The 65,527-nt window shown below is 37.1% G+C and overlaps 1 protein-coding gene across 3 annotated transcripts; it reads left to right on the plus strand.

Moving 5' to 3' along the window:
* The first annotated feature begins 38,591 nt into the window (after nt 1-38,591).
* On the plus strand, nt 38,592-58,993 carry LOC108707983 (choline-phosphate cytidylyltransferase B). 3 transcript variants are annotated; one of them, XM_018246172.2, is made up of 8 exons: nt 38,592-38,708; nt 46,098-46,197; nt 46,784-46,900; nt 48,632-48,783; nt 50,402-50,480; nt 52,742-52,884; nt 57,681-57,869; nt 58,766-58,993. In XM_018246172.2, exons 1-8 carry the CDS (start codon nt 38,592-38,594, stop codon nt 58,973-58,975), a joined length of 1,107 nt encoding a protein of 368 aa, XP_018101661.1. In that variant the 3' UTR covers nt 58,976-58,993. The 3 variants fall into 3 exon arrangements, with proteins under 3 accessions (XP_018101661.1, XP_041437686.1, XP_041437687.1); XM_041581752.1 differs by having other exon boundaries at nt 38,626-38,708; nt 58,769-58,993; XM_041581753.1 differs by lacking the exon at nt 46,098-46,197 and having other exon boundaries at nt 38,634-38,708.
* Nucleotides 58,994-65,527: the final 6,534 nt, after the last annotated feature.

Genomic DNA, 65,527 nt, shown 5'->3' on the forward strand with positions numbered 1-65,527 from the left:
CAAGGGGAGATTTCTGCTGCTAGAAAGCATGCTTTACTTATTCACTGCCTGAGAGCAGAGGGACAGCGTATATTCTATACATTACCATTCCCTATGGAATCTAACAGATGAAATGCTGAGAGACCAAATAGTGGAAAAAACAAACTCACCTCACATTAGAGAGAGACTGCTCCTAGAGCAGGATTTAACCCTTGCAAAGGCTTTTATAGTTGCTAGCCAAACTGAAACAGCAGTGACAGAGGTTAAAACTCTCAGTCAGGGAACTGCTGGGAATGTACAGATTGTGAATTCAACACTGTGGCCTAATAATGCACAGTCACAGGCAAAATACAGTGCTAAGGAAAGGGATTCACCTACACTGCAAAACCGTGCAGCAAATAAAATAAAAAATACTGCTTTCGCTGTGGTTCAACACAACACACTGCAAATCATGTTACATGTCCTGCAAAAGCTGTACGGTGCCGCAAATGCAAAAAGGTAGAACATTTTGCTAAGATCTGCCGTAGTTCTGCTAAAGATGTTCATGAGTTCATTACTACACATAATGTACAAAAATGGGGTGTGGAAACACTCTAAAGGCTAAGTTATAGTATATTTAAGTATAATGGACGTGCTAGTTTTAATGCACATTCCCTGGTCCCCTGTCTCAAAAGTAAGTTTACAAAACAGGGGTTTTTAGTTACAAAGTTATGATCATAAAGTTGAAAAGCCACCCTACCACGTCAAGGTAAACCCCATATGGTGGTCCCTAACTTGTTTACCTCTAGTCATAGTATAAAAAGTCTTACTTCTCTGCATAGTAGCGTTATCTGTAATCAGTGTCTGTTGAACCTTGGTTTCAGTATGAAGGATCTATCCAAAATACTTTGCTAAAGATCTGCTTGTTGTACCTGCCCTGAGACTGGTCAGTTACCTAAAGGATCCAATCCCTGTGCTTGTTTGCTTGCCAATGACTGTACAATTTCAATCAAATACTGCAACATGTGACTTTTACATTGTGAATAAGGGTACTGCTATACTTGGAAGGGATCTCTTTGCTGCATTAAACCTGCAATAAGTTGATGGTCTCATTACTACAGCACCAGTGCCTGCCACACAGCCAGTGTCTAAAATTTCACCACAAAGCAACACTTCACTGGGCTGTGCAAAGAACTTTGTACACAAAGTTAAGTTGAGACCAGATGTAAAACCAGTACCATTTCCTGATTTAGTATGGGAAAAACTTGCTATTGATATTGGCAGTCCTTTTACAGATGCTCCTAATAGACTGCAGATTTGTTATAACCTTGATAGACTTTTACAGTAAATGGCCTGAAATTGCATTTGTTTCTCATATAACATCAGCTACAGTAATAACATTTCTGTCTACAGTCTTCAGCAGAGAAGGTAATCCAAAGGAGTTAATATCAGACAATGGAACACCGTTTGTCTCATCTGAATTTGAATCGTTTCTGAGAGAGAGGAATATTGTGCATAGGAAATCTTCAGTGTAGTACCCACAAGCAAATGGAGAAATCAAGCGATTCAACAGAAATCTGAAAAAGCACTACAGACAGCAAATCTTACTGGGAAATCTTGGAAAGTATTTACAACAGAGTTCCTACATAACTACAGAGTAATTGGAAAAGCTCCATCTGATGAAGGGCATTTTCCTACTCCTGATGTCAACTGCAATAGACCTGAAGAAAGTGAACCTATAAGGCGTACTGAGAGAATCAGAAAACTACCTGCATGGACCAAGGACTTTGTGATGTGGAATATAATATTGTTTTTAAATGCATACTGTTTAATTGCTATAGGGGAAATATGTGTTGTTTATACAAATGACCTGTAGATGTCACTGTGCTCAAGACTTATACTGTGCAGACTTTCTATACAGCTTGTGGTGTTAGAGTTGCTTCCTGTTGTGTAATGGCTGCATGAACCTGCTAATAAAGCATTGTTATAACCACAGAATAGTATATGAATAATAAAATTAGCCATCTATAGAAAGATACAATATTAGTCTTAATACTAACAGATAGAAATTTGAGCAATCAAGAGTTAAATTCGCTTTAGTCAGCATTCCCTTAAACGTTCAAAATAGGATGACCTAAGACTCCAAATGTTAAAAGATGGAGCCCGCAAATTTCACGAGATTTAGTGTTTTAATGGGCGAGATTACAGACAGAAGTGAACTCGACGCCAAAATCAAAGACGTCACTACACCTACAAATATTTGCGCAACAGCGTCATTACGATGAACGGAATGTTGCGCAAAGTGGATGATGCGACCTTAGAAGGTTATAAATATTCAGCCTCCTTACCCACTTGCATTGCCTTTGAGAAAGCTAACTAGCGAAATATATATAGACAGTTTATATCATTTTACTGAAATCCTTGGGGGTTTTTTTTAGTGAAATCTTTTTAAACGGTTTCCTTTTATCCTGCTCAACAAAAATCTTCTTCTTATTCTAATACTGTTTTCTCTACTAAGGGCCATGGGATCTGTGGTTTTATAGGATAGTTAGTTCTTACACAAGAAAGATAAAATAATATTGAGACCACAGTCCCACAAACCCTGATTTTCTTAGCTTGGTGGGGTCCCTGAGACAGAAAAATATCAGACAGCCTAACGGGACTTCTCCACCTACTATTATGTTCCTTTTTCTTACTAATTAGGCAATTTGAGCAGGTATATGAATTTTTCTGGATGAATGGGGATTTTTAGTTAAGCACTTAGTCACTTTATATTTATGATTAATTAATTGTACAACTGAATGCAACAGATTGAATGAATTTTTAATTAATTCAAAACTTTTATGAATTGATTAAGCAACAAGTCAATTTAGATTTCTTAGCACTTATGCACTTTAGGTGCTAATAATGCGATTATTTGAACCACATTAATATTATTACACCAGTACTTTATTGATTATAAGAAATTTAATTTCATCCACAATTCACATTTATATTTTATTGTTACCAATTATAACAGAACTATATTTTAATAGAAAGTACAAGCATCCGGTGTTTTATAGAAACTGCGTTTAAATTAATTTTGATAAATAAGGGTAAATAAGGGATACTTTTATTTCTCTTCTTACAATTTAATTCCCAATATACTGACAAAAGTCAGATCCCTTTTTATTCAATTTATCACATACCAGCAGGTAGATCTCCTTCTACTAAATCGCTAATTGTTATACTCTACTCATCCTCGGCTACAAAAACATAACAGAATGGGTACCTGGCAGGATATCACCACACAACTCAATATACCAAATAACTTTGTTTTAGCTACAGATGTGACAACAGCATGGAACACAATGCTGAAATGCTATGCAGGTATTGGGCCTGTGGGACCTGGGTTTTTTTTCCGGATAACAGATCCTTCTGTAATTTGGATCTTCATATATTAAGTCCGCTAGAAAATCATGTAAACATTAAATAAACCCAATGAGCTGGTTTTGCTTACAATAAGGAATAATTATATTTTAGAGTTACATATATATATATATATAACAAGGGAAAGTTGTGCTCACCACTAGTTTTTAAAACCATTAGGAGGGGGTGCAGCAAGGCTGTGACCACAAAATACATATAGACAATTACAAGAGTCTTCAGCACTCAACCCATTATCAATATATTTAAGACAGAGACATTTTGTGCATACTGCTACTGAAAAATGCCTTACCCTTTAAACAACACAGGGATTGTTTGTCCATATATTGATAATGGGTTGAGTGCTGAGGACTCTTGTAATTGTATATATAATTGTATATATATATATATATCAAAGAAATCCGCACTCATAGGTCTTTTGTGATGAAAAAAAATGGGTTTATTCAACATTTCGGCTCTTAAGGTGGCCATAGACACACAGGTTGATTTTGACCTGACGATCCTGCCGGAGCCCATTGCGCATCGTAATCGGATCGTTCGGCCATACGGCCGAACAATCAGATTACCCCCGATATAGCCATACTCGTTAATGGCATATCGGGGAAAGATCCGCTCTTTTGGCGCTATTGCCAAACGAGCGGATCTTTGCGTCTATGGCCACCTTTAGACTTGAGCCGTCATCGGGAATATAAAATATATATATATATATATATATATATATATATATATATATATATATATATATATATATATACACACATTCAGACAGCAGCCGTTCTCTGATCCGGATTAACGATGTTGTGATGGGTCCTGGATCAAATATAAAATGTATAATCCTGTATATAGAGCTGCACACCTAGTTTTCTAGTGAATCATGTCACAGTTTCGGTTTTTCAAGGTTTATTACCCCCCGACCCTGGAATATCACCATTATTGCATGAATTACAGTGTCCAAAGTTTCGGCCCCCTTTTGTTTAAGATCAGAATTATGGAAGGCTGTTACAACAATTAGTAAGCGAGGAAAGAAGGTAGAGATAGAAGGAAGTAAAGCTAACTGATCCTTTGTGAATCATGTCAATTTATACTAGGGATGCACAGAATCCACTATTTTGGATTCAGCAGAACCCCCGATTCCTTTGCGAAAGATTCGGCTGAATACTGAGTTGAATCCTAATTTGCATATGCAAATTAGGGGTGGGAAAGGGAAATCATTTTTTACTTCCTTGTTTTGTGACAAAAAGTCACACAGTTTCCCTCCTTGTTCCTAATTTGCATTTGCAAATTAGGATTCGGTTCGGCCGAAACACTTGAATGCAACACTCAATTCTGCGAGTTCGAGTTGTGAAACCCAGAAAATCATATTGATTTTTCTTTCTCAAATTTTGATTTCCGAGGGAAAAACTCGAATCTCTCAAATTATTAGAGTTTTCAAGCAAAACCCTCGAAAAAAACCTCAAACATCATGAAGGCTATAAACATCGTCAAATGGTTCAAGGTACTTCTGCTATTGATTTCTACATGACCTCCACAGGTTTTAGGTGGTGTATTTTCGCATTCAAGCTACATCCAGGGTCGGGGGAATAATAAATCTCAAAAAAATTAACCCAAAAAATTTGAATTTTGACCAAAAAAATCTCGAAAAACAACTCAAACCTTAATAAATAATCCCCTTTGAAGCTGGAAATGTAAACTGATGCAGATCATGACTGTTCATTTGGTTTCCTACTCAAGTAACCCACAACAGCTATGAATAGGGTTTGTGCTGAACAAAATTCTGCCAATTGTTTTTAATCACAAAAATATCGGGGGGTTTTTCTTTTAATTTTTTGCTCTAAAAAAGGGAAAATGGGGAAATTAAGGCTATGCGAGATTGTGGAAGTTCATAATCCAGGGTGATGATCTGTGCACTGGGAATCTAGTTACCTGCTTCTCAAAAAGCAAACATAGCAGTTTTGTATAAAAAAAAATAAAAGATTTTTTCATGATTAAAAGAACAGGAACAATGTATGTTCAGCAAAAGCCACTCATGTTGAACACGGGTACATGGCCCCATTAAGAGGGCTTCAGGAAAATGAGTACTTAAGCAACATATACATACATATACATACATATACATACACATATATATATATATATATATATATATATATATATATATATATATATATAATAGAGGATCCGCACTCTCATTTTCAAAGTATAACAGCTTTTATTTATCACATCACAATCCGACGTTTCGGTCCCTTTCTTGAGAAAGGTCCCCAGGAGGGACCGAAACGTCGGATTGTGATGTGATAAATAAAAGCTGTTATACTTTGAAAATGAGAATGCGGATCCTCTATTACCTATATCATAAATATTGATCAAGCACCTCCAATCAACTACCGAGAGGTGCGGGCACTCCAGGAAAAAATTATATATATATATACATATATATATATAGACAAATACAAGAGTCCTCTGCACTCAACCCATTATCAATATATTTAAGACAGAGACATTTTGTGCATACTGCTACTGCCGCTCAATTTTCATCTGATTCATTAAGAATTCTATTGCTTCATTATACATTTTACAAAGGGACTTGGTTTTACCTGCAACTTACTTGCTGCTTTCAAAGTAAAACTCCCAAACTTGGCTGCCCTTTTATTAGACACCAGTGGGATCACCTGACTATAGTTGGGAAGGGTGGGAGCTACAACATGGAGCTGGTCACTGCTCCTGTATAACTATAACAAACAAGGGAAAGTTGTGCTCACCACTAATTTTTAAAAACCATTAGGCAATGAGGGGGTGCAATGAGGGTGTGACCACAAAATACATATAGACAAATACAAGAGTCCTCTGCACTCAACCCATTATCAATATATTTAAGACAGAGGCATATATATATATATATATATATATATATATATATATATATATATATATATATATATATATAAAACTAAATATTGTCATTTTACATCTCTTGCCTTGATCCCCCATTTCATGATGGTCTGTGTGCTGCTTCAGAGATCACCTGACCAGAAATACTGCAGCTCTAACTGTAACAGGAAGAAGCGTGGAAGCAAAAGACAGACCTCAGTCTTTTAATTGGCTCATGTGACCTACAATTATAGTTTGTTTGGTTTGTTTGTGTACAGCATGAATCGTGTGATCCCAGGGGACTGCCATTAGTACTTAAAATGGCAAATTTTCTATTTAGGATTACCCAATGGTAAATTCTAAAAAAATAATTCTAAAAAAGTATATTATTATGAAAATGCTTTATTTACATTCTGGTTTATGCAATATATATTTATAGAGACCGACATTGTTTGGAGAGATATAGTCAGGGGGATCCTGGCCCCTCTGCCTCCTGAGGCAGCAGCAGTTGCTGCTGCCCCCCCTCCCCCAGAAATTCGCTCTTAAAGTACCAGGAGCAGCATTTTTGCTGCCCCTGGTACCTAGTGGGGCGCTGCCGCCTGAGGTGACAGCCTCAACTCGCCCCATTGGCGAAGCAACCCTGGATATAGTTGTCCTTTAATGCCCTGAAAGGCTTTCACGGTTTATTTTAAAATATACAGTTTTAAATTCCTAGGTTATATATAATAAAATATCAGTTTATATTATATCATATTTTATGCATGTTTCATGTTAAGATTTGTTTTTATATAGCACCCTTTTTTCTGCGCTTTTACAATTTTCCTCTTTTAGACACTTTAGTATCAGGCTGGAATAAATTTCTTTACCCATGGGCCATATTTTACAACCCGTTTCAGCTCTACACTACAAGGCAATACATTAGTAATTAAGTATAAGCACTGCTTTTAAGATCCCTCAGATTAAGCTTATTCTTTTCACAAAATGGAACTTTCACGTACATAGGCGCTCTAAGTGTGATATAGGCAGCTTCCATCTTGTTTTCTCGGAAAGACACTTCTGATTTTAACTCTTAAGAAAACAAAATTGGTTAAGGGGACAATATCATGAACTCTAAAACTACTATCCAAATTTGTTTTGTATTCAAGCATTCTGCGTGCTAAAGCTTTTATTTTCAAACTTCGAGGTCCACTACTGGCACTTTTAAAATGACAAATAAAACATGTTGTGTAGAAATAAAAGAAAATTACTATGCCAGGAAAGAAGGGCTAAAACAAGCATCCCACTTAACAATATTGTGATTAAAGCTTTAAATTAAAACATAAGCAAGTGGGAGGGATTGCTGTGTTAATCCTTTTCTTTGGCAAGGGCAAACCTTCCTAATGCTGCAATGTACCTGCAGCGAGATCATCAAGAATACATAAATACAGACAAAATGTTGCAGAATGAAGCCGCATATTTACGTGGGCTTTTTATCTCCAGCCAGCTGGGCCCTTTTATTTTTAAGAAAAGCTCCAGGCTTGAAGTATTTGTTCCAAACACATGTAAAAACGTTTCTCCTTTTAAATTCCGGGGAAGTTGGGGTGAGTCCGCCTGCAAAGCAAACATATCATAAGATAATTACAGTTTACAAAACAACTGGCAGGGAGTCAGGACCCTTATGTCCAAGAATTCTACCAATTGGTTTTTTATTCGGAGATCAGAACCCACACATCCCGCTGTTTTGTGCACACAGGTTGGTTTACATACACTGTTTAACTTCAATAGAATTAATACGGGGAATTTGTCAATTCTGTGCAATTGTTTAAATAAAGAAAACAAAATGGTGTGTTATTATAATACAGCGTAGGTTTAAAGGATTCACATGACTGGGTTATAGTCATTTCCTGAAAAACATCATTCTACTTTAACGCAACACACATATGTAAAACCTGAAAAACAAAGAATTATCAGTAAAGTAAAATGTACAGCTTACAGGAAGACAGAGAGGGACGGGTTCAGGATAGAAGCATTTTCCAGCAGTGAAACACAGTTCAAATTAGGGGATAAAATATGAAATTGGAGGAAGAAGACTGAAAGCCAACCAATCAATTTGTAGATATTACCATAACCAACCTAGGGTCACCAACTACATACTTAGGGCTCTTACTCATGAGCGTTTTTACCTGTGCTCCCCTGCGTTCCGTTTTTCGGCGTTCAACCGCAGGGGAGCACAGGAATAGACGCATTTCATTTTTTCAAATGGGGCTGTACTCACACAGGCGCATGTAGGCCCCGAACGCAGGTTGAGACGCAACATGCTGCATTTTTCCTGCATTCGGCGCCTACATGCGCCTGTGTGAGTACAGCCCCATTTGAAAAAATGAAATGCGTCTATTCCTGTGCTCCCTGCGGTTGAACGCCGAAAAACGGAACGCAAGGGAGCGCAGGTAAAAACGCTCATGAGTAAGAGCCCTAAGGGAGTTATTTATTAAAGGTCAGTTTGTTTATTACCTAAAAAATACAAGGTAGTTTTCAGTAAAAAAAATCTAATTTTCAAATAAAAAAAACCTGAATTTGTTTATTATTACAGGTATGGGATCCGTTATCCTGAAACCCATTCTCCAGAAAGCTCCGATTTACAGAAAGGCAGTCTCCGACTCATTTTATCCAAATAATCCAGATTTTTTAAAAATGATTACCTTTTTCTCTGTAATAATAAAACAGTACCTTGCACTTGTTCCAGATTAAGATAAACGTAATACTTACTCAAAGGAGAACCAGTCCATAGGGCTTATATGATTTTCTCCTGGACTTAATGTATGAAGATCAAAATTACGGAAAGATCCGTTAAATGCAAAGCCCCGGGTCCAGAGCATTATGGATAACAGGTCCTATACCTGTACCCAAAGCTCAAAATAGCTCAAAAATACTCCAGTTAAAACCTTTCCAGGTCATGTAGAAGTCAATGGCAAAGGTCCGTTGAACCATTTTAAGATATTAATAGCCTTCATGATGAGCCTGTCTTTTTGGTTAGTTTCGCTCAAAAACTCAATTCATTTGAGAGATTCAAGTTTTTTTTCCCCATGGAAAACTCGATAAATTCTAGTATTCAGGTTTTTCACCCCAAATTCACTGATTTGAGTTTATTTAAGTTTTTCCATAAATAAGAAAATATTCCAGTTGTGAGTTTATTCCAGGTATAAAAAAAAAACCTCACAAAGCTCACAAATGTGACCTTTGATAAACAACCCTCTTAATAAAGGACACACTAAATATAGATATATTTTAAGGTTTGGTTGCTGGCAACCCTGTGTGTAGCCTTGTATTAGGTATATTTCATAAAAGAATCAATCTTTAAAGGCGAAGGAAAGGTTAAAAGTAACTTATGCCTTATCAGAAAGGTCCACCTAAATATACCAGTAAACCCTCAAAGTAATGCCCTCCCTTCTCTGCTGTAATCTGAGCCCAGAGCTATTAGTGAGCAGGGAGAGACTCAGGCAGGAACTTATGTCACATCAAGCTAATACTGCAGCTGCTATCCTAAACAAACAGCTTCTAGAGCTTTTTACTTAGGTATGGCAAAACATTCTACAGAATAAATATAGCATTGTAGCATGCCCCATTGCAAACAGGGTTTATAACAGTCATTCTTTTTTTCTAATAATCTGGCATAACCTTATTAATGAACAACATTATATAGACATGTACAGATACACAGAGAAATATATAAAAATATAAATATATATATATAGCGATAAGGAAGATAAGCACTCCAATATTACTGGTCAATAATCTTTTATTCCACTGTGCATACCAACGTTTCGGTGATCCTTGATAAAGGTCCAAACGTGGGCCGAAACATTGGTATGCACAGTGGAATAAAAGGTTATTGACCAGTAATATTGGAGTGCTTATCTTCCTTATCGCTATTTATCATATTTTGATATAGCACCCACTTGGACAAGTCAGAGTGCGGATACACACCTGGACTGTATGTATTACCCGCTATTTGCACTGGAACACATGGATACCCTTGATAATCTCATATGCTGCTATATATTACTATTTATAGATTAAAAGTTTTTTTGACCAGCTTTTTGCACTGGAACACATGTATACCCTTGATAACCTTGTTTTGTGATGTGTCACTTGTATAGTCCTTATGTCTTAAAAAGTCTATATGAGCCACTATGTATTTTTTAAAGTTTTAACAAGGCTAATTTTTTCACATTTTTTATATAAAAATTTTTTAACATACATTTGGAATTTTTAACATGTATATGGAATTTTTGGCAATGGATTTAGTGATTTATGCTAACACTTTAATGCAGAACACTGTCGTGAATATCCAACTAACTCTGTTCACTAATTAATTCTGTTCACTGATTGGTTTATGCTTGTATTTATGGATCACGTGATGACTTCTGGGTGCATCCTGACGACGGTTCAGAGAGAACCGAAACGCGTTGATGTGGGGTAGATTGTAACACTCCAATAAAAAAGTATTTTTCACAACACCCGTGAGTGCTCTTAAATGATCCAATATGCAAACTTTTGAAGTAGCACCCGGGGCTTGATGTTTTGAGGGTGAGTGCCGGTTCTACTATACCATTATATATATATAATGATATTAAAATTGAGGCACTCAATGCCATGCAATTGTCAATCTGACATGGTATGTTAATAAATACACACAGGAGAGTTTCACCAATTCCTTACTAGACAAAAAATACAATAGGTGCAGCATAAAACAACTTTATTAAAGGGGTTGTTCACTTTTGAGAACTTTTAGTATGATGTAGAGAGTGATATTCTGAGACAATTTGCAATTGGTTTTCATTTTTTTATTATTTGTGGTTTTTGAGTTATGTACCTTTTAATTTAGCAGCTCTCCAGTTTGCAATTTTAAGATGTCTGGTTGCTAGGGTCTGAATTTCCATAGCAACTATGCATTGATTTGAATAAGAGACTGGAATATGAATAGGAGGGGGCCTGCATAGAAGGATCAGTAATAAAAAGTATCAATAACAATACATTTGTAGCCTTACAGAGCATTTGTTTTTTAGAAGGGAGTCAGCGATGCCCTTTGGAAAGCTGCAAAGAGTCAGAAGAAAAAGGCAAATAACTATAAAAAATAAATAACGAAAACCAATTGAAAAATTGCTTAAAATTGGACGTTCTATAACATAATAAAAGTTCATTTAAAGGTGAACCACCCCTAATCAACGGCAAAAAAAGGGAATATTTCAACATACACCCCATTAAAGGGGTGGTTCACCTTTAAGTTAACTTTTATCATGTTATAAAATAGCCAATTTTAAGCAACTTTTCAACTGGTCTTCTTTATTTATTTTTTTCATAGTTTTTGAAATATTTGTGTCTTTCTTCTGACTCTTTTCAGCTTTCAAATGAGGAGGTCACTGACCCCATGTAAAAACAAATGCTCTGTAAGGCTACAAATGTATTGTAATTGCTACTTTTTGTTACTCACCTTTCTATTCAGGCCTCTCCTATTCATATTCCAGTCTCTTATTCAAATCAATGCATGGTGGCTAGGGTCATTTGTACTTTAGCAACCAGATTGCTAAAACTGCAAACTGGAGAGCTGCGGAATAAAAAGTTAAATAACCTAAAAACCACAAATAATAAAAAACTAAAACCAATTGCAAATTGGTAGGGAGATGTAGATCAAAAACAAAAATGTGCTTGAAATATATCTGCTACAAGCACAAAAGAATAAAGTGTTACATTAATCTCACCATAACAAAACAAAATAGTAGTAAAGGAATGAGCAGCATGTACGAATTCAAAATAAAAGATATGCTTTTAAAAAGCCTATTTATAAGATTTTTCCCGAATACCACGAAATCTTCATATTTTTGCACAAAACCCGGCTCAGATCAGGATATCTTTGGGACTTCTCCCATTGACTTATATACAACCTCGGAAGGTCTGAGATGCCGGATTTTCGGATTCGGATTCGGATTTCCATCCTCAGGTTTTAATAAATCCCAAAAACTTCAAGTTTATTTTTTCACAAAAGATTCATATTTTATAGTCAAAAAATCACAATTTTTTTTCGGGTTTTTTCCATTCGGACTTAAAGTACAAGTAAAGGGTAGTACACTGGGGTTGCCAAATAATTTTTTTCACCCAGACCTACAGGTGCAAAAGAACAACACTACATCTTTCTCACCTAGTGCTGCGCCACCATCTTACTTTGCACAAGCTTAGAAAGCTGCAAGAGGAGGTTTTAGGAATACTAAAAACATAGTTCTGCGGCAGAGGCTGTCAGTAGTTTAACTGGAAACCTGGATTTCAGGAAGAACATGATAATTTCCATTGAAGCGAATGACATGCTCTTCAGGTGGCTTTGGGCACAATCTAAAAAAAAGGAGGAGGGAACACACCATGTGCCATGAGTCTTGGTGTGTGAGGGAAATTACATGGGAGGAAGAAATTTTGAAATCATTGGAATATAATATATATAGAGAAATAGATATGAAAGACATTGCTGAGAAGGAAAGTACTCTGTAGTGGTTAGAGAGCAGTTTCCTGTACAGATATGGGATCCGTTATCCAGAAACCTGTTATCCAGAAAATTCCAAGTTACAGAAAGGCAGTCTCCCATAAAATCAATTTTATCCAAATAATCCAAATTTTTATAAATGATTCCCTTTTTCTCTGATCCAAACTAAGATATACTGGAATTAATCTTTATTGGAAGCAAAACCAGCCTATTGGGTTTATTCGTGTATTCAGGATTTTCTAGTAGAATGAATGTATGAAGAGCCAAATTGGGTATACAGTCCCATACCTGTATACCCAAAAATGTCAAAGCAAAGCTTAAGAGACAAATGTCAAAAATATATGTTTTAGTCAGAAACATACCACTACAACACACACACAATTGTGGAATAACTTAATTTAAAACTCACCTTTTTTAATTTAATTTTTTAATTGTTTTAAATTATTTTGGACAATGCACATAATTAATTTTAACAGTCATAATAAAAGTTAAGTTTTAAACTAGATCCCAAAATGCTCTGCTCCAGCGGGTTTCTCCCCTTCTAAGTTGCTGCTTAGATGCAACTTCACTGCTGTAAACATATATATGAAACACACATGATTTCAACCCTACTACCAAGTATAAAGTAATAAAATATTTTCTTTTTTTTCACCAAGATAGCTTGAACACAAATTCTTATCATATGTTAAGTTTGTGAACAATGGTCTTGTATATTATAATGGAACAATAGACTGTGTGACTATAGTACAGGTATGGGATCCGTTATCCGGAAATCCATTATCCAGAAAGTTCCGAAATACAGAAAGGCCGTTTCCCATAGACTCCATTATAATCAAATAATACAAATTTTTAAAAATGATTTCCTTTTTCTCTGTAATAATAAAACAGTACCTTGTACTAGATCCAAACTAAGATATAATTAATCCTTATTGGAAGCAAAACTAGCCTATTGGGTTTATTTCATGTTTACTTGATTTTTTAGTAGACTTAAGGTATGAAGATCGAAGTTACGGAAAGACCCGTTATCCGGAAAGCCCCAGGTCCGGAACATTCTGGATAATAAGTCCCATACCTGTACTATACTTTCAGGGAAGCACTTTGCTTCAATTCCTTGCTATAGTGAACATTATTGTTGTGACTCCGAACGCTTAACTAGCAGCCCATAATCCATAATATAGAAGTAAATATTTCCATAAAATTAGGGCAACAATATAACAAATATCTTACATTTTCACGAGGTAGAAGATATACAGTCCTCTCAATGTTCTTCACACTAACACAGCAGCTAACATACACCTCAGCGGACTCTATCCAAACTTTTCCAAATAAATAGACTAGGCAGATTTATCAAGGGTCAAATTTAGAGTTCATGGGAGTTTGTAAAAACACCCATAAACTCCCATGAACACTGAAATTCGGGGGGGAAAACTACCAATCAAAATTTAAAAAAAAAAAATCAAATTTTTCAAATTCAGGTGAATGGGATCGACCCACAAACTCGAATGGAATTTCTCCAAATAACTCCACATTGATTCCAGGATGTCCCCCATAGGCTAAAACAGCAATTTGGCAAGTTTAAGGTGGCGAATAGTCAAATTCTTAACGGGCCAGTACATTAAAAAAAAAACCTCTAATCGACTTTTAACAATTCCCTAAGAATTACACTAAAATAAACTCTAAAATTTTAATTTTTCCATTCTGACCTTGATAAATCTTGATAAATCTTGATAAATCTGCCCCTAAGTGTTCATTAATAATGAAATATCTAAAAGGGAATCTCACATCTACAATCCAATCATCATCCTGATGGTCATGAACAATTTAAGAGTATTCTTCTTCATTCACCTCCTCATAAATGTTGGACACCTCCTCCAGCTAAAAGAGTGTCACCAAAAAAAATAAAAAGATTGTTACACTGGTAATGTGCAAAGACTCCGTGTTCAATCAGTATTTTTTTCAACCAAAAGAACCACCTACTACATAATGCTAAATAGCACTGGCTGTTAGAATCTCTATATATTTGCGCTTATAAATATTTAACTAAAGGTGATTAAAGACCGCTGAAAGCCAAGTGACTTTATTCAAACTGTTGGAATGGATTAGCACTTGTAACCATGTGTAGTAACTGTAACCTGCGAGAAGTAGAGGAATAGGGCACCGATAACTAAGTGTGGTAGCCACAGTGTAACGAGTAAACAACTTGCTCTGATTTTAACTGCAAACTTAGGGGCCTATTTATGATCGCTTGAGCTTTTCAGTTTAAGCAATCATCAAGGAAACCCGCTGTGAGTTTAAGTAAGAAATCTCTGCAATTTCCGTCATTTTCCCCGAACTGGCCCGAACGAAGAAAAACTTTGGCAGGTGCCAAAGTTTTTCTTCCTTACAAAAGCTCAAGCAATCATAAATAGGCCCCTTAATGGAGGCACGCTGTTAGCTCTGTTAATGAATGGTAACAGTAAATGAAAAAAATCTTAGCGTGACAAACATGAAACACAAACATTTCGTTACTTGGCACTGTTTCACATCACTTATAAAGACTTTTCTAAGGCACAGAAGCAGGCAGAAGTGTTGGTTCAAGAATCTATGTTATAAAAAGTGCTCGATTCACTGTGATTTAATCAAGGGCACGGAACGTTTTTAAAGTGATGACACCTTTGGTATTGTGATTAGATATTTTCGAGCACTGTTTTTTTAACCTATCAACACTAGCAGATTTGATTTGAACAGATAGGACTTCGCAGACAGGAACAAATAGATAATAAAAATCCTCTTGCATTGTTCAGCTTCTTTTTTCAATTGGGTTTTAAATCATTTCCCCCTTACTTGATTATTTATGTCCCTTGACTGTCTATCTGCTTGCCTTTCCTGCACCAGCAATCTACTTCAGCACCAGGGGTTAAAAAAATCACAAAAGGAAAAGAGCAGCACAGAACAGAGCTGTGATAAGTACTCTAACCCTGTGTGATCACTTGGGTGCATCAGTTTAAGACGCCAGATTCTTCTTGCCAGTCAAGTGTATAAGTTCGGCCTTGTAAGTCCCAAGTAATAATAAAAGCATATTGGGAGTCCGGCACTCTCATAAAGCAAAGTGACATATGAGCAACAGAATGAGATCAAATTGAAGAAAATGGTCTAACTTATAGGGGCAGATTCACTAAGGGTCGAATTTCGAAGTTAAAAATACTTCCAAATTCGACCCTCGAATTGAAATCCTTCGACTTTGAATATCCTGCGATCGAACGATTTTAATCCAACGATCGAAGGAAAATCCTTCGATCAAAAAAAGGTTAGCAAACCTATGGGGACCTTCCCCATAGGCTAACATTGACTTCGGTAGGTTTTATCTGCCGAAGTAGGGGGTCGAAGTTTTTTTTAAAGGGAAATACTTCGACTATCGAATGGTCGAATAGTCGAACGATTTTTACTTCGATTCGTTCGATTTCGTTCGAATTCGAACGAATTTAACCAATTCGATGGTCGAAGTACCCAAAAAATACTTCGAAATTCGAATTTTTTTCATTCGAATCCTTCACTCGAAGTTAATGAATCTGCCCCTTAGTATGTTGTAGAATAGCTAGTTCTAAACAACTTTTCAATTGGCCTTCATTTCTTAATTTGTATAGTTTTTTAATTATTGGATAGTTTGATTCTTTCCAGCTTTCAAATGGGGGTCACCGACCCCATCTTAAAAAACAAATACTCTGTATGGCTACAAATGTATTGCTGTTGCCACTTTTTATAACTCATCATTTTATTCAGACCTCAGATTCATATTCCAGTCTCTTATTCAAATCATAGCATGGTTGCTAAGGGTCATTTAGACCCTAACAACCAGATTGCTGAAAACTGGAGAGTTGCTGAATAATAAGCGAAGTAAGGCAAAAACTACAAATAATAAAACAGGACAACCAATTGCAAATTGTCTCCGAATATTACTACCTAAAAGTTAATTTAAAGGTGACCAACCGTTTTAGACACATTTCTGTGAAGAACAAAATTCTGGTACAGCTTGAGAAGTGTCACTATCCCTGTAAAGCATTATCTTCATATGTTTATATAGTTTCCATCAAGACATTAAAAAAAAAAATAAAGTGGTATAAATACAGTTGGCACTAGGGTTGTGAACCACCACAGGGTAAAGCTAAGAATTAGTGGATTAACTTTGGGATGTGCAGGGTATGTGAAACACATCAGGTCCCAACTCCACAGTAAAGGGGCTAAAGCACAATCTCGGTTCAAAGATTAAAGGGGAACTCCGACTTCCAAACCAAAATTTGATAAAGTGGCCCACATAACACAGAAACCCCTAATATATCAATCACAGTTACCTGTTTCTTCAAAAAGTATAAATAAATGCAATTTTCTATGCTGAAATCCAGCTGGTTAACAGTTCTTCTCTTTCTGCATCATTTGAAATCCTGGCAGGGAAGGAGGGACTTAACATTGATGTTAAAAATTGTAACAACTTCTCCACAGCTTACAGACAGCATGCAGGAACTACATAACCCACAATGCATTGGACTGTGATGTTTCTTATTGAAATCATGTGTGCAGGGAATTGTGGGGTTTGGAGGATGCAGGCTGAGGACAGCTGGCTGTTGATACAAAGTAACAGTAGTCAGCCAGCTCAGCAAAGTAGTCAGACAGATCAGCAGGGGGCTAGGCTTAGGGAACTATCAGAAACCATTACAAATCATGAAAAGTCTGCATATTTTTTAATTGATGTATATTGCAAAGTTGCTTGAAATTATGTTTACTTTTCAAAAAGCCTGTTATGTTTTTATGGAGTTCCCCTTTAAGGGGGGGACTGGTATTGGGAAGGGGGGTCTGAACATATTTTTGCACAGGTGTGCAAGGGATACAAGTTAAACCCCTTGGGGGGGGGAAAGAAAAAAGTAAAAAAACCTCATATCTGACTTTTTCTACAGCCTTTGCTCTTTAAAATTTCTGAGGCCTCTTTTCTGTTTTTTCACAGACATGTCTAATGTAAACACAAATTAGAGCAAATTAGAGAAATCTACTTATCCCATTACTCTTCATACAATTGACTAAGCATGTACCTGGTTTCCACCATTTCAATTATGTAAAAGCAAGTTCAGCAATTTCATAAGCTCCAATGAATGAACAGAAATTCATAAGATACAAAGGGGTAGATTCACTTACAGGCGAATTTTCGCCAGATTGAGCTTCGCACAGCTTGCACCAGTTTGCCAGACGCAAATGCGCTACAAATACGCCAATTTACTAATATTCAGAGTTTTGTCCTGGGCGCCAAACGCTGGCAACTTTTCACTAGCATTACTTTGGCAGTGTAAGCATTTCTTATCGAAATTAGCAAAAATTCGCTAGTGATCTTGCGCTTAGGTCAATTTGCATAGGGCGGGTAATTTAAAGTTGTATGGACGTCTTTATCATAAATGTTGCTGCAAATGATTTAAGTTACCTGTTTATATTACACATGTCCAGGGAACCTAAATAAAGACAAAAGAGTTAATATAATGCCCTACACGAGCCCACTGTAAAATGAATGTTCCATATGTTATGAAATGTCTGGAGAAAACCGTTTACCCAAAAAAAGTTTGTTAGGACTTTTGCAGGCAATCAAGCTACAAAAAACTAAAAGTCACCAGTGTTTCTGGAACTTTAATGCATTTTTGGCACACAGGATATGATGTAAGTGACAGAAGATTGAGGAAGATCTAGTTTCTTTTTAGCAGTTTGCCTGGTCTGAGGTGGCAAAGTCAACTTTGGCGAAAGAGATAACGTTCAGTAAAATATGCACTTTACTGAATTTGCGGAGTAACGACCTTTCACCAGAGCGAAAAGTCACCTTGGCGATAGAGTGCGAACAAACGTTAGCGACGGCCTCTTTCGCTAGCGAATTTGGCGCCTGTTAGTGAATTAGCAATGTCCCTACAGGTGGCAATGCTGGCGAATTGTCACTAGTGTTAGCCACTTTGTCCTTTAGTGAATCTGCCCCATAAATAGCCCCCCCTGGGCTCTGTGCAGCAGGACCAGCCTAAGTCACAACATGCAGCTATCCCACCTCTTTATCTAAACTGCAGCACATCCCACTGAGCAGCAATTCACTGCATGTACGACACACACACGTAGGCAGCAGCAGCAGCAGCACTGTAAGGTACAAAGAACAGAGTTCCATCAGGTGCAGGGACTTTTCTAGGAGCAAATAATCAAAATGTATTTGTTCCCAAAGATGACGCTGTATTGAGACCCTCAGCAAGTTTGATACATTGTTATACAGATTGTACATACCACCCAGCACTGTCACTTTTTCACAGGACAGCCTGCTTAAGCTTCCCGCAAACGCCAGCTAATCATCTCGCGAGAATGTGGCGTCACGACCACTCTTATATAAGCGCAATAATGGTCTCTGGTCAGCAGCACTGGACTGGGAGTCAAAATAAGCCCTGGCATTCCAAGTACAGAGAGGCCCAAATAGCCCCCACCAGCCCACTAAATACTGACTTTCTATGACACCTTATAGCAGCCCCTCTGGCATTTTCCAGAACCCACAGATTGCCAGTCCGGGCCTGCTGGTCAGATTTACAATTTGTGGCCCAGAAGAAGAGATTAATTGTACGACTAATCTCCTGGAGTGCCATCATTTTTAAAGTGGCCGTACATGGGCAGATTAAAGCTGCCGATACCTGTCCTTTAGACCGATTCGTCTAGCAGGGTCGATGGGACACAGGGAAAAAACCTTGTGGGCCCCGCCAGCCCAGACCCGCTATTAGCAGTACTCCTGAACTCCCTTCCGGGCCCGGTTGACACCTCGAGCAGGAAAACTTATAGTAAATAGAGGTGTCCAGTTTAAATCATGCTTAGTTGACTGTAATAAAGAGATATTTCCCAGGTGTAAAAAGATATACTTTACATTTTTTTTCTTTAAGATTGGTAACAATAGTGGTAGTTTATAAGTTACGTTTAACTCATCCTGTTATTGGATGTACATTCATCATTTTTTAGGAATATATATGTCTGTGTATATGTAAAAAAAAACACTGTATAGTAGCAAACATAATTACCCTTAGTGAAACCTGTATGTGTGTATACATACACACATACAGGTGTGGCCCTGTTATCCAGAACGCTTGGGTTTCCGGATAATAAATCTTTCTGTAATTCCTTAAGTCTCCTAAAAAAGATGTAAAACTTAAATAAACCAAAAAGGCTTGTTTTGCCTTAAATAAGGATCAATTATGTCTTAGTTTGGATTAAGAATAAGGTACTGTTTTATTATTACAGAGAAGGAAGAAAGTCATTTAAAAAAAATAGAATTATTTGGATAAAATGGAGTCTATGAAAGATAATGGCTTTCTGGATGTTGGATGGGTTTCTGAGTGTTGAAGCTGCTGCTGGTGCCTATGTAAGTGTGAGACTCTCTGATTCCTGTCTGTGAAAGAATAAAAACTGCCTGTAGAAAGTGTTTGACAAAGTAGTGTTGGTTAAGTCAACTCCGGCCACGTGGCTTGTCTGATTGAGAAAGAGAAGTTCACTTCTAGAAGTGAATTGTGAGTATCAGGGTGCTTATCTCACAGTTTTCCAGTGTGTGTATGAGGCCCTTGGTAGTCAGGAAGACTAAAGTCTGTTCACATATATGAAAATGTGTGTCATTTTTTCCTGTAGTCATGAAATAGATCAGAGATGGTAATATTAGAGTTATATGGGTAAATTTATCAAAGAGTGAAGTTCCGCCACTAGAGTGAAATTCCGCAGCTCTCAATTCATTTCTATGGGATTTTGAAAGGCGTATTTATCAATGGGTGAAAGTGAAAGTTCACCCTTTGATAAATACGCCTATAAAAATCCCATAGAAATGAATGGAGAGTGTCGGAATTTCACTCTAGTGGCGGAACTTCACTATTAACTTCACTCTTTGATAAATATACCCCATGGAGCCAGCACTTGCCTTCTTTAGAGATGAGCAGGATCCAGATTCAACCTCCTCAACTTTGTGGTTAACACTCTTGGGTAAGAACAAATAATAATTTGATAACAACATGGTCATGAATAAGTTTAATATATATTTTACTGTCTCTGAAATGTGTCTGTGTCTTAGATTCCATCCAAAAGCAACTACTTTGTTTTTTATTTTTCATATTACCTGTATTTTCCTATATTTCTGCTGTTTAAACCCAGCAGAATACCTATTTTCTAGGCCATTTGTGCATACTGTCACTGTAGATGTAAATGTTTACAGTATCTATATATTTATAATTTGTCTCCCAAAAACAAATTAAGTTGACTTTCTTAGTCATCAGTCATTATACAATTGTTACTATTGTTCCATGTACAGAAACCGGCACCAGGCAATTTATTTCAGCAGTAGTTGAGTTTTTCTTCTCTTTTCCAAAGCAATCCTGCTGTGCAACTAGGTCAGTTGAAAAGAAAGGAAGCTAAGATGAGATACTTAAAGAAGAACCTGTAACTGTATAGATATTGTCTCAAGAGAATTTTACCCTTTGACACCATTGCTTAGGTTTATCAGTTTGCAAGTAAAGAAGCGGCAATACTTTTTTATACAGAGGGCTTGGTAGCCAAGATCATTGGACAAGAGAGATATTGTTGTGGCTAGTTTTCTTTTTCGTAGTTTTTATTGGATTTGTACTAAGCTACAAAAGCAGTAAGAAATGAAAGAACTATGACTTAGAAAAACAAACAGTATTAAGAAAATTATGAGCCTTATCGATATAAACAAGACCCATAAAAAATATATAACTTAGTACCTACCCTATACATAAATAAAATATAATTCCCCAAGATACTTTAGTAGATGGATGGTTAACAAAGAATCAAAGGGGTAAATTTACAAACCTCCGACGGTTTCTCTCACAGCGCAACACTTCGCCAGGCGTAGCCAGTTATCCAAAAAAAAAATTTACGCTCTTTTGCAACCTATCACTCTGAAAAAAAGCAAAAGACCCTAGCGACTTTGGGACTTAGAAAAATTTTCAACGATTTTTTAAAGGGACTCTTATCTACTCTATTGCACTTCGCCTGGTCTGAGGTGACGAAGGCAAGTCTGGCGCAAGAGGTAACGTTCAGTAAAATCCGCATCTTAGTGAATTTGCGTAGTTACATCCATTCTTCAGAGCGCAAATTCAACTGGCGTAAGAGTGCGAAGTACCGCTAGAGTCTATCTCCTTCGCTAGCGAAGTTATGCCAGCGGCCGTGGCGAAGTTTCGAAATGATGTCACGCTGGCGAATTTTCACCAGCGTTAGTCACTTCGCCCTTCAGTAAATTTGCCCCATAGAGAGCTACATGTTCTATACTTGATTTGAAGGGCATCACCAGCAATCCAGAAAGTATATCAAAATATCCTTAAATATTGAATATATTTGCCAGGTTATTATGTGTCCTAGATATATAGAGAATTATATCATCATTGAATAAAGAAGACACATATCAACAGTGCCGGATTTCTTCTGAGGGCGGCATCCTCCGTCGCCTCCATCCTACCCCCCCCATGCTTGCACATACTTTGTTTCTGCGTCCGGATTTAAATAGATTTAAATAACGTGCAAAATTGCCTGTGCACCTAGTGCTCTGCTTGTAGACAAGGTGTAGTTGTGGCTGGGCAGCATGTCGCCCCTTAATTTCTGCCGTCCGGGCCTTGCCACAAATCCGGGCCTGCTTATCAATCTGGCCACTGGAGATGTCTCTCAAAATCTGGTAATGGCAAAATGATTACGCGAAAGGCTCTAAATCAGTTGTCCCAAAAATTTAGGAAGAATACCCGTTTTATCTCGTAGATACTCCAGGAATCGCAGATTAAAGGGGTTAGTCACCTTTAAGTCAACTTGTAGTGTATAGAATGGCTAATTCTAAGCAACTTTTGATTTGCCCTTCATTTTTTTCTTTTCCTTCTCCTTCTGACTTTTTCCTGCTTTCAAATGACCCCATCTAAAACAGATTCTCACTGAGGCTACACATTTAGGGGGTTATTTATTAAGGTTCTAGTTGTGTTTTCCACAAAATTCAAGTTCTTAAGGTTGTTTTTTGGACAAAAATCACATTTTCAGGTTAAAAAACTAAAAATTTTCGAAAAACGACCTTGGAAATAGCTTAAAATACACCATCTAAAACCTGAATGTAGGTATCAATGGCAGAGGTTCCTTGAGTCATTTGAAGAATTAAAAACAAGGAAGGAAGGCAGTCTTTTAATTTTACAATGATATTAACTCGTAGAGAGTCAAAGGCGTGGATTACTGGTATAAATTATTTGAGAGAAAAAAGAAAAGGATAGTAAAACCCCCGCACTCTCAGATGAAATCTATTAAATAATATCTAAAATATACCGTGAACCAATCAATTAATATGAATTAAGTGCATATGCTGAAATAGAGTATTCAAGCAAATTGAAAGAATCTAGGTAATATATAAAATCAATTATAAAGAGAGTCTCTGCCGACGCGTTTCGCTAATAAGCTAATAAGATTCTTTCAATTTGCTTGAATATTTTGGAGAATTTTAACCGAATACTGAACGCCTATAGCCTGGTCCAAGAACCGCATTCAATCTCTCTTATTCTCTGTTATTTCTCTGGCACTGGTGGATTTGTGGTTTTTTAGGAAATCTTAGCTCTTCAAATGAGATAGGTTAGGTAATCACGAGACCACAGTCCTCAGTGTACTACTTTCTCCCCGTGTGGGGTCTCAGGGCATAGAAATTTTAATAGGCAGCAGCTTCTTTGGGACTTCTCCACCTCTATACTATTTTCCTTTTCCTACTCAATGTTTTTTGAATGATGGCTCTGGACTCTTTTTTAACCTTATTTTGATGAATGAATTACCTCTTGATTACATTATATAATGCACTAGCACCTTTAAAATATTATCAATTTTGAACCACAAGCAGTCTGAGACTGCAATCAATTTAGCACTAGCACTTTATAAGTTATTAGTATCTTGAATTAATTGTCAACGGACACCTGATAATCTTAATATTACGCTAGCACTAGCAATTTTTAATATACACTAAAAAAGCATTTTTCTGCCTTTTGAATTGGTTGTTTGAAATTTGCTTAACATTTAATTAATTCATTAGAAGGTTTTTAAAAAAGTAATTAATTCTATTTCAGCATATGCACTTACTTCATATTAATTGATTGGTTCACGGTATATTTTAGATATTATTTAATTGATTTCATCTGAGAGTGCGGGGGTTTTACTATCCTTTTCTTTTCTCTCTCAAACATTTGAAGAAATAGCCTTCACAATGTTCGACTTCTTTTTGGAGGGTTTTGCCCGAAAAACTCGGTCAACTATAGTGATTAGAGTTTTTTCCCTCCGAAAACATGCTCAATTCAAGTTTTTGGGTTGTTAACCCTGAAGTCGGTGATTCGAGTTTTTCCCACCCATTGGTTTTTCTTTTTTAAATCAGAAACAATTTGAATTGTGATTTCATTCCATGTATAAAAACCTCTAACATTCGACCATTGATAAATAACCCCCTTATTGTTCTTGCTTCATTTTAGTCCTCATCTTTCTACTCAGGTCTTCCTTTATTCATAGTCTAGTCTCCTATTCAAATCAATGCATGGTTCCTAGGGTCATTTGGCCCTAGCAACCAGATTACTGAAGTTACAAACTGGATGTGAGAAAAGTAACTCACCCTGGTGGTCTAGTGGTGCGGCGGGGACACCCGTCGTGCCATCGGCGGGGACGCCCGCCGCTCTTCTTCCTGCGCCTCTGCTGCTCATTAGGGCGCGCACGCCCGCGTCTCGTCTTCCTTATAGACGCGGATGTGCTGGCGTGATGACGTCAGCGCACAGAGGCGCCTAATGGCAAATGGTATTTTTAGGTTGCAGTTCATTGCCCATTATAGGAGATTGTTCCTGTGCTATTTGAGCTTTTGCTAATCTGTTTTGAACCTGTTTGATTCCTGTTGTGACCCCTGCCTGGCTTTTGACTATTCTGACCTCTGGATCCTGACCTTTGCCTGAATACCGACTACCTCTTCTGCTTAACCCTCTGATTGACTTCCTGGTTTGACCCTTGCCTGACTACGTTTATTCTCTGCCTGCCACGACCCGGCATGATCTGACTACTATATTGCCTAACGTCTTGTACCGCGAACTTCTGCCCAAAGACTTCAGGGTGCCAACCGTTACACTGGAGAGCTGCTGAATAAAAAGCGAAATAACTCAAAAACCACAAATAATAAAAAAAATGAAACCATTGCAAACTGTCTCAGAATATCAGGTAAACAACCCCTATAAATGTCAACTCCAGTGAGATTTGCTGATATTTTTGCAACTATGGCTGGTAGGTACAGCAATGTAAAATGTTAAACCTCAAATGGTGACTTGACGCAAAAAAGAAATCCTGAAAACCATGGCTCTGTCACAATTAGCAACATAGAAAGAAGTCATTCTTTAAAAGGCTCTCTTCTTTGTTCTTTACATTGGTTTTGTCAGTAAAATAATATTTTGCTTAACTCAATTCTTGATGTTAAGGTGATTTTTCCAATAGTATGTTTTAGTATGCTTTTTCAGATTTATTTTAAGTTGATTTTACAATTGAAATAAAAATAATATAGGCCCTTTTCCAATATAATTATTTAAAATGACACTGAATCTGGGTCCTGTAAATGAGGGTAGCACCCAGAGCATCAATGTCATTCTGGAAAGGTTGGAAGAAACTATAGATATACTCCAGCTATATTAGTGTCCCTGATATTTTTGACATGATCTGTTAATGTAATAATAAATGTAATGTATTGAATATCATGCGATCTAATAAATCTGGAAATAGTTGAATATAATTATTGCACATATTCTGCCAGGAAACAGCCTTGAGGATTACACATGCTGGGGAAAAGAGATACTAAATGGGCAGTATTAGGCAGAATGGAAGTACTAAGAAAGAAAGATGAACAAGCAGCATCTTAGAAAGCATTGTAAATGGCAACGACCAGAAATATTTTGACTTGTCTCCCATCCTACGATGTTTCCTTTATGTTCCTTTAGAATGCTTTTAACTAATAAGACGCTTACTCCGTTTGACCAAACAAAACTCTAGACTCCACATATTCAGGTCACACATAGAATGGTGCTGTATTCTTTCCCCCACTCTAGCATTTACAAAGGTTTTCTCAGTTGAAAGAGGTTCTGAATGATTTGAGCACAGTGGGAGATCACCATTAAGCTCTATTGGGAAGCAATTTGGAATCAGCAAATCAACTAAGTATTTTCAGCTCTATCTTCGATGCTTTTCAATGGCTTATTTACTTTCTAACTAGCCTGCTTGCAGTTCCCTGATAACTGTACAGAATATCCAGGACGAGGTTACTGTAATGCGCCATTAGTTGCTGGTTTGAGTCTTTTCAGTGGTAAGCCTTTGAGTTTTCTTTTTCTATACAGCTCTTATTCTGAAACCACAATTGTCCAAATTGTCTTCTAAAATGATGGGTTAACTGTCTGCATGGGCAATGGCATAAAAGAAACCCTTAGAATCGAAATAAACAGTGATGGATTGGGTATTAGCCACTCAGCCAATTACAAAAAGGTTAGCTTGCTTTGATCCTGAGTCTAATTTGCCTGATAGCACCAAAAGTGACAATCTGCAGATGTAAAATTGCTATGCAACAGAAAGAATAGAAGAAAAGATGCTATACAATATTGTATAGGATGCTCATTCAATTTGGTTTACTAATAGGCTTACTGGTTGAAAGCTGTGAGTCATTTAAGGAATGGGATTGGGTCGTATAGCAAATATGTTATTATAATCACATTATTGGCTAAAGAGGGTTTCCAAAAATGTTCCTGAGTGGTAGAATTATAATCAGCAAATCTACAGTACAAATAAGAAAATTTCACCAAGTGTTTCTTTGCTGATACGACTCAGGTAGGTAATGCGGAACACTAATGCATTCACTGTTGGAAGCTGCCCAGTATGAAACAATTTTCATATTTTACGTCCTTTCCATCTATTAAATCATGGTTTAGTCCGGCCTTCCTGGAGCTCATATAATAGTCATTCAACTGACATAAAATCATATTTTGGAATATTATATTTGTATTAAATTGATTTCCCCGGAATGTCCTGCAGAATATGGCTAAAAATAAACTGAAAGCCGACAGAATTGATATGCTGGTTTGATTAATAATAAATGTTTGTTCGATATAGATCCATGTTTTCTTTCTCCTATAGACAATACTCGGTAACTTCACTAAAGAATAGCCCAGGCATCAACAAAAGAAAGGCTGAGATTATAAAGTATTGTGAGTGTAACGTATGAGAGTATTATAAAGGCAAAGAATGTGCACTGTAAATCACAACAAATTATTTTAATTCTGCAAAAGGCAAGCAGTTGTAGTTTATACATGAGAATTTTAACAGATCTGCTAATGTTGGGTGGCTAGATTTGCCCCAATCGTTTTGTTTTTTTATGGTTTTTAATTTATACTGACAACAGAAAAAGAATTAATTGAACCGAATAACTGACCCGTTTTAACATATCTCTGATCATTAAAAAAAATCACACTGTAATGATTGTCTTACACACAAACACACTTAGGGGGTTATTTACTAAATTCCGAATGCAAAAGTCACAAAAATTTTTTTTTTAAAAAATCACAATATTTTGGAATTTATTAAACCCAGAGGATGGGAAAGTCAGAATCTGAAAATCCGGCATCTCAGTCCTGTCAAAATTGCATATAAGTCTATGGGAGAATTCCCAATGATTTTTTTGATGTGCGCTGGGTTTCGTGCAATACCCCTGAGTTTTAGGTTGAAAAATCTGAAAAAAGTGAAAATCGGAGGAAAAATTTGAAAAAATAGTGAAAATCAGATTTCTTTTTCCCCCAAAGCAAATTTTCGGGAAAATGTAATGTAATGTGGATTTGATCTGAGATTGTAGCAGAAAATATTGAGATTAATTCCCACTTACAATAAAAAAAAAACCCATAGACTGCAGATGTCTCAGCAGTGATTGAATCAGCACTTTTTTCTTTACAAACTTTAACCAGGGGACAGCCATATAAGGTGCAGAAACTGATGGTTCTTCTCCCTGTTAAGTAATGGCCTTAATTACAGGATTATCAGATCCACGGAGCAGTGGGTATAGGGCAGATTTTAGTGCTTCTATCAAAAATTAAATGCTGTTACCTGCAATCGAATATTGTTCACTAGAATTGACCCTACATAAAAGGAAAAATTAATAATAATATTAATAATAATAATAAAAAGTAGTTTAATTTTAGACTGGCCCACTCAAACTCAAAGGTTTTGCCTTCTGTGTATTAAAAGCCGATATCAACTTTTCAGTTCAAAGTATAAAAAATAAAATTTTCACTGTGGTAGAACTCCAATGGATGAGACCACTAGTTATCTCCCCTGATGAAGCTGGAGAAGTTTCCTGGTTCACTGGTTCATTTTTGGGGCCCAGGCTTTCTGTGCAGCACCTAATGAAATCCTGCATGACTTTAGAATATTAGATGCTTTCTGGTTGGGGGGATACAAAAAGCACACACCTGCAAGAGTACACGCAAGAAGTATTATCAAGATCCAGCATCTGCATAGACAACGGACATGCTCTGAGGTCTCCCGAGGCTTAAAGGGAGAAAATGGTATTTCTTGACTAAATGAGGATCTTGAAACATCTTTAATATTAATTCTGCATTAATCCTGAACAGCGGCAGATGCAAAGGCTTGTTTCAATTTGTTAAAACATGACTAGGTTTTACAAGTCCAACCCCCTTTCTAGTAAGGGCATTGAATTGGGATAACAAACTGGGAAGCATCTATTATAATGAGCAAACCCTCGAAAATGGTACAGGTATGGGATCCATTATCTGGAAACCAGTTATCCAGAAAGCTCCAAACTACGAGAAGCCCATCTCCCATAGACTCCATTTTAGTCTATATTTGTAAAATAATCAAAATTTGTAAAATGTTCTCTGTATAAATAAAACAGTAGCTTGTACATGATCCAAACTAAGATATAATCAATCCTTATTGGAAGAAAAAGCAGTCTATTGGGTTTATTTACAGGGTTATTTATTAAAGGTCGAGATGATTTTTGAGTTTTCGAAGGTATTTTCAGGTAAAAAAAACTTGAATTTTTCAAGATTTATTATACTCCGAATCTGAAATAGTTTGAATCCAAAAATACTCCAGCTAAAACCTGTCAAGGTCATGTAGAAATCAATGGCAGAGGTCCCTTGAACCATTTACGGATGTTAATAGCGTTCATGATGTTTTTTTCGGTGGGTTTTGCTTGAAAACCCGATCAATTCAAGCAATTCGATTTTTTTTCGCTAGTGTTCCACTAGTGTTACTTTCTTCCTAGCAAAATTTCAACACACTTATGCTTAAGTCAATTTAAATTAGGTGGGTAAGTATAGTTCATTTATATGTCTTTAATAGAGATGTTGGAGAATTTGCTTGAAGTGGCAACTTATTATTAAAAATGTCCAAGGAAGCAAAATACAGACAAAAGAGATCATGACATGAGCCCACCCTAAAAGAAATGTGACATGATCTTCAAATGGTTAAAAAAATGTATAATAAAATATATTTAACAGTTACAACTTTTAAACAAAATCCCACTTTAAGATATTAAAAAAAACTCCAGCGTTTTAACTTTTTTTATGACTTTTCGGCAAACAGGATATGATGTCACTGACGTAAGATTGAGGAGGATGTAGCTTCATCTTATCAGTTTGCCAGGTATAATCTGTCGAACAAGACTATTAAAAAGAATAACATAATGAAAAATTCGCACTTTGATGAATTTGCGGAGTAACAATTTTTCATCTGAGCAAAAATTTGCCTGGTGAAAGGGTGCAAAACTTTGTTAGCAATAAACTTTTTCGCTAGCAAATTGTCCTCTACTCCTGTTAGTGAATTAGCGATGTAGCGATGTTGGATTTCTGGTGAATTTCCACTAGTCATAGCCACTTCGTCCTTTAGTAAATTTGCCCCTACATGTTTCGAGCCAGGAGGTGTATTTTCACTTGATAATGTATAATACAGATATTTCCTAAATACAACAAAAGGCTTAAAATATGTTTAGCATAAACCCTATTTGTTGACCTCATATTGAATTTGGGAATATATTGCTTCTCTACAGAAGGATAGAGACCCTGTAGAGGCCATGAACCTGTGAGCAACATTCAGAAGTAAAAGGAGATAGGGAGCAACACTAGTATAAAAATGTTCTTGGGGTGCCAAATAAGTGCTTTGACTGGCCATTTGCTAGACCCTATGTAGATTGTCAACCTACATTGAGGCTCTGGTTTTTATACATCCAAAAATTCTATACCAAAACGTATTCAAAAATAAGCAGGTGCTTTAAGGCCACTGGGAGCAAAATCCAAGGGATTGGAGAGCAACATATTGCTCACAAGATACTGTTTGGGGATCCCTGCTGTAGAGCATGGCTTCAAGTACAGATATTTCTAGTTGCTAGTTGCTAGCCAAGGAGCAGGTGGGATGTGACAAGAAATTGCTTAGCTGCTCTGGCTGAGCAAGTACAAGGGATCAGGACAGTCTTTCAGGGTGTGGATAGTCAGATACAGAGGGCTCATTTACATGTGCAAGTGCAAAGTGCTAGTATGTGCATTGATTTTTTTTTACTACAGGTACATGGCCCATGCATGCTGCTAGCAATTTGCAAGGAGAGCCAGTGTGCCAACTTGCTGTAAAAAATAGTGCATAAATAATAGAAAGACACTGAGGAACTGCTACTATTCCACAACTGTTGTTAATGTCATGGTTCGCCATGGAATTGCAAACAATTGCCTGTTGTATCCATGGACACAATTGGATATCTTAATATCCTGTGTGCATTCATGCTTTTAATACCTGATTTTTTTTAACAATTCAAGTTTTATTGACATTTGTACATTAACATATTAACGTTTGTATTGCATATTACACAAGGTTGGTACAATATGACATTTCACTGGAATAAACTCTTATGAAATTACATCAAATCTGTGTGGAAGTGTGTCTGTTTAAGTTGTTAAGGGAGACTGCTAACCTTGCTCTGCTATGTAATAATATTCATACTGGAGTATAGTTGCCATGCGGTCTGTACTTGGTTAACTATCTTTTGCTTTAATAGGGTTTATGGGAGATGGCCTTCTGGTAATTTAAAGCTGTCTGGATAATGGGTTTCCACATAATGGATCCCATACCTGTATTTACAGCCCACGACAATATGTACTTTGTTTTTAATAAAAGAGCCCTACAATCTTATTTCAGCCTAGGAATGAATTTACCTACCATCTGTTCTAGCAAAAACATGTAGGAGAGGTTATTTACATATTTTGGATGTTCTAAAGAATGTCTGTACAATATAGACAAATACAAGAGTCCTCTGCACTCAACCCATTATCAATATATTTAAGACATTGAGACATTTTGTGCATACAGCTACTAAAAAATGCCTTACCCTTTAAACAAAACAGGGATTGTTTGTCCATATATTGAAATATATTTAAGTTGGCCAACTATGTCAAAGTCATCCCATATCTGGCCAGTCCTATGCTCAATTTTTATCTGATTCATAAAGAATTCTATTGCTTCATTATACATTTTACACAGGGACTAAATGTAAGGACCATCTGGGATTTGAACACTTGGGTTGCTGGACTTTAAGTGCACAGTCAGTGCACTTACCAAGTGAGCCACTGGAGGCTCTTGGGGCTGTTCCTGATCCTGTTATAGTAATCTGTATCTTGTTACGTTTCCAGTTTGTCTCCTCCCTGGTCTCCTCCCTTCTTGTTACCCTCATGTGTTTTGTGTTCTATAATCAATTGCTCTTTATAAACCACGCCCTGAGCCTTGCTCAGGGCTGAGTCATTGAATGTATTCTGTTTGTTCCTGACCTAAACCTTGAATCTGTTTAATCTGAATCTGTTTGGTTTTGTTCCTGAATCTGTGCCTGGATATTCCAAGTTCCAAGTTCCTGAATCTATTCCTGTGTTTTTGTTCCAGCTTTTCATTGCCTGCCTGGTAAAGGCTTTATTTTTGACCAGTTCCTGTTTTGCTTCTGTTCCATTAAATCCTGTATATTTCACCATGCCTGCTTCAAGTATTTGTGGCTTTTTCCCTGGGCTTCCACCACACGCACTACCAAGTGTGAATTTAACTCCTATTGCAGCGGTTTCCCGCTGTGAACGTTACACTAAGTTTTAACTGCAACTTACTTGATGCTTTCAAAGTAAAACTCCCAAACTTGGTTGCCCTTTTATTGGCCACCAGTGGGATCACCTGACTATAGTTTGGAAGGGTGGGAGCTACAACATGGAGCTGGCCACTGTTCCTGTTGTTAATGTCTGTACAATGACTGCTCTCTTGTTTATATGACAAAAATGGCAGTTGCTTATTGAGAAATTCAGCTTAATAAGAATATTTGAATCTGGAGAAAAGACATCTCCAATACTGAAACTTTGCTGCGTGCACAGCTGTAACATTATTGAATTACTTTTTCTTTCTTGCATAATATAAAATGTGATAATTGTGATTTCACTGTGATTTCCTCTGAAAGCAAAAATAGGCTGTGTCATATTTGTAGTGGAATGGTCTATATGGTGATTTCACTGAATTACATGATCTCAAGTAAAAACTTTCAGCCAAATTCTACCAGCTAAATAAGTGGACAATGAAATATTTTTTTTAAAAAAGAAGTAGTGTGGTGGCAATAAAACACTGCTTTGCAATTTCATGTATTTCCATATACAGTTTCACCCCAATACTTCTATCGAGTGCAGGCAATTGCTGCTGAAAACAAAAGGGCTATAGTGCCACCTAGTGTTCCAGTGGGATGTTCCGTCCTTGAATCTTAATATTGCAATCAAACAAAATATAATTGTTGATAATTCCCAAGAATATTATAAATAAGTACATTAAAAATGTTTTAGAACTCCAACCTGCATTATTAATATTAACAAAATGTAAAAATTATCAGAAAACAGATTTGTCTAATGACAGCACAAGGTTATAGCATGATGAGCAACATAGGCCCCAGGGAAAATAAAATAACGTGGACAATGCACGTAGATGTATATATATAAATATATATATTTATATAAATATATATATATATAGATATATATATATATATATATATATATATATATATATATATATATATACATATATATATACATATATATATATAAATATATATATATATATATATATATAACAATCTTTGCGTATATGGCCAGCTTAAAGTCTCAGGTCCTGTCCGATCCAGGTGGTTTGCAACCTGCTGCACATGTTAGCCTGTTTTCTTCTGCAGAGTGGTTGAAGCTAAAATCAGAGGAAAGGCTGTTATTCTTGCAATAGTTTCAATCAAGGTAATTGTTGCCGAACTGATGGGATCCCCTCCACAATAATGATTTCTCACTGCTCTCCAGTAGAGAAGGACTTTACTGCTCCATTTGCACCGCCAGGCTACTTGCCTCACCATGATCTGGCCAGCACAGATCTACCCTAAAGAGCCGTTACATCCACACCACTTGATTGTAATCTAATACATCAAAGAGAGATGACATGGTGACTGTCTCATTGGCTAGTTATCATTTTACCAGAAATCACAGAAAAAAATTATGAAAAGTTTCATCTCCTCTAATTCTGCTCTATTCAGCTGATTATTATAAGCAAAGGAAAACGCATGTTTTCTGAATGTCTAGAACTGATAAAGGTGTCTAAACATGTCCAGACACTGGTTGCTGAGTCATCCTAATTGAGTCTCTATATCTGGTTGGAGCTTGGTCAGATATTACTGCAGCAATGGTTGTGGCCCATGTCCAACAGAACTGCAGAGGATTGTTCGAATTGTTGGCCAGAGGACCAAATGATTAGACTATCCGGCTTTGGGTCTTTTGGGTGTCCTAGGCAAAAAAGTAGATCTTAGAGCAGGGATCCCCAACCTTTTGAACCTGTGAGCAACATTCAGATGTAAAAGGAGTTGGGGAGCAACACTAGCATGAAAAATGTTCTTGGGGTGCCATATAAGTGCTGTGATTGGCCATTTAGTAGCCCCTATGTGGATTGTCAACCTACATTGTTCGGCAGTGCACCTAGTTTTTGTACAACCAAAACTTGCCTCCAAACCTTGAATTCAAAATTAAGCTCCTGCTTTGAGGCCACTGGGAGCAACATCCAAGGGGTTGGAGAGCAACATGTTGCTCACGAGCTACTGGTTGAGGATCACTGTCTTAGAGTGTATGTGACAAATTTGTGTTTAATTATACAAATTCAGGTATAGAATCTATTATATCTGTTGGTCCTGGGGTTTTCCAGGTAAATTTTGTAAATTAGATCACTATACCTTAAAGATACCAAATCGGTAAAAGAGTAGAAATAGAATAGGACACTCTGAGAAATGGCATTGATAATCTGGATAATGGCTTTATGAATTAGAGATATCCTATCTGTATCCGAAGGTACAAAATAATAGGGGGGATTTTTTTTTAATATAAAAAACATAATGGTTAAGACATCAGTTAGAAGCTGAAATGATTTTCTTTGTTTTTGGGAAGGAATTTTGTAACCTATGCCAGAAAAAAAAAGTTTTTCACTATAGTTACATAGTTAATTTGGGGTGAAAAAGACAGTAGGTTCATCAAGTTAAATTTCCAAATGATCCCAGCACATAAATAAACATACACACAAATATACATAGTAAATATAGATCCTGAGATCATTGTAGCCTTGGATATTATACTTGAATAAGAAGCCTTCTAGGCTCTTTACAATGCCTAAGGCATTATTGAGGTCAAATTATGTAAAAAAAAAAAAAAAAAAAAAGCTGAATATGCCAGGGCCTAGGCCCCTTATAAAAGTTTTTTAAAAAAAAATTGGTGACCAGAGTCCCCCTATAAGTTAAAAAAAAACTTTAGTTGCCAGGGCCCCCCATAAATGTTTTTGTTTTTTTAAAAAAAAAAACATTGGTACCAGGGCCCCCAATTGGCCTACTGTTATTGTTCTGCTCAGCTCATCTGGTGTATTGACCTGGCCTGGTTCTGGTTCTCCCAGTCAGTTTAACATGCGGTTCCCTTGCTTGCCTAGAACTCTTCCCTGGGTCCTCTCATATTAAGACCTGGAGGCACCCGAATAGCGGAGGGCTCCTCCCGAAGCCAAAGGTTGCTGCTACAAGGGGTTGGTGAGCAACACATTGGGGACCACTGGATTAGTGGATAGGTGCCATAGCTATTTAGCACTGGGCAGTAATGGTAAAGTAAAGACACAACAGTAGGCTGATCAGTCCTGAAGTGACCAGTCCCTTGTAATATAGCACCCCAGTTTAGAAAAGCCTGAAAGAACATATACTGATACAAAAATCTTAAACTATCCAGCAGCCTGGGACATCCATGTGCCACAAATGATCTGAGCGAACTGGATAACTTAGCCGTCTTTAAAATTAGTCCCAGAAACTTTGAAACTTAAAGGAATAGTTCACCTTTATGTTAACTTTTAGGGGCCCATTTATTAAACCGCAAATTAATCTGGTCGAGTTTTTACAAGGGAAAACTCAAATTTTTCAAGGAAAAATAAAAACTCAAGTTTTTAGAGATTTATTATACCAGAAAGTTGCTAAGAATCCGAAAATACTCCATCTAAAACTTATCAAGGTCATATAGAAGTCAATGGCAGAAGTCCCTTGAACCATTTGAAGATTTTTGTAGCCTTCAAGATGTTTGGGTTTTTTCTGTGGTTTTTCCGCTCAAAAACTCGATCTTGATCAATTTGAGTATTCAATATTTTTCCACCAATTGCAATGATTCGGGTTTTTTTACATTCAAGTATTTTTCATAAATAAGCAAACATTTGAGTTGTGAGTTTATTCAAGGTATAAAAAAAAACCTCACAAACTCAACCTTTGATAAATAAGCCCCTAAATGTTGTTTTACATATAGATGTATATAAAATCCTTAGTTCATCATCCACTATGTTGTCTAAAGTAGAAATCACATTGAGCATATGCATGATCATTTCAAATTGTATATCATTTTTATTATACAGGTATAGGATCTATTACCAGAATGCTCAGGATGTGGGTTTTTCTGGATAAGGAATCTTTCCATAATTTGGATCTTCATACCTTAAACTTGATGAAAAGTATTTAAACAGTAAATAAACCCAGTAGGATTGTTTTGCCTTTGTTACTGTCAAGTATAAGGTACTGTTTTATTATTACAGAGAAAAAGGAAAATGTTCTTAGAAATTAGAATTATTTGCATAATATGGAGACAGCCTTTCCTTAATTTGGAGCATTCTAGAAAATGGTTTTCCAGATAAGGGATCCCATACCTGTAATTTGTTATGAATAATGTCTCATCCCTAGTTTCATTTTTATGTCTTTTTATTTCTTAAGTAGTGGCTCTGTATTCCATTAATTTTTAATTTGGCTTGCCTAACAATTACTCCATTTATATCTTCTATCTATGAACTCAACTTGCTTTTTCATAGTCTTCCATTCTGGTGCAGTTACATTACATTATGCTTCCATACTATCTGTAGGTATAAAAACCATAATTAAAACGTTACCATTTTTATCACATCTTTAAGTAATGAGGGCAAATGTATTAGCAATTGCTGTAAGAGGATATCCTCATATTCTGGTATACTACGACATATTGGACCTACTCTAGAGACAATAGGACATTCGGGGGAGGGGGTTGGTTCTCCAGGCATTTATGAATGTGTGGTACAATGTACAGGTATTCTTGAAAAGTCCAGTTTAATATAATATATTTCTTTTTTATCTAGGACACCACCACCTTGATACCTTTTCTCTATTTTTATATTTCTCTATTTTGTTGTTTTTCTTTTAGGAAAAATGTTATTTCTAACATACAAGGGAAAGTTGTGCTCACCACTAATTTTTAAAACCATTAAGCGGGTTTATACGTTTAATTTTTAACAGGCACAGTGGCCAGCTCATTGTCTATAGGAAAAATGTTATTTATCATATAGGTGCCAGAGGGCCGTCCCCCTAAAGCTACCGCCCTAAGAATATGCTCTTGAGTGCCAATATGGTAAATACGGTCCTGCCCTTATCAGGTTGATTATAAAGTGGAACCTCAATTTTACATCCCCTGATTTTAAGTTTACCCTCATTTGTGGTCCCACTTATATATTATGCATAATCCATTTCCCCGATTTTACATTTTCCTGGATTTTACACATTTATTTCTGGTCCCCTGAAAAACGTAAAATAGGGGTTCTACTGTAGTTTATTTATTCTTGTTTAAATCAATTAAAGAAGATTTATTTCCCTTTTATTTGCTCACATTTTCATCATCGGGACCGGAGCAATGGGGATTGGTGCACAGAAAATGTAAAAAACTATCATATCTCCTGTGCATCCCCAGTGTTTTCCTGCCACCCTAGGCTGGGGTCTTGGTGGCCTTCCCACAAATCTGGGCCTGATTGGTCCCTTTCTCTTCGGCTTCTGCTGAAATTACTAAATAGGGACATGTGATTGCTCATCATATGTGATGAATTAAAACACATTGTTATGTAGTTTTTTTTCTTCCCTTGTCTCAGGTTGCCCCAAAAGATATTTTTATTAATGCACAATTTCTGCATGAATTTAGGCAAATCGGTGTATTTAATGTATTAATACCATTAGAGGGGTCATTTTTACCCTTGAAATAATTGGGTGCACATTGTCCTTTTTTCCTTGCCAATATCTGGGCCATTAGGGTTTTTCCTTGTGAAAAAAACACCTTTGATCTATAACTACACCTGGGTGTTTCCTCAAGCTCTTTGCGGGTTTATACCCATTATCCAATGCAAAATGTGATCATTCACTGGTTTCCCCTTCTCTGAAATCTGCATTTATAAACTCTATCCTTTATAAAATGACTGCTATATGGCTGCTACTACTGACCAGTGGCGTAATTATAGAGGGGACAGACCCAGCAGCCGCAGTGAGGAGACCAGTGGGGAAAAAGGGGACCCCTGTGGGGGCATGGGTGGCTCACCACTTGGCACCTGTTGTGGGTTATCCACAATGGTGGTAGCTTCAGGGTTTCCCTGCATCAATAGGCACAGCAGTACTAATTTTTTTAGTTACGGGTTGAATTCTCCTTTAAAGGGCAAGTCAACCCCACAATAAAAATGTGCCTTTTAAAAGAAAATGTAATTCTAAGAAACTTTCCAGTATGCATTTATTTAAAAACGTCAGTGCTTTTGAAGTTATTTGTAAACACAATTGCTATTGAAAGCAGCATTTGCTAAACAATGTTGCAAAAGTCTTAGTTCCCCAGCAAAGACAGATCTGTTCATCCGCTGCCTAGTCTTACATTGTATCACGTCTGCTACATAGCAATACATATCCAGAAAATGTAAAAACCGACAAAATGTGCAACTCGTTTATATTGCAAAATTGCTTAGAATTGTATTTTCTTTTATTAGCCAAGCAATTATTTTTTAGGCTGACGTTAACAATTAATCAAATATCAGTTGTTGTTTTAGTATTATCGATTCTTACTGAATTCGTCAACAAATAGATTGAGAAATGAAGCTCAGCGATTGTTCATAATCATGCTCAAGGGAAGCGTCGTACATTTAAACTTGTGCTGAGCTGACCTTGCCCCAATCAGAAGCCAAGATGCAAATGAGTGTGTCCTATGACGAATGCTGTGCTGCTGCTTGGTTGTTATAGTGATAAGCCTGGGGCCTCTGCATCCTTCTTACTACTTATACGATTTAAACATCAACCTTCTGCTTCTCCAGGGACAACAAGGAGAGAAGGGGAAAAAAAATATCCCTTACGAGAAGAGTCAGAAGGAAAATCCTTAGAGACTGGAACGCTGTACGTATTCTTTTCCTGGCCATGCCAGTGCTCAGCATTGATGCTGAGTCAGATACTGATATCCCAAAATCCCTTTGTGATGAGCTTCCCTTAGAAATCATGGAGGAATTAGAACACACATGTCCTCATCCTCGGTCGGTAAGTACTCCACTCTCATCAATGAAACACAAAGGTGGTACAGAGAGAGAGAGAATGTAAGTGTTTTGTGCAGCAAAGCTTGTGTGTGGCATTGGAAAGCATGGCTGTGCCCTGTACAATATCTGCACAATATTATTATTATTGCAGTATGGGCTGAGACAGGATTCCCGAGGCTGCTTTCAACTCATGCCTCCGCCACACTGAATTTGCTAAACCTCCCCGAAAGACACGGTTATACTGATTCCTAGATGGACTGTACCACAGAGAGCATCCGTCTGCAGCTCACACAGCTAAAAGGGAGTGATCTCTTCTGTACACCGGCTGGAGGAACACTCCTCTCTGCATTTGTCTCTGCTCACATCCGGTTTCATTATCACCGATAATACAACACAAAGTTAACATTTCTCTCAGACAGCAAAGAAATAAAGGATGTATTTACCCTATCTCATGGCCTTTACTAAATTACCCCATGTAATAATCTTTGAAAAATCAACCATTCTTCAATATTTTCAGATCTTTGAAACAGGCTTATTTCAAAAGAGGAGGCAATACAGGTATGGGATCCCTTATCCAGAAACCCATTATCCAGAAAACACTTAGGGGCACATTTACTTAGCTCGAGTGAAGGATTAGAATAAAAAATACTTCAAATCTCGATGTATTTTTTTGGGTACTTCGACCATCGAATTGGCTACTTAGACCTTCAACTACGACTTTGAATTGAACGATTCAAAGTAAAAATCATTCGACCAGTCGAAGTACTGTCTCTTTTAAAAAAACTTCGACCACCTACTTCGCCACCTAAAACCTACCGAGCACCTAGCCTATGGGGAAGGTCCCCATAGGCTTTCCTAGCTGTTTTTGATCGAAGGAAAATCGTTCGATCGATGGATTAAAATCCTTCAAATCATTCGATTCGAAAGATTTTTCCTTCGATCATTCGCTCGAAGGAAATGCAGTAAATTCTTCTACTTCGATATTCGAAGTTAAAGGATTTTACTTCGACGGTCGAATATCAAGGGTTAATTAACCCCCGATATTCGACCAATAGTAAATGTGCCCCCTAATTACGTGAAGGACATATCCCAATGATATAATTGTAAGCAAATCATTTAAATTAGGGATGTACTGAATCCACTATTTTGGATTCGGGCGAGCCCCCAGATCCTTCGTGAAAGATACGGACGAATAACGAGTAGATTCCGAATCCTAATTTGCATATGCAAATTAGGGGTGGGAAGGGGACAACATTTTTTACTTCCTTGTTTTGTGACAAAAAGTCACCCGATTTCCCTCCCTGCCCAAAATTTGCATATGCAAATTAGGATTCATATTCGGTTCGGCCTTGCAGATGGATTCAGCCAAATCCTGCTGAAAAAGGCTGAATCCTGGCTGAATCCCGTACTGAATCTTGGATTCAGTGCATCCCTAATTTAAATAATTTTAAAAGAGTTCATGTCTCTCTCTAATAATGAAATAGTAGCTTGTATTGATGGTAACTAAGATTTATTAATCCATATTGGAGACAAAACAATCTTATTTGGTTTATTTAGGGGGTTATTTACTATACCGCAATGCTACAAAAAGCCAGAATCCGAAAATCCGCCATCTCTTACCTGTCGAGGTCCTGCATAAGTCAATGGGAGAGGCACCTATCTTAATTTTAAATTATCGTGGTTTGCGCTGGGTTTAGCCCGAAAAATTTGAGGTTTTTAGGCAAAAAGCCCCAAAAATGTAGTGTTTAAGAAAAAAAGTCCATATCTGGAAAACCCCAAACCAGGTAATAGATCATATACCTGTACTGCAAAAGGAAATCAGTTTTAAACATTTGGATTATTTGATTAAAATGGAGTAAATGGGAGGTGGCTTTTCTGGAGCTTTCTTGATCATGGGTTTCCAGATAACAGATGCCATACCTGAATATGGTATACAAAGTATATTTTAAAATAAGCTACTAATGTTATTTTACTTTTTTTGTTGCCCATAAAATAAAATAAAAATAGATGCAGAATAAGAGTCAAAATATTTTCAGTTTTTTGGGTAGATTTTTATTGGCTCTTATGTTGGCCATATTTGGGTAAGTGAAAGCTGATGACTACAGCCTTTCTAATCGGTTGATAGGACTTACAGGTATCTGAAAATGATTCCTTTGGTAGCTATTGGGCAGGTTTTGTGTCAACACAGAATTATTGTTGCCACCTGTCTTGTTTTGACCCGAACAGACCATTTTTTTTCAGAATTTCCTGAGATTGCGGTATCGATCGGCCGATTGCCATGTCATAGCCCCGCCCCTGACGCTACAGTCCTGCCTCGTCACGTCATAGCCCACCCCCCCACACTACATCACAGTCCCACCTCCACCAGAGTTCGTCAGGGGGAAAGGTGGCAACCATACACAGAATTTCCCATTTAAAAAAAAAATGACAGTGTCATTACTATTGCAAGAGATTAACAAATCAGACACTTTTAACATACTTTCCACACTACACAGCTGTAAATGCCTAAATAGAAAGTGTGTTCTAGAAATATTGATGATGGCTGATTATATAATGTGCCTTTTGGGGACTGTAATTCTATTACGTAGCTATCCAAGATATCCGAAACGCGTTAGCTTACTGCTTAATAAAGCCCTTCCAGAAGTGCCGTCCAATTCTTCAAGTTTATTGTATCCAAGATATAGCTTCGGGGAATAATAAATCTTCAAAAAATGGGCCCATGGCTAAGCGCCCTGAATGGGTGCGAAACGCGAAGGGTGGATGGAGATGTAGACTTATATACTTTTAAACTTTGTATAAATGAAATTATTCTTTTAATCTAATTCCTCTGGTCCTGTGGATCAGTTGAGTGCCGGTCGGCCCTGCTTTTTTCTCTGTGTTTTTAACATAACTTAAATTTTTCAGAATACAGTGTAATATTTACAAAATCTTGATTGTGGGGGATATTTGGGAGCTGGCCTTGACCTTGCAAAGTAAAGAAGGCTTTTGTCTGGTGGGGTCTGCTTTGACAAATCTTCTTTTGCACTGCTGTACAATCTGTACAATTGAGGAATCTCCATAAAACTATACATATTTGGAACAGGCATGATCAAGGGGCAGATTTATCAAGGGTCGAATTTAGAGTTCATGGGAGTTTGTAAAAACTCCCATAAACCTGAAATTTGAAACAAAAACGACCAATCTGAATTTATCAAAAAATTCAAATTTTTCAAACTCGAGTTAATGGGATCGACCCGCAAACTCGAATCGAATTTGATTCGAGTTTTTTCTCTTAAAAAACTTGATTTTCAGGAAGGCTGCAAACAACTCCAAATTGATCCCAGGACATCCCCATTGGCTAAAACAGCAATTTGGCAGGTTTAAGGTGGGGATAGTCGACTTTGAATTCTTAAAGGTCCAGTACATGATAAATTTCGAAAATCAAATTTTTTTAAAAAACTTGAATCGAATTTTAACTATTCCCTAGTCGAATTCCACTAAAAAAAATCTGCCCCCAAATGTTGTGTTATTGACAACATTCATTAAAGGTATAGGATCCATTATCCGTAAACCTGTTATCCGGAAAGGTCTGAATAATGGGAAAGCCATCTGCCGTAGACTCCATTTTAAGAAAATAATTCTAATTGTTCATTATGATTTCCTTTTTGTCTGTACTAATTAAACAGTTCATTATACTTGACCTCAACTAAAGCTGACCATAGATGTTGAGATTTTTAAAAGCTCCGATCATCATCGTGAGACAACGATTATCTCGGAACGATCGTACGAATTATCCATCAACTAAAAAGACCAATTTGCCATGAAAACAAAGGGGAGCTGCCTGCTTGGCCCTGCAAACATAGATAGATTGCACTGGGACCCACAAAGACTTTTTTTACCTGGCCGATCAATTTCCTGACAGATGGCGGCCGAAAAATTGTAAGATGTTCGATCGTTCGAATCCCACTAACCCCACGATAATTTCTAAGGATTGGTCGGACTTCACTAAAATCGGTCATTCAGCAAGAGAAATCTTTGCATCTATATCTTTATTGGATGCAAAGCAATCCTATTGGGTTTATTTACTGTTTAAATGTTGACAAAGTATAGCAGACAAAGAATGGTGATCCAAATTAAGGAAAGACCCTTTATCCTGGAAACCCTAGGTCCTGAGCAATTGTGGATAGCTGTATTTACCTTAAAGTCCTTGGAAGCTCTCTTAGCTGCACCCACTCATTTTCTCATTTATACTTTCTGGGCAGTGAGGTTACTACTCAACCCACCCCTTTTACACAAGCGATAACTCGCCCATTCCAACACCTGTACTAACTTTTCTAGCCATAGTGAACACTGCCCCTGTTATCCACTACATTTTCTCTTGTTTCATTGAGCATTCTTGGAAAGATTTATCTTCCCTTTAAAATCTCCCCAGATACTGTGCCACATTATACATTTTAAGGAAACTAATTTCCAAGCCAGCCTTAAAGGTAGTACATGTTGAATTCTTTAGTAGATGTCTGTAAAAATATTAAACTTTTTCTTTGTCGGGTTTGAATAGACTGCACACAATTGCTTGTAGCGATGCACCGAATCCAGGATTTGGTTCGGGATTCAGCTAGGATTCTGTCTTTTCAGAAGGATTTAGCTTTACCAAAGGGTATGAAACGCATAAGGCGAAATACCATGTGGTCTATCTTTTTAACATGATTTTTGAATAAAAACATATTTTTAATATAATATAGAGTTATGGGATCATTTTTCTGGTCAGGGTTCAGCTGAATCTTTCATGAAGGTTCCTGGATTCTGTAAACCCCAAAATAGTGGCTTCGGTGCATCCCTAATTGCTTGCTTGGGCTTTGATTGCTTGTTGCTTTCTATATGCAATAATGGTCTTACTTTTAGCAACCCTTGAGCACTACATTTGCTTAATTTTGTCTACCAAGTGGACATTTGCTATTGCAATATAAGAAATTACTAGAAATGTTTTGTGATAGCTAGAGGGTGATGCAATGTGTATGACAAATTTAATGGAAAAATGTGCCAAATAGTTAAAGACCAATGGGCTATTGCACATGAAGGACTGTTACTTAATAGCACTCTGACAGATGATACAATTCATAAGGTGAATATGAAAAAAAATTTAATTGAGAAACCTTGTTGATTTTAATAAGAATACAAACTCCATCTCGGATTTCTGAAATTAAAACGGTCAGCACAGTGAGAGCTGTAAAAAAATATAGTGTATTTAGAAGAATGTGTTTGTTGGTTAATATCTTTATTTTGTATAATATATATTGGGTCATAATTAACACTATAAGCTACGAAGAACTGAATTCATGACTGTCTATATAAGCAAAGCACTTGCTGTGTAATCTGTAGGAACTTGACAATTGTATTCAACGGGCTGCCATATAATACAGTCAGAATTGTTTTATTACATAATAACAGTGCTTTCAAACTCTGTATTTTCGAATAAGCCTCAAAACATGTCTTTATCTGAAAGTAAGGTCACTTGCTCGGAATCATTCAGTCGGGTCCCTGCTGAGATAAAGGAAGTAGGGTGAAATCTTAAACTAATAATAAGTGTGGTCCGAGTCCTGCAGCTGGTAATCAGTTCCCGCACAGGCAGAACGTGTGCCCTAGGAGATTATTGAAAGAAAATAGGCCTAGGTTTAACGCACATTTGTTTTCAAACAGAGCAAATCATCGGGGGGATTATTTTAGAACACTTTTCTATTCTGGAAGAAGATTTATCCGCAGGACCTAAATAGATATAATTCACCAAATGGAAGTCCACCCAACTAGGTGGAGCCATCATACACCTCAGAGAGAACCTTGTCTAAATGCTCTTGAATAGCTGGAGGTCTATTGTGGATCACTGTTTCATACCTCTAAATACATAGCAGAATCAGTAGCTTTGAGAGCACAGGCACAGGAAGGCACACACTCTTATTATTTACAGTGAGCAGAGCATGGAGCCATATGAAATCTTATTTAAAGGGGAAATATCATGAAAATAAAAATTTAATATAAGCTTCATCATACAGAAATAAGAAATTTTCTTAGGGGCAGATTTATTAAGGTTTGAATTGTAAATTAGAGTTGGATTTTTGGTGTAAACTCACAAATTTCAGTTGGAAATAATCCAAACTAAAATTTGAATTCGAGATTTATTATACCTTGACCCTGGGAACAACTCAAATTTGATTATTCGCCACCTAAAATGTAGACGTCAATGGCCCAGGACCCATTTGACAATGTTAATAGCCTTCCTGACATTTGAGAAAAAATTCAATTCGAATTTGATTCAAGTTTTCGTTGTTCAAGTTTTTTCTTAAATAAGATACTATTCAAGTTTTGAGGTCATTCGAGGTAAAAAAAACTGTAACATTCGACCTTTGATAAATCAGCCCCTTAATGAAATCGATTAAAAACTCTAACCCATTTCTGAAATAATCAAGTTACTCTTCCCTCTCCCCTCTCAGCTTCTGCCTCTCTTCTGTCTCACTTCAGGCAGGAGTTAGGAGTCTGATTTTGAATGACAGTTAGATCCAATGTATCTTTTAGGGAGGCTCCTTTTGCCTAGAAGATATATTAAAGCTCATTCTTTCAAAATCACCAGACATCAGGTCTCTCTACATGCAGGATTTGTGCAAAAGACAGTTATTTTGTTAGATTTTGTTGTACTGGAATCAGTTATTTAAGTGAGCTCTAATTCATCTGCTAGAAAAGGAAGCCCCCCTATAAGATGTATTGGAACAAACTATCAATGAAAATCTGACACCCAACTCCTGAATGAAGAGAAACAGATGCTGAGAGAGGGATAGTGAAGATAAACTTGATTATTTCAGGAACGGTACATATTTTTTTAAATTGATTATATTTAGAAAGTTTGTTATTATAGTATGATGAAGCTTATATTAAATTTTCATTTTCACGATAGTTGCCCTTTAAACATAGTCTTGCCTAGTTTATAAATATATTACTGCAGGACTAATGATGCCATGGTGAAATGTAATCATGTAACCTCTAAATATCTACAAATCAAATAAATGTAATTAAAACACAATAAGCACAGATTTAGAATATTTGACTTTTTCAAAAAAGGATTTGTTTTTCTAAAAAAAAAGGAACAGTCTATTGAATAGCTTGAGATGCATTACGCAAGGATCTCTCCCCGGGCTGATCCGATCGTGGGCCCTAGACAACAAGGGCGGTCGGATTTTTAATTCTGCCCGATTGTCACCTGCTCGACTTTCGGCCAAATATCGATCGGAAAAGCCCCTACTCGGTCTGTCTGCAGCTTTTATCGGCCCGTGTATGGCCAGCTTTACAATAATAATGATTGAGGGTGACTCATGTTATGTATGCCTTTCATTTTTTTTTTATCGTTCGGTTTCTGTTTCCATATTAGACTATAATTGCACCTGCCCCATTTGCAGAAGAAACGACTTATGAGTGTAAGGCTCCACACGAGAAATTAACCATTGCTCAGGCCTGTATTGGAACACCGGGTAAGTCCATGCCTTTAATAAGTATGGATGGTCACATTTGCCCCATGTCTGTACTCTTTTACTTTTTTAAACAGTTAACTAAAGCAATACTAGCCCGAAATCCCGATTTTCGGGTAGAAAATAAAAGTAATATAGCTGCCTGTGCAGATCCCAGTTCTTGTCAGAATTTAGTAGCTGCAGTAATAAATGTTTCTTTAATTATAAAAAATGTAAAATGCTGATTAGAATGTATTCCTTTAAGATAAAGGATGTTTGGTGCATCTTCGAAATATGTACCAGAAGGTTAACTACCCCACCCCTGCCAAAAAATCTTCATAGGATCCCAGTAGGCAGAGCAGCTACCTGCCCACCCGCTCCCTGCCAGCTTGTACCACCCATTTGCCTTTAGGTAGGAGAGCAGTTGGGGAGGGAGATTTTTATAACTATAGAGGAAGCTGACCCTGTGGTCCAGGCCCCCCTCAAATGTGAGGTCTGACTCCTCTATAATTAATGTCTGAATTCTTCTTTAGTGGGAGTACCCCCAAACTCCCCATATTGGGAAGGATCAGATTGTCATTGTAATGTCATTGTAATGTTTTTCTTCCAGTTGATCGACCTGTCAGGGTATATGCAGATGGGATATTTGATCTTTTCCACTCGGGTCATGCAAGAGCCCTTATGCAAGCCAAAAACCTGTTTCCTAACAGCTACCTGCTTGTTGGAGGTAACACATTGACAAAATATTGGTAATAAGAGTAACAAAAGCAAGTCGTATCTCAGTTTGTAGGCAAATATACAACTATTTTATTTGAAATGTATACTTTTAAGCACATTTAGCTTAAGTCAGAAAGAATAGTCAATCCAGACTCAACCCTTGCAAGATTCTTCCTCCACTCCGTTCCACTCCACTCCCATGTGCTCAGCCACCAGCACCTCAGCTGTGCATATAACAATTCAAAAAGGATTAGACGGCACTCCAGGTAAAATGAATTAAAAGGGTATTTATTGCACCAGTTGGTAGATACACATCGCCTGCCGTGTTTCAGGAAAGACTCTTAATTCAGAAAAGACCTTAATCATAGCCTCCACCATATATTCTTTTGTGCCCATTTATCTAGCAAATAAACAAATTTTCTTTTAATACTTTCTAATCCAATTAGACATGAACCTTTCATACAGCACTGGATTGACTCTCTTTTATAGTAGCTGTCTGTGACCCCTGACCTCATCAGTCTCTAGTTTTGTTTGCCCTGTTCAGTTTGGCAGTGAACTTCTCTCGAGCTTCCAGTACAGGTGTACATTAGGCACCCTTGTCTGTCTTAGGGGAGCACTAAGTCGAAGACTGCCAGTACCCAAATAACCACAGTTCAGACCCAAGGCCACCATAGTTCAGACCCAAGGCCAAGAGTGTTAGAGACAGAAGATCACATTGAGAATGGGTTCTCTCCGTTCCCACCTATGCGGTTGTGTGATTGATCCTTTTCCCTGCCCTAGCTTTATGCCCTACTTGGGAGTGGTGCTGTGTGATATACACATACATATGTTCCTTTGGTTTTTCCCACTTTACAAAACTTGTTTTTGGAGCATCTAAGAACCAAATGTACATAAAAATACTCAAACAAGGTTTGTACCACATTCTTTAGAGATAAAGACACTGAAGCTTGAAAGGCAGACCAAATTCATTCCATGCTGAGTGATTTAAACTAAGATATGATGAGAAATCTCAAAAAAACTTGAGTTTGGGTTAACAACATGGAAACTCGAATTTATAGAGTTTTCACCAAAGAAGAACTCAAATCACTCAAATTGTTCAAATTGATAGAGTGGGTAAAACCCTCCAAACAAAATTCGAACAACATGAAGGCTATTAACATCTTTAAATGGTTGAAGGGATCTCTGCCATTGATTTCTACATGACCTTGACAGGTTTTAGATTGTGTCAAGGTATTTATTATACCCCAGGGTCGGGGTATAATAAATCTTGAAAAAAATTAGGTTTTTTTTCTGAAAAAATTATTTTTTGACTCAAAAATAACCTTGAAAATGCAAATTTTTTGTAGAAAACACAACTCAAGCCTTAATATATCTGCCCCTATATCATAGATGGCCCTAAAGTGTAATCGTTAAAGATACACCTGTGAATGGGAAATATGGGGCTTAACAGACCTAGCCCCATATGTTTAATTATTTATCACAAGGATTTGCTCAGTCCTATGCCAGGGAATAATTAGATATCAGCTGAAAACGATACCAACTATATTTAAACATTTTACCAAATTATCTTGAAGGTGAATTCTCTCTTCAGAACATGGTAACCTACATATCGAGTAAAACAGAATGGGGGGGTGTTCAAATTGCAGTATCCACTAGGTTTTATGGACTAATATGTCCCTAATGCAGAACATGATATAGTTGCATCATGCATACGCATTTGTTTCTCGTTTTGGATAAAAAGTTTGCAGTGATGAACTGACCCACAAATACAAAGGCTTTACTGTGATGAATGAGACTGAGCGTTATGAGGCTTTGCGTCACTGTCGTTATGTGGATGAGATTATCACAGATGCTCCATGGACCCTAACTCCAGAGTTCCTGGAGAAGCATAAGGTACATTTTGTTTATTAACTCTAATAATGATTAATGTCAGCATTGTGAGTGCACTATAAGATAGTTCTCATTAGTTCTCAGTATGTCACACATATTATTTTATTAAATGGATACAAATCACTCCCCAAAATGTTCTCCTCAATGGTAAGCAGTCGCTGCTCTTAGGAGACTTGTATGGGACACAAGGGTCACATATGGTGATTTGTTTACAATTGGCCTTAGGAACCAAAATAATTTTGAGTTGAATTTCTGGTGTGGTTATTTTGTCAAATATTAGCAATTAGCTTTCATTAGCCAGTGTAGTTATAATCACACTTTCTGGTTGCTATAGGTTACTGTAATAGTGCAAGCTTACATCCATTTGGCCCTTCATATATATTATATGGAGTACTTTATTCATCGAAAAGTGCCAGTGGCACAAGGCTATCCCATTTCATGGGATGATTTTCTGTATAATACATTGATTACAATTATGAACTTTTTGCTTCTTGGGTTTCATTGGAATTGTTTGCCCTCTTCACTATCCATTTATAGCAGTTATATAGGATCTTAGATATCTCATATTTTCATTGGCATTTTATGCTTCATACTATTTTCTTGAGCAAGGATAGTCTACATATGGCCTTCTCCCTTCTTCTGCTGGAACAGTATCTCAGCCGCTTATTTGGTCACCCCTACTCTTGAGTAGTCTAAGTATTCTCTTCTCTTTCGTCCAGTTAAATCTTTTTACTTGGGTATTTATTTATTTATTTTTTTGCTGAACCCCCCTTTTTCCAGATAACTTTTAACTGTACCATTTTGGGATGGACACATCTATCTTGAGCCACTTTATTGTTGGTTTTGATGAATTTGTTTTTCTTTGTGATTTTGTTTTTAGTAGAGAAATCATCTAAGCGAAATAAAATGCCAAAAAGGCAGTAGAATAATTATATTTATATATTTGTTGTCTACCTGTTGTTGGTCTCTATAATTAGGTCACATGGGACATTATTATAGGAAATTTTAATCTTGGATACTGCAGGCTCTTCCAGATCTTTAAAAACCATGCACCTTACAAGGACATTATTGTGGCAAAGGGACAATCCAAATGAAGAGGTACGGACTCAACCGGAGAAAGTCCACAGAAGTGAACCTGATGAAGTGACCTAGAGTTCACGAAACGCATCGAGCGAAGCTTCCCCCTGCCCGCTATCTGTGATTTTAATCAATACTTCAATAAAGCTATTTAAGTTTTATAATATTGGTTCCGATGTGGACTTTCTCCAGTTGAGTCCGTACCTCTTCATTTGGATTGTCTGTCTTGCCGCGGCCAGAGCGGAACATTCCGACACACTGGTTTTTGCGGAGTAATGCTTTAGGCTCCATTTCTTCGGCTACAACGTTACCTTTTCCTCGTTTGTGGCAAAGGGAGGCTTTTGACTAAAGCACCAATTCTATTGTGTTTTAATCTTAGATCATCTACTCAACAATCATTATTATAATCTACTACTGACAGAGCATAGGAATCTATTAAATATCCTTACAGATACATATCTCATATTTGTGATAACTTTTGATGCAAAGACTTAATACCAGTTTGAATGAGGAACTGTATAATAAAGCCTTTTTTTGTTTCTAGATAGATTTTGTTGCACATGATGACTTCCCGTACTCTTCTGCAGGTTCAGATGATGTGTACAAGCATATAAAGGAAGCTGGTAAGCATCATTTTATGTATCTACATATAATGCATAAACCTCCATTCACATAGTCATTTCTCGAGATCTCAGCTGACATCTATAACTTCTACATAATTACCCTAGAAACCACACAGTAGCTTGGAAATTAAAATGGAAGGTCAATAGAAGAGGTCTAAAAAGAAATATAAGCAATTCAAAACAAAACTAAATATAAAAAATGTTATTGAGTTGATATGGTTTTTTTTTGGTTGCTGGGGTCAGTGACCCCAATATCCAGATAGTTGTTAGGAATTGTAGGCTAGAAGGTAAAATAAGGAATTCTAATAGTTCAAAAAAAACATACAAAATAAATAATGAAAACCATTTGAAATGTTGATTGTAATAGGTCCTTCTATGTCAAATATATATTAACCAGTTGAGCTTAGAGAAAAAAGTAGAAGTTGTTTTACACCCGCAGGTTTGGAAAAACCATAAAACGAACACAAAACTACTGAAATCTAGTGGGTAGTGGCTCCGATAGTGACGAGGCCCATACTCCATAGACTCATGCAAACCAGTTCAGGTGAACAACCAATTTAAGCTTAATGACTAACTGACTCATAAAACTAAACTAAGTCCACCGTCCCCCTATGCTGCCCTACACGTTTTGCCATTAACAAGGCTTCCTCAGGGGCGTAGGCATAGGCCCCCGAGGAAGCCGTGTTAACGGCAAAATGCGTAGGGCAGCATAGGTGGACGGTGGGGGACTTAGCTCCCATCCGTTCCCAATGTAGATAGGCAGAATTTGGCTGCGGGGAACTCGGAACAAGAAGGGAAGGGGAGCTGATTACCATTTGGGTTAAAACTTTATAACGCTACCTGAATTATTTGCAACACTAGGCAGTAACTTGATACCCCCACCTATCATCTTTATGCAGTTTTTATTCCTGATTTTAAGGCTAAAGTCCTGCACTGCTTAGACCTACTTATGGCAGTGAGTTTGTACATATTTAGTGTGGTGTGTCGTGTGGGCATGGCCTGTTGTACTATTTATATATTTTTTAAAAAGACACTATTAAAGGTGACGTTTTATGAGTCAGTTACAGTAGTTATTAAGTTTAATTTGGTTGTTCACCTGAACTGGTTTGCATGAGTCTATGTGGTATGGGCCTCGTCACTATCGGAGCCACCACCCACTAGATTTCAGTAGTTTTGTGTTCCTTCTATATAAAGCTAAAAGTGAATTTAAAACTGAACACCGCTTTATAAAAACTAAAATATATGGCGAGTGGTTTTATTTTTTGTTTGAATTCTTTGTCTTTTTATTCTACCTGAAAATTATAATAATGCCTGTTGCTAGAGACAGTCACCATGACAACTAGAAAGCAGATTAAAGTCTAGATTTCTATTGTTATTGCATTGTAATCTGACCTTTAGACGAATGTCTGATTGTCAGAGCCTTGCAATGAGAGAGCAATTTTAGCCTAGATTGTTGAAACCACGGGACATATAGGGGCACATTTACTTAGCTCGAGTGAAGGATTAGAATGAAAAATACTTCGAATTCCAAAGTTTTTTTTTGGGCTACTTCGACCTTCGACTACGACTTTGAATCGAACGATTTGAACTAAAAATCGTTCGACTATTCGACCATTTGAGAGTCGAAGTACCGTCTCTTTAAAAAAAACTTGGACTACCTACTTCGCCACCGCCACTGAGCACCAATGTTAGCCTATGGGGACCTTCCCCATAAGCTTTCTAAGTTTTTTTTGCAGGAAAATCCTTTGATCGATGGATTAAAATCCTTCGAATCGTTCAATTCGAAAGATTTAATCGTTCGATCGAACGATTATTCCTTCGATCGTTCGATCAAAACATTTGCGGTAAATCCTTCGACCTCGATATTCGAAGATTTTACTACGAGGGTCGAATATTGAGGAATAATTGAGGATGTGAATCATGCAAAACTACTTTCACCAGCATTTTCACTTGATTATGCCGCAATATTATTTTACTTATGGTGATTGCTGTTCATTTTAAAGAAGGCGTGCTTTGTCACCCACAAGGAGCTTTATTCCTGCAGGTGATTTGTGGCAAAAGGTTCAAATGCCAAACTAGTGACAGAAAAATTAAAAAAAACATATACCAAACATTAGCAATAAAATCCACTAAATGCCTACCTCATTCTAGTTTACTGATTCTTTCTTTAAAATAAAACAACTTGCTGCTTTTTGGGAAGGCGGTATTTTGAAAAGAAGAACATATAGTCGTGTATCCTCCTTTGTATTTATCTTTGACAGGCATGTTTGTGCCAACACAAAGGACAGAAGGCATCTCCACATCTGACATAATCACTAGAATTGTGCGTGATTATGATGTTTATGCAAGGCGCAACTTACAAAGAGGCTACACTGCAAAAGAGCTAAATGTTAGTTTTATAAATGTAAGTATAAAGACCAGTTTATTGCTTGAGTTCAGGAACTATCCCCAAAACAATGTTTAGTTTGTGCTCTCTTTCTCTGCCTGGATAGGTAATGACCATAGTGAAGTTCTGCTGTTGTACACTAACTAAATCCTCCTACCATTCTCCTAAATGCTGCATTTGTTTAAATTGTAACCTTAACCATAGCGAGGTTCTGAAATTTGGAGTGTTACTGTGTTATTATATCTCACCTGGGTTATGGTTATCTTGTGTTTGTGTTAGCTTTAGATTTGTTTGCATTTACTACCTTGACCTCCCATGATTGATTATTTCAATGTAGTCTGTAAATAAGATTTTGTTTTTTTGCAAGGTCTAATGTCACTTTTGGATTCCTCTCCTACCTTCAGTATTTTGTGATCTTTATCAGCATGACTTTTTCTTTTCTTTTGTGCTCATCGCCCCCTGTAATCAAATTTTCGCTCCATTAATTTCCCTGTAACTGGTAACTTAAAGGGCCAGTTACATAAATTTTTTAAAAAAAAAAAAAAATCGTTAGCATACATTGAAAAAAAAACACCAAGACAAATTAAACTTTAAAATTGCAAAGTTGTTATTAAGAAATACTTACCACATCTCCTTAATCAAAGAGTCCAGGCGCAGACATGATGCAGAGCTGCAAACGTTGAGGGAAAGATTGGCAGAGACTGAGCAAGACTTTGCTAATGTACCTACTGAACTGCAGGGGGCGGCTCTTGAGCTCGCGCAAAGGAATGTTAATTTAGCCTATGTTAATAAATACTCCCAGTGGGAAATTAGGAGAGCAGCCTCGTGGTATGATAGGGGGGATAAATGTGGGAGGCTCCTGGCCATACTCTCAAGGGAACCGCAACAACTAACATCTATCCCACGGCTGTCCACAGCCGAAGGGGTAGAAATTCATGAGCAAACCCTGATTCAGGCTCAGTTTGTTAAGTTCTACTCTAAGTTATACAGTCCCAAAACACATAACTCATTAGCAACACTCGCCCAATACCTAGATACGATCCGGATTCCAAGACTAAACCCTGAGGAATCCACCCTGCTTAACCAGCAAATCACCTTGGAAGAAATAACAGAGGCTATAGATGCAATTCCCAGTGGGAAATCCCCTGGACCGGACGGGTTACCTATAGAATGGTACAAAATGCAGAAAGAATTGGTGGCGCCCAGGCTTCACTCGTTATTCAATGCCATACTCCAAGGGACCCCCTTACCAGACAGCTCCAAGTTAGCCACAATTACGTTAATTCTGAAAGCAGGGAGGCCAGCTGACAGATGTGAATCCTACAGGCCCATCTCCCTTTTAAATACGGATATTAAAATACTAGCTAAACTTTTGGCCAATAGGCTAAAGCAGGTTGTAGACCAACTAATCCACCCTGATCAGACAGGTTTCATGCCTACAAGGGCCACGGATATTAATATAAGGTGACTTTTTACTAACATATGGGCCACTCATGAGGACACGGGGGAAAGAGTAGTAGTGTCCCTTGATACGGAAAAAGCCTTTGATACGGTGGAATGGTCGTATCTCTGGCCCCTTCTAACAAGATATGGGTTGGGAGAACATTTCATCAATTGGGTTAAAGCATTATACGATGCTCCACGAGCCAGAATCTTGATTAACGGAGAGCTGTCCCAGGAGTTCCAACTAGCTAGAGGTACCAGGCAAGGCTGCCCATTGTCCCCTTTGTTATTTGCCCTGGCAATAGAGCCACTGGCTATACTAATTCGGAATAATCCTGATATTAAGGGGCTCAAGATCCAAAGGGTTGTAGAGAAAATCTCATTATACGCAGATGATATGCTAGTATATTTGGCCAATCCTAGAGACTCTCTTGAAGAGCTTTTGAGGGAGGTGGTGCAGTTTGGTGACCATTCTGGCCTTCGGGTCAACTGGGCAAAGTCAGTGCTGTTTCCAATTGATGGTGAGTGCGGCAGGGATTTGCCCCAGGGAATCCCTTTGCAGTGGGTATCTTCTTTTACATATTTAGGTATAGTGATTCATAAAGACCCACAGCAATACATGGAATTAAACCTTTCCCCGGTAGTGAGAGCCCTAAAACAGAAAGCTCAGAACTGGATTAACCTCCCGTTATCCCTCCCAGGCCGCGTTAATTTAATAAAAATGATTTTCCTGCCAAAATTTCTCTACGCATTTCATAATGCGCCTGTTATACCTAGCAGAAGGTGGTTCAAAGAGCTGGATGCTTGTGTCAGAAATGTGGTGTGGGCTGGGGAAGGACCTCGCATTTCTCTGCAAATGCTGCAAGCCCCGGTGACTAAAGGAGGCCTAGCGCTTCCCAATTTTCAATTATACTTTTATGCTAGTCAGCTGGTCTATGCCTGGTGGTGGCTTAACCCTGATCCTAATAATCAAGCGACTGTACTGGACGCAGCGGTGATCTCCTCTTTTGAAGCTCTGGCCAATCAACTTCACAGAGGGCTCACATCGGTGTACCCCTTAACCCCCAATATGAAATCAGTGCTGCACATATTTTCTAAAACGGTAATTGCAGAGTACAGGAAGGGAGGCAAATGGTCCAAATGGACCCCATTGTGGGGCAATAAGAACCTTGCCCAGTTCAGGGCTATCCCAGATGTAAGTGTTTGGGCTAATGCAGGGGTTAAATATCTTAAGGACATAGTGTCCTCTGAGCACATCAAACAGTTTGCTCAACTGAAACAGGAATTTGATTTACAGAACAGTATGCTGTTCAGGTATCTGCAGCTCAGACATGTGTTCGTGGCCCAATTTGCCATGGAACCTGTGAACGTGGCAGAATCCACTATTGAACGCTACTTGCGCAGGCCTGAGCTCTCTAAACCTGTCAGTTGGTTCTATGCCATCCTCCAGCAGGGGGACTTCGATCCAATAGGGCATATTAAGGGTAAATGGGCCCAAGATGTTCCCGATATAGATGAGGGATCTTGGAGGGAAATACTGGAGCAGATCCCTGAAATAAACATTTCAATAAGGGATAGATACATTCACACGAAATTTCTGAATCGAGTTTATTATACTCCGCACAGGTTGGCACAAATATATGAAGGATATCCGGATGTATGTTTTAAATGTAATGCTGAACAAGGCAATTATTTGCATGTGTTCTGGGAATGCCCTAAGATACAACGCTTCTGGACTTCAATACTTACTTTTATGGTCTCCTCTTTGGGCTTACCTAACATCCGGACCCCTGAATTTTGTTTATTGGGGCACATTGGAGATTTGAGTCTTCCGTCAGGAGACAGGTTGTGCCTCCATCAGTTACTCCACTATGCCAGAAAGGCAATACTCCTGACATGGAAATCTATGGAGCCGCCCACCTTGAAGTTCTGGAAAAAACTCATTGACGACATGCTTCCAAAACAAAAATTGGTATACCTGGCCCGGGGTTGCCCCGAAAAGTTCGGGAAAATATGGGATCGCTGGCTGGACGATGCGCTAACTGATCCGGGTAACGGATAAAATGAGACATTGTTGAATTACCAGCCAATTACACTTTAAATGAGACTGTGATCTGGGAAGCCCATCTTTCTTTTCTCTTCCTTTTTGTGTTTTCTTTAGTTTCTTTCTTCTATGTATAAAAAGTGAAAAAGTTAATAAAGAAAATCTTACAAAAAAAAAAAAAAAAGAAATACTTACCGAAACTTCGCTTGCGCTCCTCTTCAGAAAACAATCGGGTGACCCAACGTGTGGCACTCGATTTCTCCTCCCTGCCTTCCTTATAGGAGATAGCCAGGGAGGAGAAATCGAGGGCCGCATGATGGATCGGCGCAGTGTCGCCCTTCCTGAAGAGGAGAGGAAGCGTAGTTTCGGCCAGTTATTTCTTAATAAAGGCTTTGTGATTTAAAAGTTTAATTTGTCTTGGTGGGTTTTTTTTCTATGTATACTAAAGAATTTTTTAAAATATTTTTTTGATGTTACGGGTCCTTTAAGTGGATAATACCAATATCCTATGGCCATATAATCCAGACACTTACCTGCCAGGACCAGCCTGCTGCCATATATACAGATAACCACTCCTCGGATATACGCTTGTTAGTCATTCTGAAATTCCTAATGCTTTCTTTTTCAGTCTATAACTCACGTTAGTTTCTGTAACGGCAACATTTCCTATGATTAAGTACTAGTTATAACATAAAATGCATAAGGCTAAATAATGACCTTGTTTAAGACAAAACAGTTTGCTCTGTGCACAGCGTATGGGATCCGTTATCCGGAAACCCATTATCCAGAAAGTGCAGAATTACGGAAATGCTGCCTGCTATAGACTCATCCAAATAATCCAAATTTTTAAACTGTTGTTTCCCTTTTCTCCGTAATAATAAAACAGTACCTTGTACTTGATCCAAACTAAGATATAATTAATTCTAATTAGAAGCAACAACAGGCTATTTGATTTTCTAGACTTAAGGTATGAAGAAAAGATCTTTACAGAAATCCATTATTGGGAAAACCCTGAGTCATGAGCATTCTGGATAACAGGTCTAATACTTGTATATGAAGAACCATTTCTGTTCTGTTCTTTCTTGTTCTTTGTTTATTTCTATGTGAAAATTGACCCACCCCCAAAACATCAGCCTATTATGTCCTCTAGCGTACGTGTAAATAATGTGACTTGTTTTCTTGCTAGATTTTTTCTTGAGAAAAGACGGGGCAACAGAATTTACAAATTTGACTCTGGCCTTTAGTGCATAGTGTCTCTTTAAATAATATATACCAATTGGTGTTTATTATGCTCATCATTTATTATCTTCCATGTCTCATTGATTAGGAGAAAAAATACAGATTTCAGAATCAAGTTGACAAAATGAAAGAAAAAGTAAAAAATGTGGAAGAAAAATCAAAGGAATTTGTTTATAAAGTAGAGGAAAAGAGCCACGACCTTATTCAGAAGTGGGAAGAGAAGTCACGAGAGTTTATTGGAAACTTCTTAGAGTTATTTGGACCTGATGGAGCCTGGGTAGGTGCCTGATTTCAGTTTCCAAGTGCTGTCTGAATCCAAAATCACTGGTAGGAATTTTAATTCATAGCTGAATTTTAATACATAATACATAGCATGCAGTTAAATCGGTAAAACAATTCATACAAACTATTCATTTATATAAGAAAATAAAATATATTTGGGGGAAATATTAGGAGGCAAATTTATTGAAATTTTACATTGTGATTTTTCAAAAACTTGATCATGAAAAAAAGATCACAAATAAACTCAATCACAGTAATTCACAAAATAACAAAGATTTCCTTGAAAATCTAATTGTTTCATCTATTTTTTAAAAAAAATGTGACCATTAAAAGAAAATAGAATTATAGAATAGGTTGAATGTTGAAAATACACATTTCATTGACTTCTATAGTCAAATTCTGTAGCTCCAGGTTTAATTGCCAAGTTTTCCCTTAGTGATTTTTTTTGAGGTTTCTTCCATTGATAAATCCATTGATAAATCTTTAGATTATAATTATTCGAATATATTCCAATTTTGCAATTTTTTTTTTGCAAAATGGCAAAAACACAAATGTTAATAAATGAGGCCCATAGATTGCTTTAATTATGTACATTTTAATACATTTTCCTGAGAGGAAGGTAAAAATTGTGATATCAATTGAACTGCTGTTTGAATTTTATTTTTGTCCCAGTATTTAAAAAAAAAACAAGAATTCTTGTAATGTAAAAAAAGAGTATTCTTATAATTATAAATATATATATATATATATATATATATATTCTTATAATTATTTTTTTCACATAATTTTAGATATCAGTTTTATGCAATTCCAAATAGCTTTTGTACGTAGTTTCATTATATGGGACCTATGCCATCTAAGAATGCACTTACTGGGTTCTTTTCCCTCCAGAAGCAGATGTTCCAGGAGCGCAGTGGAAGGATGCTACAAAGCCTGTCTCCAAGAGATAGTCCCACTGGCAGTCCTACAAGGGAGCGCTCGCCCTCACGCTCTCCATCTCCCACATTATCATGGATGCATAACAAGTCATCACCTCCTTCTCCAAAAGGAGCTTCAGCCTCCATTAGCAGCATGAGCGAGGGAGATGAGGATGAGAAGTAACCTACAGGAACTTTAATAAGAAACGGTTAGGCCTCTAGTTAGAGAAGGGTTTTCCAAAATATTCCTTTCACAGGACACAGGCAATTATAAGGATTTCATTTGGAGATCACTGTGGTGTCAAGAAGTACTCGCGCATCTTAATCTGGTCTTTGAAATACAAAATGTAAAGGTTTGGTCTCAGTTACTGGAATTGGTGTCACTGACAGGGTCACTCATAAGGGAAGGACCTTAATTTAATGTATTACTGATATGGGGAAATGAAAGGACACAACAATAGTTGTGAGTACCTCCAAAAATCAGTCAAAGGTAGTGAAAAGTACAAAAAGTTTATTAGGACATAGTAGACAACGGCCTAACGCATTTCGTGTCTGTTGGGGCACGTCCTCATAGGCTGAAATGAAAAGACCCTTCAAACCCAAGGGATTCCACTTGAAAGAGATCATAATATCCCGGCAGAGAAGAGTAGCCATTCTGGAAGGTAAGCATATGGATATTACAATACATGTCGTGCCTAAGAGCACAGTAGGCCGACAAAATTTTTTTTTTTCTGTTTTATATATGAATTATGGGATATTGCTATAAAATGACAACTCAATTAGCTTGTAACCTACCAAGCAGGCTGTTTCATTCCTATGCATTAACTAGCTAGCCTTCACTTGAATTTTGTTGAATTAGGGATGGTAAAGAGACTGAAAAAGTTGCATTTAATATACCTGTTTTATTTATTTATGTTGTTGCACTAATTAAATTCTAGCTGGAGAACTCACTGGTGCTAGGAAATGATAGTATAGTATACTGTAAAGGCTGGAGTGACTGGATGTGTATCATAAGGGGAAAGAAAGGAAAAAGTGGAAAAAAGATTTTTTACTTCCTTGTTTTGTGACAAAAACCATCCAACCTCTAATTTACATAAGCAAATTAGGATTTGGTTCAGCAAAGCACAAGGTCTTTTGCACAAATCTGAATCCTGCTGAAAAAGCCGAATCCTGCCCGAATCCCGAACCGAATCCTGGATTTGATGCATCCCTAATTTATAGTAAAGTAAGGGGCATGTTCCGGCTATGCCATGGGTGAGGTCAAGGAAAAATCTCCCAGATTTGGTTTCCAGGAGGTTGACACTAGCCATCCTTCCAAAACATATTTTTTTCCCTAGGCAGAAGCTATATATGGTCTCCATTTCCATAATTTGAATCTTCATACCTTAAGTCTGGTAAAAAAAAACATTTAACCATTAAATAAACCTAATAGGCTGGTTTTGCTTTCAATAAGGATTAATTATATCTTAGTTTGGATCAAGTACAAGGTACTGTTTAATTATACCATATCCAAACTAAGATATAATTAATCCTTATTGGAAGCAAAACCAGCCTATTGGGTTTATTTCATATTTAAATAATTTTTTAGTAGACAAACTACGAAGATCCAAATTACGGAAAGATCTTTTATCCTTAAAACCCCAGGTCCCAAGCATTCTGGATAAAAGGTCCCATACCTTTACTGGCTTTAGCATATTTATTAAACAATGAAGCAGTGCTCACAGTGCTCCACCAAAGCTTCTGCCACTTTCCTTTTATAAGGATTTTTATGGACATATTTATCACGGGTGAAGGTGATTATAATATGTAATAGCGAGTGAATAGAGTGGCGCCCTCTGGTGGAGCCCTATTTCACCCTTAGTTTAGTTTACATATACGTGTTTACATATATATATATATATATATATATATATATATATATATATATAGTATATATATATATAGTATATAGTTTACATATACGTGTGTCTAGAGTGAGAATTCAACAAAGTAGCAGAACTGAATGGGAAATAGGTAGCGCTAAATGTGTGTCTTCTGTATTCCAGCTGCAAATGTACCCCCACTTTGTTTAGAATCCATATCAGGAATCTTTATTATGAGGCTGGCGGGACTCAGAATGTCAGTAGTGTGATTCATGACGGAAAAGTAAATTTTTTCTAACAATAAAATAAATACAAGTGTCTGAAAAATGTTCTGTGATTTTATTGAACAAGTGTGTGCATATATATATATATATATATATATATATATATATATATATATATATATATATGATTTAGAATACATAGGTCCGAAAAAGAGCATTACAGTAACTGACTCAAGTCTCCCCCATTGTGTTTGCTATACAGCATTCCATTCTGCTTTGATTTTTAGGCAGGTTCTTTCAGAATAATGCTCACTCAAAAAGGGGCTTTGCAGTGGGTGAGGATTCTGGGTAGGAAGTCAATGTTTTTTTTCTAGTCATTTGTTGATTAAAGGACCAGGAAACCTTGTTTCCCCCAGAGAAGTGGACCCCATTAGGTCTTGTTGCCCCTAAAGGAACAGTAACACCAAGAAATTAAAGTGTTTAAAAGTATTGGAAATATAATGTAGTGTTGCCTTGCACTGGTACAACTGGTGTGTTTGCTTCATAAAAACAACTATAGATTATATAATCAAACTGCTGTGTAGCCATGGGGGCTGCCATTCAAGCATAGGATACACAGTAAATAACAATAAGTCCTGAAGAATCCCATTGTATACTACATAGGTTATCAGTTATCTAATATGTGTCCTGTTCATTTTCTCCTTTTTCAGCTTTGAATGGCTGCCCCCATGGCTACACAGCAGCTTGTTTATATAAACTATAGTAGTATTTCTAAAGCAAACACACCAGTTGTACCAGTGCAGGGCAACAGTACATTATAGGGATGCACCGAATTCAGGATTCGGTTCGGGATTTGGCCTTTTTCAGCAGGATTGGATTCGGCCAAATCCTTCTGCCCGGCCGAACCAGAGAGGGAAATTGCGTGACTTTTTGTCACAAAACAAGGAAGTAAATTTTTCCCCCTTCCCAACCCTAATTTGCATATGCAAATTAGGATTCGGATTCGGTTCGCAAAGGATTCGGGGGTTCGGCCGAATCCAAAATAGTGCATTCAGTGCATCCCTAGTACATTATAACATTTCCATTGCTTTAAAACAACTCGATTTTTGGTGTTGCTGTTCCATTAAAGGAAAAATGTAAACAAATGTTTATTGCAGTAATGGTTCCTGTATTATAGTACAGTGTATGGAAGCATGCACAGAGAATAACCTGAATCACTCAAATTGATCGAGTTTTTAGGCAAAACCCTTTGAAAAAAACACGAACATCATGAAGGCTAACATCTTCAAATGGTTCAAGGGACCTCTGCCATTGATTCATACATGACCTAGACGGATTTTAGATGGAGTATTTTGAGATTCCAGCTATTTCCAGGGTCGGGGTATAATAAATCTCGAAAAATATATGTTTTTCTTACCCAAAAATGTGAGTTTTGACCAAAAAATCAACTCAAAAACTCAACTTTTCGTGGAAAACACAACTGGAACCTTGATCAATCTGCCCCTTAATGTTAGTCTTTCCCATGACCAATGGTTGTGAGAAGATCGTAATTGTAATGTGTATATCCACCTTTAAAGGAATTGTTTGGTATAAAAATAAAAACTCGGTAAATAGATAGGCTGTGCAAAATAAATAATGTTTCTAATATAGTTAGTTAGCCAAAAATGTAATGTATAAAGGCTGGAGTGTCTGGATGTCTAACATAATAGCCAGAACACTACTTCATGCTTTGTAGCTCTCTTGGTTTCCACTGATTGGTTACCAGGCAGTAACCAATCAGTGACTTGAGGGGGGGCACATGAGTCATATCTGTTGCTTTTGAATCTGAGCTGAATGCTCAGGATCAATTGCAAACTCACTGAACAGATATGCCCCATGTGGACCCCCTTCAAATTGCTGACTAACTCAGAGTTAGAGAGCTGCAAAGCAGGAAGTAGTGTTCTGGCTATTATATTAGACATCCAGTCACTCCAGCCTTTATACATTACATTTTTGATTAACTAATTATATTAGAAACATTATTTATTTTGCACAGCCTATTTACCCAGTTTTTAATTTTACACTGAACTATTAATTTTAAGGGTTTGTGTAGAGAGCAGGAGTGGGGGACAACATAAACAAGCAATGCTGTATTCATCGGTACAGCTCTAGGTCTCTGTGCAGCAAGTAATCTAGTGTGACACACAAACATGCTAAAGGGAACAAAATTAGGGATGTACCGAATCCAGGATTCGGTTTGGTATTCGGCTTTTTCAGCAGGACTTGGATTCGGCCGAATCCTTCTGCCAGGCTGAACCGAAACTGAATACTAATTTACATATGCAATTTAGGGGCGGTGAGGGACATTGCATGACTTTTTGTCACAAAACAAGGAAGTAAAACATTTTTTCCCCTTCCCAACCCTATTTTGCATATGCAATTTAGGATTCGTTGCATCCCTGAACAGAATGCAAAAACATAGTGGACTGCACACGTTTGGACAATACCTTCTATATCATCAATGAAAACTGTCTTTTCACAAATTATTATTTTCCTCCATCATCGAATACAATGGAATTGGTCTTGTTCTTTTATAAGAAATGACACAAAAGCCTTGTTATCATTTTCCATTTAATGTGACTCCGTACAGTCGTACACATTAAATCACACAGGAAGAAAGAGTTTTCCCCCCTCCCGCAGGGAAGAAAGAGCAGCCAGTTGATACATACAGGTTATCATATAAATAATAACACACAAACTAAGAAAAGACACAACTATTTACATTTAGATCACTCCAAACACAATTGTATCCACATAATAACAGCAACACGGATCACGCCTCATTAAAACGTAACAATTATTATCCGGCCTATAGAGGGCAATATACATTCTTAGAACTTTTGGCTTTTTTTTTTTTTTTTTAACCGAGCATTTCTGATTTTTCCAACTGTAAACATGGATTTCAGGGCGAGCAGGGGTTAATACAAGATGCTTTCATATCCAACACTACATTCATAAAAGTAACTGAGCTGCATTTACTTCTCAGCTTCTACTTTAATATACGCAAATATATTTAAAAAATTCAGAAATTTGTTACAAATATTTGTAAACGGAAACAAATCAAATATAAGGGAATTTGCATTTAACGCTGTCCCGTGGTTTGTGGGGATCAATTTGCGTTTACCCCAGGGAACGACATTGTTAATGACCTGAATTCATAGCAAACCGCAATTCTACAATTACGAACTACAATTCTCAGTAAGTTTAGGTAGAAAAGATGTCTGAAGTCTTGGGCCATGCCAGTTGGAAAGCTCCAAATTATCTTGCAATCTATTGTGCGTGTATTTATATTTATATATATATATATATATATATACAGTATATATATATATATATATATATATATATAAATTTTATTTTAATGGATAAAATAATCATAACTAAGTTTTCTCATTTGCAATAGGAGGGTGGGTTTTTGCTTTAAAGGCGTTGTTTATTCCAACACTTTTTTCAGTTCAGTTGGTTTCAGACAGTTCACCAAAAATAAAGACTTTTTCCAATGACTTCTAATATTGAAGTGTAGAGTCATTTTTCACCTTCTTAAGCAGCTCTGGGAGGGGGGGTCGCCGACCCTCTAAACTGTTCTTAATTGATACATTTCTTATCTTTGTCCCTGCTGAGCAGAATCTCTGAGTTTCATTAAAGGCAGCTGTTAGAATTGATACAATAGTTGCTAATACTCCAGAGATGCTGCTGAGAAATGTATCAACGACGGGGCAGTTTTATCAAGGGTCGAAGTGAAACTTAGAATGTTCGAATTCGAATTTTCAAGATTGTTATGGCCAAAACTGCCAAATTCAACTGGGAATTGTTAAATTCGATTTGATTTTTTTTCTAAAATTCAAATGATTTTTTAAATTTATCATACACTGGACCTTTATGAATTTGAATGCTGTTTTAGCCTATAGGGGACGTCCTGAGATCAATTTGGAGTTGTCTGCCACCTTCCTGACATTCTCAGAAAAAAATTGAATCAAAAATCGACTCGAGTTTGCAGGTTGATTGCATTTATCCGAGTTTGGAAAAATTGCAGTTGGTTGAATTTTGAATTCATGAGAGTTTTAAATAACTCCCATGAACTCGAAATTCGACCCTTGATAAATCTACCCCTAAAGGCAGGGGCACACAAAGCTACAGTGGTAGATTAGTCGCTCAGCGACAAATCGCTTCTTCTTCAGGCGACTAATCTCCCCACCGGCTAGAATCTAAATTGACAGTTGGATGGCACTCGGATTGCTTTGTTTCTGAAGACCCCCGAAGTTTCCTCGTGAGACGTCTAATCTCCCCTGGTAGCAAAACTGTAACAGTTCAGAGTCTGCACCTGAATTACTGAGCTGCCAGACTCAAACACTTTAACTTTAAACTTAGATTTTGGAAAAACGGTAAAAAATAAAAAATGGAAAGTAACTGAAAAAAAGTCTTTATTTCTGCAGAACAATCTGAAAACAACTGAACTGAAAAAAAGTGTTTGGACGGTGAAAACCTCTTTAAACCTACTTTGTGAGAGTCTAGTTTTATACAGTAATACAGGCCCAGTCATTCGATTTTTTGCCTTCATTATTCCATATACTGCAACCGTTATTTATTTCCCTGTAGCAAAACTGGCTATTT

Source organism: Xenopus laevis, chromosome 2L, assembly GCF_017654675.1.
Source record: "Xenopus laevis strain J_2021 chromosome 2L, Xenopus_laevis_v10.1, whole genome shotgun sequence".
Classification (NCBI taxonomy): Eukaryota; Metazoa; Chordata; class Amphibia; order Anura; family Pipidae; genus Xenopus; species Xenopus laevis.

Bases quoted from the DNA above. Each gene is read 5' to 3' on its own strand.
- LOC108707983 (XM_018246172.2), top strand. From the start codon at position 38,592: ATGCCAGTGCTCAGCATTGATGCTGAGTCAGATACTGATATCCCAAAA. The intron at 38,709-46,097 runs GTAAGTACTCCA...TTTCCATATTAG, and splicing joins CATGTCCTCATCCTCGGTCG to ACTATAATTGCACCTGCCCC. The intron at 48,784-50,401 runs GTACATTTTGTT...TTTTGTTTCTAG, and splicing joins AGTTCCTGGAGAAGCATAAG to ATAGATTTTGTTGCACATGA.